Source organism: Falco biarmicus, chromosome Z (genome assembly GCF_023638135.1).
Source record: "Falco biarmicus isolate bFalBia1 chromosome Z, bFalBia1.pri, whole genome shotgun sequence".
Taxonomy (NCBI): Eukaryota; Metazoa; Chordata; class Aves; order Falconiformes; family Falconidae; genus Falco; species Falco biarmicus.
Window position 1 is genome coordinate 5,366,593 of NC_079311.1, and position 72,089 is coordinate 5,438,681.

The 72,089-nt window shown below is 40.8% G+C and overlaps 2 long non-coding RNA genes across 2 annotated transcripts; both read left to right on the plus strand.

Moving 5' to 3' along the window:
* Positions 1-17,960: 17,960 nt before the first annotated feature.
* On the plus strand, positions 17,961-23,589 carry LOC130142994 (uncharacterized). Its single transcript, XR_008819605.1, has 2 exons — positions 17,961-18,269; positions 21,006-23,589. It is a non-coding gene; the product is annotated as an uncharacterized LOC130142994 (long non-coding RNA).
* Positions 23,590-23,980: 391 nt separating this feature from the next.
* On the plus strand, positions 23,981-26,633 carry LOC130142995 (uncharacterized). Its single transcript, XR_008819606.1, has 2 exons — positions 23,981-24,704; positions 25,774-26,633. It is a non-coding gene; the product is annotated as an uncharacterized LOC130142995 (long non-coding RNA).
* Positions 26,634-72,089: the final 45,456 nt, after the last annotated feature.

Consider the following 72,089-nt stretch of genomic DNA (forward strand, 5'->3'; position numbering starts at 1 on the left):
AGATTTTTTTGCTTCAAGCAGGCTCCCTTCCATTAGAAAAGAAGACTGCCATGTTAAGCAAAATACTTTTTAGAAAACTAGGTCCGTTTTCCCATTTGAAGCAGAATGCATATGGGTAAACCACCATGAGCCAACATTTTTTGAAAAATGAGTACATCTAATTTAAGAAAGGTCTTTGGGATCTGCTTTGAAAACTACTACATAGTAACTTACATGACTTGTACATCCCTTGGGATCATAAACTCAGATTAAAGATACAGAAAACAGCAGTGATTTGATCAAGGGTTTTTTGAAAAAATAAAATATTTGCTAGAGATACAATCACTTATTGGTATTTTTATATAAACCGGCAGTCTTCACTATTTCTTAAAGCCCTTTTGGGTATTTTGTCCAGAGGAGTATTTCCCAGAGGCTTTTATCTTGTCTGGAAAGGGGGCTTATTCATGGAGCATTATTTATAATTTGTCTTCAAGGTATATTCTATTTTCTGGACAGCATATTCTGTGGAAAAACAAATAGTTCAAGACAGAATACTTTTACCTTCAAAACTGCCTAAATTTCCCCACGCCACACAACAAATAAGCCAACCTCATGTCTTTTGCTGTAAATATTTCAAAATACTCAGCAATGATCTGATCTATGAACTAGGTCCATGAACTCTGGCTACTAGCGACTCTGACAGTAGACACAATACTTTTGCACCTTTATTCCGTGAAAAACAGGAGATCCTTATATGTCAGGCACTTGCCTGAATTGGCTGGGCTGCAGAACCAAATCCTGAAGAAACCTGACATGACTTCAGCAAGTAAATGGAAAGTTGTTAGCCATGTTTTACAGCAGGCTCATGATTTCTCTTCCCCTGATACTGGGCCATTTATCAGTGTGGACCAGCAGATATATTCCTGAATGCTGAGGGTTTATCACTCAGTGTATTCCACTTTGTATCTAAAGCCCTGGCATCCCTCCTTTTATCACTTCAAAGACTAAACAACTCATTCAGAGGAAAATCACTTTCTGCACCTTAATTCCCCAATCAGCATCATCAGGAGCAGCTCAGTTATTCCTGAGATAGTCTTCTGGATATTTTTTGTTTCCCCCCAAGGACATTTAACTAAAAAGGTATGTAGCTACTGAGCTGTTTCTGAACTCGAGCAATAGCAATACTCTACAAAATGAAAGCTATATCGCAGCAGATGTGAAAGGATGGAAGAAAATGGAGACACTGGAGAGGCTCAGCTGTGGTTTTGACTTTCTTGTAGGTGTACAGTGATTATCTAGCGGATCAGTCACACCTGCATATTCTGAAGAGGAAAAAGGCACTCATTGAAGCATCTGTTGCAGGCCAAACTGTTCAATGTAATTCTGACTGCAAAAGGAGAATAAATTTGTCCACCATTTTGGCATGTCTGGTACTATTTCACTGAAAGCACAACTGGGAATAATGTGTCCATCCAAATGGCTTGTTTGGAGCTGATGGCAATCTAATCGCTGTCTTATTTAGGTTGATAGATTAAGGGGAATAACAGACAGTTTAATCAAGTCTAATGTTTTCCAGCCCAGAAGCTGTATTTCAGCTAGTGTGGTAGCTGGGCATATTTGTGCTGTGTTATAAAACTGTGCACGAGGCATTCGGTTACCAGCTTGGGAGCTGCATATACACCTGACTAAATACCTTCTAATACCTAATTTTATGTAAGGTTCTACATCACCAGATAAAAAAAAAAAAAAAAATCTCTATATCAGCAGGATTAAAGGTCTTTTCAATGTATATGTTTTTCAAAATTAAAAGATGGAATTATGTGTTTTCCGTTTTCATTACTAAAAGGCTAGCTCCTCAAGCTCATTAGCTCAGTTGTGATTAGCTCCTATCTTGCATAATACTTTTGTTCCTTGATGAATAAGCAGAGATTTCAGGAGTAAATGAACCTTTTTGATGAATTTAAAACATGTTTTTCTCTGTATAATGTCATATGCCTGTTTAATCCAAATAATAGTGCTAGTAGAAATCATCCAAAAGTGATCCTACTCAAAAACTTTCCTCTTTCAGTCTTATTCCATATGTTTCTATAAACCCCTTTTGCCTATGAATATGGTAAAAGAAGACATGGGCAAGAGGATTATTGAAATTGAAGGTTAAAAGGTATTTCAGGCTTGAGTGTTTTAACAGTTTGTCCAAGCAGGATTGTTCATTGCTGCAGCATTTAGTGCAGTTTAGTTCTTGACTGTCATGATGCGTGACCAAGTAGGCAGATAATTTTTGTTTTGATTTTATGATTCCAGTCCAACTTTCACTATGAAGGGTATAGTGTAAGGACCGTGAAATCAGCTTGCTAAGGTAAAATTGGTATTTAGAAGGAAAGACTCTAGCTCAAGAATGGATTAACTAGCTGCAACAAATGAAGCATTTATTGTGAGAAGTTGTAAGAATTATGTTGCCAATTGCCAGCTAAACATCCAGCGTTTTCATGTTAACTTGGAAATAGCAGTCTCCATTGAGAAACCCCAGCAGCTGAAATCCTGCTATTCACAAGAAAATAATAAGAAAAAAACCTCAAAAACCTTACTAGACAATATTACTTTGTATTATCTACCAAACCCTATGCATGAGCTCTTCTCTTGAATATCCCCACTTTGTTTCACACTGATTTATTTAATGGCCTCATTTGTGTATTGGTTCACATTTTCATTATATTTTGCCATTTAGCATTCTCCATGATTGTGTTTCATTGAACAGATGCACTACAGTTTCTCTGCAGAAAATTCTATGATCCATAATTAGATGTCAATATGTTTTCTTGTAATGCTATTGTGAATTAAACACATTTTTAGTTACACGGACATTAATTAAAATCATAAGCTGAATTGTTACATCTTTTCAAGCCAGTTAGAGAAAATATTTCTGGTTTACTTGAGTTCTGTAGAGCATTCCATTTTAATTCTTCATTAGTTACTGTACTGGAAGGATCTACCCCCATCCCAACCCAAATGACGCAACTTTAATATGCTTAACAAGATCAACCCTGCCCTGTGATGCGTGCATCTAAGCTCTAAAGAATGCCTTCAGTCATATGCACTCAAACTATGGATGAGGACACCCTCTCTGTCTAGGAACTGAGATCTAAGTTTATTGAGCGTGACCCAGAGCTTACCTTCATCCCAGGTATCGCTGCCTACACGAGAGTGTACTGGAGAATAAATGTATTACGGTAGGAAAAAGTGACCTTAAATGAAGGAAGAAGCGGGTTGACAGCCCCAAACTAAGAGCCTACAGGCAAAGTTTAGAAACCTGGCTGCTGTTAACAGATAGGAGGAACAGAGGGAACAAGAGTAGTACCAAGATCTTGCATAATCATTGACATGTTTTATATACTAAATGATGTAATTTTTTTTTGCCTGTAGGGGAATCAGTTTTGATGGGCAGGAGCTAAGAATTTTCTTTAGAAAAAAATCTATAGCAGTAAGTTTTGGAGGAGGTTTCAAGCAGGTCCCAACAGAATGAATGGCATAAGGCTGGCAGAAGATGTGTGAAATAACTGTAAACAGCTAGTGGGATGTGAGCTAGTGAGGAAAAGAGCAAAGAACAGCTTAAAATAATAAGGCGAGCCAGTGAGAACCAATATTCTTCCCTATTATTGTAGGTGGCACGTCCTTCCAAAAACACCCTTTTGGTTAGTATAACATTTATTTCTACTTCCTACTCACTGAGGGCAAGTTTTGCCTCCACTTTGCAGTTGCTAAAGTTTCCAAGACATAAAGGATGTGATTCAGAAGAGTAAAAGCAGGATGGAGAAGGGAAGTTGGGGTTCAGCTTCTCCTGTGCATGGTGGAGGTTGACTCTGTGGAATACATTGCTGCAGGCCGCACAGGGGCAGAAAGAAGCAGAAGAGGTACCCAATAAAGAAAGGAAAAACAAAAAAAACCAAAAAAAACCCCACTAGCTAGAACCTTTTTTAAAGGCCCCATGTAAGGCACAGTCAGTCTGAACTGTTCGAAGAGAGGGTTCTGTGCTGCCCCTTTTTTATTCTCCTGCTGTGACTCATCCCCTTTTGCCCAGTCCCTCTCTCCAGAGGGTTTAGTTACAGGTGTGAGTTTGATTCAAGAAGAAACAATGACCTAGATAAGAGCCCAATCCTGCTTTTCCATGCAGTTGCATCATGCAGCACCATACCAACTTGTACTGCAGCATCTAAAGCAGCTTTCAAAGGACGAGCTCAGGATTTGACTAGGATGCTATGGTAGAATATACAGGGGGGAAAGGAAGAGAGATTAATCCAAGCCACTAAATGACTTCCTGTCATCTGTGGGGATGGATGTAAAGCTGTCCCGTGGCACTTCCCAACCCCACAGGTGTTTTGCCGCAGCGGGAAGCCATTACTAACTTGGGTACAAAAGCAGTTTTTTCTGCAGCTTTCCTCGCTCTCCTCCCTCACCCCTCTCCATATGCAGCTGTATAAGGAAGAATTATAACTAGAGTTTGCGGGGATGTGCCTTCAGCATTTTCCAGAAGATGCTAATTGATTAAAATTTGAATGTTTATAAGATGGGTATTTGCAAAATGAGACATTCAGAAGGAGAAATGGAAAAATTTTACTTCATCCCATTTCATTGTAATTTTAGTGAAAAGTTCAAATTTTTAGCTTTCAGAAGACACAGAAAGACTTATGTGAAAACAAAATACTTATAAATGACTGCCTTTTTCCAAGTTTTCAGCTTGTGAAAGTTAAGGATTGCAATTTCTCCTCCTGACTTAGCTCTATTTTCAGTGAGAGCACACGCAGTTCTAATGAGTGCCATTAGGTCCGTGACAAATTTTCTGAGTATCAAACCTACTTATGGTAAAACACAGACTTCACAAAATTAAAAATAGTGTATTGAGTTCTTAGGAGATTGAAAGGCAAACATTCTGAACTGTGAATAAGTCAATGTTTTAAAACCTGTAAGAAATCTCAAATTTAGAGAGGAGCTCAATTTGCATGCAAGATTTACTGTAAATTTTGAACACAAATGTCATTGAAATATTCACAGAATTAGGTTATACAAAAGATAAATTCTGACTGAAGACTCCACTATTTGCAAGTATCACATAGCCAAATAGCTAGAGCAGTTACGAGTATGAGTTTAAAGTCTATAGATCAAGGCTTGGATTCTCTGAACACATCAAAAGTCTCATAGCAGCTCCCAAGGTTCTGCTGATTAACCCAGTAGGATATTAATTAAGGAAACATCTGCCATCCATACTCAGCATTCTCTTTCACCAATTAGGAAAGATCTGGGTAATTCAGACTTCTGAAGCACTTTTTTTTTTTCCCTTTTTTTTTCCTAGCGAATTAAGTCTATACAGCACTGACTGAAATAAGCCAGTTTACTACTAAAACAGGCTGTAATACCTACTGGAAGTAGCAGAACTGAAGGAAAAAGAAGATTATCATTTTAAAAATAGTTCAAGCTACCTGACCCAGTTTTGTGTAGCTGCTGGATTCTCAGGCAGACATCTTCCCGTGCCATGTACTGGAAGAACAAGGGGTTAGATAGTCCCTTCCCAGAGAAAAAGCTCTGAAGCAAAGCCAAACAACAACAAAAATCAGATGAACTCCACGAAAAAGACTAGTTAAGGAGAACAGGGTTATTGTTTTTTGAAGCTGCATACAAAAGGTCAAAGTTAGAAATTTGCTAATAGTTTTCCTTGCTCTATATCTGCCTTCTCATGGTCCTGGGGTACTATATAACACCAACGGTGGCATTTGTGTGACTACAGTCAAAGGTACAGTGCTGCTTCTGTGGGGCCTACTTTCCAGACGTTTTATGTATTTCACTTAAATATACACACCAGAGCACAGCAGATTACCAGCAGACCTTTTCTATCCTTCTTGCCAGTGAATAGCCTTGCCCAGTTCCCCCCACTTCCACCTTGACTTCTCTGACCAAAGCCAGGTGAACACTGAAGCCGGCCATGCCGACCCAAAGCCAACAGAGATCTATCACTCCCCCAAGGCTATCCCTAGTTCACTGCCTTGCTCACATTGTCTTTCTTGCAGTTTGCTTGGTTCCTTCTCCCTTCTTTCACCTGCTGTGATCTTCAGCTCGTGCTCTCACCCTGTCCCAGTTGTCTCTCCTCAAGTGTCAACAACTCCAACCAGCAGTGGCAGACACCTCCTTCGTGCTTTGCCTCTTGCTGCCCATGAGAACATGGGGCTGCCTGTAAACATGAAGAATCACTTCATTTTCCTATTTCAAAACTAACCTTAAAAATTCTCCTCTGCCATGATACTTTAAAAAAATTGTCCATGGTTAAGCAGCTGGTGTGCCGAGACCACTGCCTACTGTGCCAGTCAATTTCCTCTTATTTTTAACACTCCCCATGCAGGACCAGCCATCTGTTTCTTGTTTTACCCTTTGATTGCAATCTTTTGGGGATGGTTTTATTTCTGTACATTCAGCACCAGCCAGACTGGGGTCAATGAACCCAGGCAGCCCCATTCAGTAGTGTATAAATACATATTATAGCCCTTCATACTGCAATTTCAAGCATTGGGTTTATTTTTCTTTTACCATTGGAATGGGAAGTAGTCCAATATTTTTCATTTAGTCGTGGGGGTTTTTTATTAGAATTCTATAAATGCATAGACATAATAATAATAATAATGATAATGATGATAATTAATAATAATAATATTAATAATATATTGTTCTTGTTGTTGTTACAGGTATGTGATACAGTAACACCAAGAATACAACTAATTGCTGAACACCAAATATCTGTGGTGAATCTTTCCCACACACACAAGAACACTGAATCCCAAAGCAATGTGTGATGCACTAGGCTTTGTTGCTTGTTTCTTAATTACCACTGAGAAAGAATACATGTGGAACTGTGATTAGCTTTACAACAGAAGTGAAAGTGTACAAGAAGGGGGGGGGGGGGGGGAGAGAGAAAAAAAGATAAAATCTGGGAGTCTTGCAAGGTGACTTCCAATTTTCCTAAGGTACTGTCTAAAACGCCTTAATTTCAATAGTTGCTGTGCAGTAAGACCTGCTTTGAACCAGTGAAAGGTCTACAAACCAGAAATACAGAACTCATGTAGGTGGTGCCTGCCGTGTTGGTACCATCTAACTCATCGGTAAATTGCAGGCTGCACCAAACAGACACCAAGTTTATTCCAAACTTGCAGACTTCCCGGCCACCAACGGGGTGACTGTTTTGTCCCTGCAGATGTCTTTTCAAGCATGTTTTAAAGAGCCCTTGACATCTTGCTTTGCACGGTTAGGGGCATGGCAGGGTGGCAGATCATTTTGTGAATAGGCTTTCCTAACACAACAGCAAAAAGTGGGAAAGGCACTTTCACATTTCCTTTTTGCCTCAGGAAGCTTGAATGCATTTCACCATACAACCTCCTTAACTATTCACAAACAGGTATGTCTGTGGTGAAGCTACACCAATTGCTTCTCCTGAAGATATTGCATTACTACATGCAAAATTAAGTAGCTGTACCTCCAACTCTACTCCTTTTTGCAGCAGACTTATGTGTGCTGTGCACCAGCCCTTACACTTTCCTGCCAGTTGTCCAGAGTCTAGAGTATCTTCACAGTTAAGAAAGTGTGGGAATACTTGCTTTATAAATGTCAGAGGAGCATAAACATGAGTGAGTGTTTCTCAGAACTGAAGAGTCTTGTTCAGTATCAACCATGCCCAGAAAACAAAATTTCGTGTGAAATATCTCTTCTAAAAAAGCAGGCTGAAAGGATTTGGGTTTCAGAAGTTACATGCTGAAGAGGTGGGTTTAATCATCAGAATTTTGGCTGGAGGTGAAGAATGGTGATTAATCACCTAATCCCATAATTTTCTCTATCTAGTTATGCATACAATACACACCCATTTCTAAAGATGATCCTGTAGGAAAAATGGCAGTGCAGTATAACTGGTACATAGAAACAAGAAAAGATAATTAAATCATTAAAAAAAGGAAAAAAGAGGGGGGGGAAAGTCCACCAAGCTAATACAGAAGAGAACACAGAGATGGAAGAAAACAGAACAGTGGTTAGCCTGTCATTTTATCTTGCTGTTGTTCTTGATTTATGAAATCTAAGATAACAAAAAAAAAAAAAAATCTGTCCCTTGGATATTTGCTAGTATTTCAGGTCACACTACAAAAGCTGCCTTATTTTAAGAATTTTCAGAGGGTTACTTCTCCCATACCTCTGTTTTGAATTTGACATTCATGAAAAGGAGAGACTAATAAAACTAACCAGATCCACACTTGTACAAAACCATGTAACCAATCGCGCATCTACACAACAAACCTCAAAACACAAGGGCACAATCCTGCAGGGTTTTGCTCAAGGAAGTGTTATTTCTGTAAAGGCAACCCTAGAATACCAGTATGTATTCTTTCACAAACACAACATATACAATACTTCACATCTGGAGTACTCTGGAGCAGAAGTTTAAATGTGCCAAGTTATGTGATGCTTGCTGTTGTAGCAAATGTCTGCTAGGGATTTATAGGGGAAAATTTTTCTTTGGCAATGGTGATAAACATGCACTAATAATACTTTTCCATCTCAAGCATTCATGTTTCTATGTGTAGATAGGGACCGACAAACATCCATTGGTGATCTAAACCAAAACATGAGCCCAGAGGTGAAGCCCGCTGCGCCAATAAATGATTTTTCCTATCCTGAATCCACAGGTTGCAGAATAAAGGAATTAAAGCTATCATTCATTTTTACTTGTTCCTAGTGTTGCTGTACGAAAACAATGGCTGTTGAGCAGCTGCATCATCCTGGTGCAAACTCAATGAATTTGCCCCAAAGTAAAGACAAACCACTCCAGTTATTAAAAGGAAAGATAAGCAGTGACTAGGAGAGGAGCTGATTATTCTGCCATACTATACTATCCTCTCAAGTGTCTTGATTTTGTTTGATTTTTTCCCCATCAAGTGCCAGAAAGAGCTGGCTGTCAACAACTCACAGGTTCCTTTTACAAAGCTGTAGATTTTCCAAGACTGTACACCAAACCAGAATTTGTGATGATTTACACCCACTCATGCTGTACATGCAGATGGAAATCTGAACAATGAAACAAAGCCCGTATATCTTTCCTTTTGTGACCTGCAGTGAGGGGCTTTGTATGGAGCACCCGAAAGGAGGTGTTTTATATGGAGTACTCTCTAAAGGTTACAAAGATACTACAGCTCACCTCCTCACCCTAAAAAAAAAAACAAAAAACAACAAAAAAAAACCAACCCCTAAAAAACACCACACACACACACATCCAAAAAAAAAAAAAAAAGCAGCAAAATGAAACAAAGAAAAAAGACCTGTTTTCTGGCAGTAATAGCCACAAGAAAGTTTTTATCCATTTTCTGAAGACCAAGGTGCTTTCCCACGTGCTTCACTGGCACCAAGTTTTATTTCTAAGCCATTTGTGTGAGGTTTGGGCAATGGAGAAACCACACCCTATTCTTTTCTTGCCCAAATTATCTGTCAGCATAGCCCTTAGTACCTGCAGCTGGCTTACCTCTGGTCAACAGTGATTAGGAATAAGCAAGGAAGAAGTCTAACTTTGCTTACATGCACCAGACTGGAACGCCTGGAGAGGGGAGAAGCAGAGCTGAATGTTTCCCTTCAGAATGTTCTCGGCTCTGGTTTTCATCAATTTTCAGTCAATTTATAATGTATTGATACTCAGAATGACCCACGTTGTTAGGCTTTTCCTTCATGTGATGAATGAATGCTGCTAAAGAATAAAGTTAAACCGTAAGTTCACACAGATAAGCCTTCAAAACTGGCAATAAATCTAAATGGATGAGAGCTTCTTAGCCAGCCGAATGCAGTCATTCAGCACATAACTAACATAAAAGACTCAGACTTGCCCTAGGCACTTACCTGGGGCATTTCTGGGTTTCTTGGAAAGAGCTAACAGCTTATTGTGTTTATTTCAGTCTTCCCAGGTATCTTATACCACTCCGTTACTAGTACTCAGCAGTATCACTACTTTTTCCATTTAGAGTGGCATCCTAACCATCTCATCTTCCCATCATCTCATCTCATCTCATCTCATCTCATCTCATCTCATCTCATCTCATCTCATCTCATCTCATCACAGATAACACTTCTGTCTATATTATTTCAATACCCAGAAGGATCTACCTCATATATATACCTTATGATATATAAAATATATGAACTAGAACTCATTTATTGTTTGTGGATATAAATAATTTGCAATAGTATTAACAACCCTTTTATATTACTAAGAAATAGTAAAACATAAAAAGCAGGCTAAATATTTGGATCTCTGTCAATGATTTGACTCAAATTTTCCTTTGGCTTGGGAAGGGTGGGGAGGGACATATCTTAGTGAAAGGTCATAATGCAGTCTTATATTACCCAAATTATTATGATGAGTAAATTCTATTGAAGACTACCATTACAACTGGAGTGAGCAAAATATGTAATTCTGACTTTAAAGTGACGGGCAGCTCTGTGTGATTTGGGCTGTAAAGCTCCCACTGTCAGACTTTGTGGTATTCATCAAAAAAGGTAAAAAAATTTGTATTTCCCTTCTATCTTCAAAATATGAAATCTTTTAAACTATAAAGTCAGGCAAACCACAGTCATTAAGGCATGTATGATGTTAATCTAGTATTACATCTAGTAGACTACATCATATACATCCAGTATACACCCAGTATAAGGCTTGTCAGTTAGCAAAGGCTGTGCGTAGTCTGTTCCGGACAGCTGTCATTTGACTGACAGATCTCAGGGTCAGCACTGCCTGTGCTGACATGGAGAACACAAAGCTAAGTCAGAAAGAGCCCAGACCCTGAAAACCTCAATATTCAGGTGTTCAGACTTCTGACCATTATTATACCAGATAGCCTATAAGCTGATGTTCCTCACCTGCGCTGAGTGGAGAGTTGAAACCTAATGTTTAGGGGGAAATGACCGTGTCAAAGTACTCACAGTCTGCACATCTGAAATGTATTTCATGCTTTTGTAAGCTAGCTGGGTCATAAACGTATTTTGCTGGGCAGCAAAAAGGAATGGTAAATCCACAGTGTAGCTGGAACGGTTAGGAAGCGCACCAACACATTTGACAGTCCCAAAAGTCTCACTTTCTTCAAAAAACGATGGCCCAACCCTATAGACCATACACAAGTAAAATTTCTCAGATCTTTCTGGATAAAATTCCTCCCTCTCCATCTCCTTTCCTTCACTTGCAGTTCCACACGCCCACGCAATACTGGAGAAATTTGTCCGTGTGAGGAGCTGTGCCAGGAGGAATCAGTCTCTGCAGCTATGCTGCTGCAACAGGCACCCGCGCCCCACTGCACCTCCCGTGCTGGAGAGGGGGCGAGTATCTCAGGGAAACCACCTTCCCTTTCCAAGAGCCGGACTACAGTTCATTTTTTTAATTATTATTAATTTTGCAGCTCTTCCTCGCCCTGCCCCCCCTGCTTTCCAGTCCATCATGAACGCTGTAAAGGGCATTTAAGGGGCATTATTGCTTATTTATATGCTCAAAGTGCTTTTGACTCAGAGTTCTTCCTATAACAATCAGGATAGGGTGGTGGTTGGGTGTTTGGTTTTTTTCCATAGTTATTTCTTTCTGCCTGACAGACTGCTGTTAATCACATGCGTGACAGTATTCTGACCTATAATAAGTTTACGCAGTTTGGAAAACTGTTATGTACCCCTCTCTTATCCCTGTGCCTGTCACCGCAAGTTATTTTCACAGGTTGGTTTTCTGGAAGGTGGTTCAGTGGGTTGTTTGGTGTTGTTTTCTTTTGTGGGGTTTTTTTTCCTATCTAAACACATCTTTACAAAGCTGAGATTATAAAACAGAAAGGTGTTTTCACCATGTTTTCATTATTTGCTGACACAATCTACTTGCATTGAAAAGAATTCAAAGAACCAAAAGAAATTGGTAGAAGTCTACATAGCAATAACACACATGTAACAGGTAATTTTTCCCTGATTCCTGAGCAGCAAGGAAACTTAACCTGCATTGTGAATTCAGGCCTTCAGCATCTAATTTGACCAAAAGTCAATAGGACTTCGGTTTATGGATTTCTTAAAACTTTCAATACTCCTACACACCTCAACCTTAGCCCAAACTGAGCAAGTTCAGAAGGTTGCCATAGGCTTTCCTCTTGCTGAATGCAAATAATGAACTTAAATACATGGTGGAGAAGAAATGCACAGGCTGTTCCATCTCTCCTAACCACATGCAGCATGTAGGGATGATTGTTAAGTTTCACACTTGTGTTTTGTTGCCTTTTTTCATATGCAGGTTGTAATACTTGATGAGAAGATGAAGTGACCTAATTCCATTTCATGAGAGCCTTGTTTATCAGAAGCCAAAGTTTTGAGTACTATCTAGACATCTAGAAGATGCAGTTAGGGCAGCTCATTATCAGCAGTATCGAAACACACAGAAGTGCCTCCTCCACCCCTGTACTGCTCTCAGAGCAGGAGATGGGAACGGCAGACATCAGCCGGCACTGAGCAGAAATCAACAGCCTGCTTTAAAACAGGTCAGGAAGACAGGGTTATTGATCAAATGAATCAGGAAAGCTAATGGAGAAATCCTTCCACTACTCTTATCCTTCCACCTTTCCTTGCAGTGTTGACCAGGAGCAATATGGGGCTAAAATCTGCACAAGAGAGCAGCAAGTTCCACTTCGTGAAGATTTTGTACAGGTCATTTGCACCCAGCCACAAACCTATGCCTTGTGCAGCTCCCAGTAGACATTTCTATTCAGTGAGTTCATTAAATTGAAAATTAAAAAAGAAAAAACGTTTGCCTCAGCTTCCTTTTTTATCTAACAAGGTGCAAAGGTACTATTGATCAAATTTGCCTCTTTTTCTAAATATGTTAGGTTTCAGTAGAGGATTCTTGTGAATTAAAAGTTGGCAATTGTTCTGATCTTGGCTTCTGAAAACATGTAATGAAATACACATTGCACAACATGAAAAGCAACTACACTGGAGGCAAAGCAGGGGAGGGCAACACGTTCACCACCATGCATGAATATGCTGAACCAGATAAATATGGAATTTTCTTGAAACAGCTCGTAGTTTCCTTAGGCTGGCAACAACGAAAATTTTCATCTCACTTAACAAAAGTGCTGAGGGAAGCCAGAGAAACTCGTATATTGAGGCTGGAAGTAGTAAGAAGCTCTCTCACAGCCTTAATGACCTGCTCTCGCAAAACCAGTCCCTCTTTTAGGGATATGACTTCCAGTACAAATTGGGACCAAAGCAGCACACAGGTAAATGCGGTGGTTTGAAAACAGCTTTTCTGCTAGGAAGGGCCTGTTTCATTGCAGTTTATGGTGTATAGTAGAGCAATACTCAATAGTAATAGCACTACTACAGTTTGTGACTGCATTAATAGTAAGTATTTGAGGTTGGAGATCGTTTTCCCACAAGCCCTTGGCAGAGATCTTTCATTCATCAGTCATCATTTTACTGAGGAGGACTGATTCCTTTCCCCTGCCACTGTCACAGAGTGTGATGGTCATTAGGTATATTTGGCTCCCAAGCTTCTAAATTCCTACAAAGAAAAAAACTAGTTTAAATTGCTTTTCTAGTGCTCTGTTATCAAACACCACTGTGTTTTTGCAAACAGTAATGTCAATCTGAAAGGCCCCATGTTTTAAGCCAGAAAGCTCCAGTCTACACTTCTTCCTTTTAAAAATGACTTACAAAAACAATCTGCAGGTTAGGTTTTACCCGTTGAAAAGCCATACATCAATGAAAATCCTGGCCATTCCCAATCTTTAAAACTACTTAAAATGACAGTAGCAGGGGTATTATCCCATGTACTGTGCCAAATGTAAGTAGTTGTATTCCACCCACCTAAGTTCTTTCTTTAGTTTAATTGAACGGTTAAATTGAAGTGTTTTCATTTCCTGCACTAAAATGGTGTGCAACATCCCAGCTGAGTCTTATCCACCTTCTTTCAATCAGCAATATGTTTCCGTGGAAATGTAAACCATTCCGTTATGTATATAAACTCACTTGCAATCTCACATGCTATAAGACACTGATAACATGCATTATTTAGTCCCAATTTAAATACAGCAGGCAAGATCACCTGCTGGGCTGTACAGCTAACTGATGCTCCGTCAGACTCCAGCAAATGATAACTCAAAATAACAGTTATATGGAAATTTGTAAAGGAACCTTCAAGCCGTGTACCATCGCTTCACTCGTTTAACAGCCAAATGAATCAAGCAGATACAGAAACTATTGAAGAGGTTTGAGTGGAGAAGTGGGAGAGCCAGAATTGCTCTTGCCAGGCTTTGCCTGCCAAAAACATTAGGAAGCTTTCTCTATATCTAATATTAGACAGCAGAACTGGACCTCTAGTTACTGTCTCCAGAAATGCACCCAGCAGAAATGAATACATCTCCATGAGATGACATGAGAGCACATATGTCGTGCCAGGCTATCACTAAGCTTTGGGCAGGCTATCAGAGACGGTGCCAGAGGCTGGATGCTGCCGAGAGCTATGTGCTTTGCCCATAGAAGAAGGAATGTTGCTCCGACAGACCATACCCTACAACGATGCTGTGATTTTGAAAAGGCTCCTTCAGTGTCGTGGGGGACTTTGGACAGGGGGGGGGAGGGAAGGCTATGACAGTGGCACATTAGCTAAGTCTCTCCAGTGTATACCAGAAAAAATAGTTTCTAATTAAAAATTATGCCAACTACAGAGAGAATGATCTGAAAATAACTCTTACTTCTTTTACTAACTCCACCCCCCCCCCCCACCCCCCACCCCCCATTTCTTCAAGTTTCTTGGCTTTAAGACTTTCCACACTCCTCTCTCTGCTTCCCCCTCTCCCACCTCTCACCTCCTCCCCCTCCAATCTGGCTTCCCCGCCTCCCTTGGCAGCCTCTTTAGCTTTAATTCAATAGTTAAAAGGCTGAATCAAAAGTTGTATAATCCATTTGAACCAACTTTTATTCCCTATCAGAAAAGGAGCAGAGGCTAAGGACAGCCTAGCTGTGATTTCAGTTCCATGGGACCGAGCGCAGCGAGTGAGCGGTATTTCCTCGTACCATGCATGCTTTATTTGCCTGGTGAGAAGTGGTACCCGCACAGCCAGGTGCGGCAGTCGCAACGGGGCATCTCGGTGACAGGCACGAAACAGCATGGGGCTGTTCCTCCAGCCCCTCTCATCTGAGACATCTCATCACGGCTGCCATGCAAAAAGTAAAACCTAGAAGCTGCTTTAGCTTCAGGGGAAGGCAAATTTCAAGAAGATAAAGGCAGAACAAGGCAAGGAAAAGGAGGGGGAAGACAGGAAGGAATAATAAAAGTATGAAAAAGAGGAGAAAGGCTGACCAATTTTACCTTTTTTGTCCAAAGCAGGTCAGCGTCAGCTGAAATAGGGGCAGAGCATGCAGGTAGACACTATGAGAGCCTGCCTTGTAGGGGAGACCAGGAGATGCCTTGATTAACCTAATAAAAAGGATGACACCTGGTATGACTGCTGTGCCTAATTACAAAAAACAAGCATGAGAGAAGAAACTCAATGCTAGTAGACAGTATTAACACAAAACCAAGTCTAAGTTCACCATAAGTGGTTTTAGTCTGCAAATAAGGAATGATGGCATTAATGCTACGAACAGAATTGCAGGAAGAAGAGTTAGCGGCTTTCAAGGCGCAGGTCGGTAGGAGTCAAAGCAGGCATTCCATGTCTTCAGCATGGGGCACCTGGCAGAGTGGCTATGCAGAAAAGCAGTGAAGGAAAAGAAACGGCTTCAGAGGCAGGAACTGAATGGGTCTCAGCGCTGGCAGTGTCACAAGTGTTGTCAGCACACTGTCTTCTCCTGTCCAGCTTCAACACCCTGAAGTAATACACCACGATATGCTGAGACCAGTAACAGAGTCTCTACAGCCCTGGTAACATCAATGTCCTAGCCAGATGCAGCCTTGTCATGGGAGGGTCACAACCTGGTCTTGATCAGGAGTTAAGTAATTGGGTGTAACAAGGCTCAGATCCCATGCAAACAGGGATCAACAAGTGATGGGTGAGCAGTGCCCAAAGCTGCTGGAAGTGCATAGGGTGTTGCTGTGGGTTGATTTCAATAGTGTCCTGTCTGCAAACCAATATTAAGAATTTTGGTTAGAAAAATGGAGTAACAAATTTTATTTATTTGGAAGACTTGTGCTGTCTTTGGTTTTTAAAAAAATTAAAAAACAAAAAAGAAAGAAAATCATGCTTCCTTCTACAACTATTAAGAGGAAGAAAAACATTACACAAAGATTTTTCAGCACATCATGGAGAGCAGAGACAGGCTGATTTTTCTCAAAGGTCAGCGTTGCACCATTTCAGTTTGGTTTAACCTAATTAACCCTGCCTGTAAAACTCTTAAATTTACTCAACGATTTCCTCTCACAAAAAAAAATCATTTATTATATGTGTTTGAGCCCAGGTTATTGGTTGTCTTTAAACTATTTCTTTTAAGGTAAATGGTAAAATTAGAAATCTAGATTAGATGAATTTATTCTGGCTGTCCTTGGTTTTTTCCCCAGCTATTTGAGAGTTTAAAAATAAACCAGCCATACCGCATTGCTTGAGAAAAAAAAAAAAAAATCTTAGATCTCAGATATAACTTATAATGGGATTTTTTTTCCTTTAAATTAATCCTCGTATTTTAAAACCTGCAAGAGCATATGGGAACTGCACACACATCTTCGCATGCACTGAAGCCTGACACTTGCGCAGGGGCTGAATTTTGGCAGTAAGTGAGCCCATAAGGACCTTCCACCCTCTGAGAAATGGGGCACACACCACAGCAGCAGTACGACATGCCTCCCAGATCCTCACCACACACAACCACATGTGTTTTGCAACCAAAATATTCAAATTGCATATACTTTACAAGTCAGGCTAAAGACTTCACCAAGTTGCTGTTAGTATCACTACTGTTGCACATTCAGCCATTTCTTCTCTTTTTATCTGGATTCTTTTACCAGCCTATCCTTGCTGCATGTAGGAACAAAATACAAACCAAAATTATTATTTCTTTGTGATCTAGGAGGAAAAAAACAAGCTACAGTAGCTCTGAAAACACCTGTAAGTTCAATAGTCACCATCACTCAAAGAACAATGCTACCTGGTTTTGAAGCAGCTGCTGAGGACACTGTTCCTACTTTTTCAACCACTTTCCCCCTCATTTCTTCTTAAACATGCTAAAACCAAAATTTTATTTCCATTTCTAACTGTTTAGTGGTAACAAAAACACAAAACAAAACAAAAAAAAAAAAGAAAGAACGTGAGGATTTTGATTATATGCTGTTACTACAAGTTTTTTTTATTGTAAAAAAGCAGAGATGAAAGTTACATTCATTTCGTCTCCTACAGTTCCTTCTCACATGTTGTCAGCTCCCCTCGTGCATGCACGTCCACCCTGCGCACAGTGAGTGCATACAGGACATTGGAATCGCTGTGGGATAAGTGCAGTATTAGCTCAGTGTGGTAGCTTTGATATGTGACGCTCTGCAGGGCTGCCAGCAGAGTGACAGTCTCCTTACCCTAATGCAAAGACCATTCTTCATCTATTCAGTTCACTTCTAATAGTCTTATATTGTCATTAGTGGCACGAAGCAGATTGTGCATCGCGACAGAAAGCCTTGCATCCCTGAGGATTAGCTTTTGCTTTTTGAGTGCCAGTTCTGAAGCATTCGACAGGTTTTATCAGGTGAAAATAAGGGTCAGATGCAATCAAATGAAATGAAGGGAAAACAAACAGGCCAAAATGAAATAAGGAGATAAGCTAGAATTCTCATTTCTACTACATTTTATCCAAAGGGAAGAACTTGATTTTTGTAGTGAGGCATTTTTGTATCAGCAAAGTGAGGACTGTATGCACTGCACTTTGAATTCAAATATACAGATCGCAGCAGTTAAACATTAACTGCTTTCTTCTGAAAAATTCATTGCGATGTACTCCTCCATGAAATAGATTTGGTCCATTTAAACCCATAAATTGTGCTAAATCTGGTCATCGGGAGACCATGAGAAATAACTCAGGAGGCAAGGGCACTTCTGAGTGCCTGTGACCCAGTTTTGGTACCAGTGCCCACGGTAAATAGAACTATCCTTTGAGTGGGTTTAGAGATTAGCAGGGAAGGTGCCGCATACTTTGTCAAATGCCTCCTTGCAGAGGTTATGGGACCACTGTGCTAGGTGCTACAGAAAAAAACCATCTGGAAGGTTCACAGCACAGAGGGACCCAACACGACGGTAAGTGACTTTTCTCTAGTGATGCAGCGACTCGGTGGTAGAGCCAAGAGCAAAGCAAAGATCTCCAATCCCAGTCTAGCAGCTCCCTCCTCCCTACCCCGTCCTCCACCGTGATATTACTTACTTTTAAGGATTAATTTTTAGGGCTGCATTACCTGTAAGTGTGGGAACATTTTGTGTGGAGGAGTGCTGGTAAAAGGCTATTTAAAAGAACAAAAATACCATATGCTTCCTGTATTAGTTTGGAAGCCTCATTAAGGTCAACATAAAAGACTAAGATACACTTGTGATTTGGCATGTACTTTCACTTGATCGGAGGGATGGTATTTTTGTAAACAAAGTTGCTAATTTCACCCAGTACAGAATAAACTTGTGTGTAAATATCCTGAGCTGTAATAGTGCTGTACCTTGGGAGGAAACACCCTGAGTTGATGTCTCTCCCTGGTTTTGCTGATCCTAAATACTAATGGAACTTTGTTTCTGAACACAGCAGAGAATAAAAAAAAAAAAACATATTATCGAGCATCGTGTAAGCAGTTTGCTACTAAACCAGCAGCCACCTGTATGAGTTGATAATTTAAACTGAGACAGAGACTGCGCCTCTATGTGAGAAAGGGTCTGCAAAGGACTTGTGTCTGTTAACAGCAGGTTATATATTAAATAAGTCTAACACACTCAAATACTGTCATTTAATTCTTACTACTAGCTATAAGAAAAAAAAAAAAAGTGGGAAACAAAGGCTGAGATTCTGCCCTGAAATATTACAGTGACAAAAATCTTAGTCCCAACAGCAATGAACAGGAAAAAAAAAACAGACCAAAAAAAGTAGTAATGTATTAATTATATCCACGTAAATCCTAAAAGCATAATTCTACTCCAATATTGGTTCTGTAAACGGAATAGTATTGATCTCAGTGAACACATGCTAAATTTGTTCAGCCTGGAAAAAGAAAAAATATTTACTTTCAAACTGCTAATCAAAAACCTAATACTCCATTCTGAAAGCTCTGATCTGACATTTGTTTTCATTTCAACCAAGCATTTTTTTATTTCCATTGACCAATCGGGGGGAAAAATGTCAGAAAAATCAAAATTTCTAATCTCACAGGGTCCATTTCCTTGCATAACCTTATCCTAAAACTAACAGCTTTCATTATTTGAAGAACGGCATTTGCAGAAATTTAATTTAATTCTACAGGTCACAGAACCTGGTTTGATACTGAAGAAAGAGGTGAGGCAGGACACGCTTGATCAGACTGAAAGTGTTTTATTGTCTTTAACACTCTTCACTGAAAACATCTTAATATTTTAATCTTTAATAGGCAATTGAGACCCACTGATCTAAATTTTCTTCTTTAAAATGCAGACTTCCAAGGTAGGAATCACAATAGCAAAGGGCAAGGGCTGACAGGGGATGAAAATAAATTTCATATAAGGGAAAGGAAGCAGACTGGCAAAATCATAAATACAACTGTTCAGCATTTCCAATTTTCAAGTTTATGTATCTAGTTACAGTTAATTTTTTATGAACACCTTTCCTTTAAAAGAAAGAATATAAATGCAGATTTTTAGATCTAAAACAGACTTTTCTTTCAGTTTAAAGGATGCTGAGTGACAAAAATCTTTGACTTAAAAAAAAAGTAACAAAGGTGAAACTTCCCCAAGGAACATCTAGATTATGAATATTTTTTAGAAGATATATAGAAAACTTTTCCATATTTTCCCACCTAGTTACTTCCACTGATGTTAATCTAGGATAATTCCATTTACTGCCAGAATTTGTACCCACAGGTCAAAACCGTCCTCCTTCAGTAGCAGCAGAACGATTTATTCCACTGTAAGATACTTAGGTGAAATTCACTTACACTGCCAAAGGAGGTCTGAATGCCGACGGGCCCCCAGAGAAGTCCTTCAGCAGGCCAATCCCACTGATGGCACACTTAGGTCTATCGGGTCCTTCTAAAAGTCCTCTGAGGTGCAATTCAGAGTGCATTGGGACAGGTGCTGTGGTGGCACCTTCAATCAGCCAGTCACGAAAATATAGCTGTTTTTATATAAGCATATATTTAAATTCATAAGGCTGAATTTAAAACATCAGGATGCGCAGTGTGGAGTCAGTGAACTGCCAGCTATGTCGTTTCACTATTGGAAAGTTAATAGCAGTAGGAGCTGTGGTGGTTCAATCCCTCTCCACCAGTACAAGCCAAATTTTCCCCCACCACACACGGTACTTGCGCCAGATCTCCCACCTAAAGGTCTTTGATGACGGACACTGCCTAGAAACACCATGAAATCTTTTCCAGTAATTCTCTTTTCTGCCAGCCTAACCCTAGCAAGCAGTTTTTCTTGCTGTAGTTTAAATGTTGGGTTTGTTTTTTTGGTTTTTTCACCTACTCGTTGGCCACAGGGAAAACTTGTCACCTTTCTCACGGCAAAACTAGAGCTTTATTAAACCCTTTGCCACCAAGATCTCTTTCAAACCTGCTTAAGTCAAATTCATTCAGTCTTTCCTAGCAGATCATATTTTCTGGATGTCCAATCACTCTCTTTGCAAAAAGCCATAGAAAAAGCCAATAATCCAGGCTTCCTTGGGAGAAGGCGAAATAATTGGACTTCCCTTCAATTATGATGTCATCAGCCAGAAAAGGACGGTTTCCTCATCCCTTATAGACAAACTTTGTTTCAGTATAGATACAACTTCTCTTTTTTTTTTTCTTTTCTTTTTTTTCAAAACAGGATAATGCGGATAATTCATTCCAGCTGTGACTGGCCCCACAACCCTGCATCTCACTCTCTCCAGACAGAAGGCATGTATAGATTAGGCATGTCTTGCCTAACATAGGTATTTGCATTTATTCTACTTGAATTGCATCAACAAGAGTCTTGGCATTACAAATCTGCCAAGACTCTTTTTGCTTCTGGACCCCAGCATCCAGGACTCCTCCAACATCCCATGCCATGCACAAAGCTGATCAACACAACATGTGGTCATCCAGGATTTGAGTTTTCGTTAATACCAGATGAAGAGTGATTCTTACAGAAACTCATTTTGACAGAAATCCATTGGTAACCACTTTGAATGTCATTTTGCAAATAGATTTTTATTTTCTGCCTGGTGCTTTAGTTTAGATCAATTGTAAGGAACTGTCAAAAGCCTCACTATGTTCACGATGTACATCTGCAACAATTAATGTGTCTTTTAGTGCCTCTCCTCTAGCCAGAGAGTTGGCTACCTTACTATGGTTGGACTTGATTTTAAAGATCTTTTCCAATCTAAATGATTCTATGAATCTATAATTCTATGGAACAGGCAACCAGTGTGGAAAACAAAAAGAAAAAGAAAAAGAAAACCACTCCCAAACTATTTGCTAAATTAGCAACCTGAAATTGACAACCTTTTCTTTTCTTGTAAACCTGAAGAGAAAGGAGGTTTAGGCAGAAAAAAAAATTAATTTCCAATAGGTGCACACTCTTTTTGTACCTAGAATGACCAGGGTCTCTGCAAATTTGAGGATCCAGAAAGGTGCTGATAACGCCACCACAAGAAGGGACATGCAAAAGAAGCACTCAAAATGCACACGAAATTGCACAGAACAGAGGAAAAAGAGCAGGGGGGGTTTCTAATTGAGCATGTTCCAACAAATGTAGGACAAGCTCATGGTAATGGGAGGTTGGCAGGAGGGAAAAGAGAGGTGAGCAAACAATTTAAATGCCATACATCAAAGAAAGGCAAAACACACTACCACAGCATGAACAGGCAATGCCTCACAGGAATGCTTATTTCTCTATATGTACCTAAAACAATGAATAAATACATGGAGAACAATAATCATTTCAGCACTAAAAACAAGAAGAAAAAAGAACAAAAGCACAACACAACTTGCAGCAGTCTAGTGCCCTGATCAGTCAGTACAGTAGCAAAAGACAAAAACAAACAAGATTAATCAGCAAAAACCTCCTAAAAGTATAAACAAAGAAAAATTATTTTTAAAACACAATTAACACCTATTTGGGCATTGCTTTCAAATTTCTTTTTTGATGAAAGATAAGCGAACATGAGGCAAGACCTAATTACCTTTTCTTTGTAGGCAAATCCCAAAGCCATTACCAAGCCTTGTTGGATTTAGTCTGCATCAGTTTATAAAAGAGTAGCTCAGAATACCGTGTGTTCCCCATCTCTACACCTGCTCAGCAGCGTGGGAAATCACCAGGCACCTTAGTCCTTAAATACATTGGAGGATGTCCTACGTACACATGTGTAGGCAATATTCAGAGGCACTCTGCATGAAGAGCAGGCTCGGTCTTGACCGTAATTTGACTGCAACAGCCACATCCAGTGGACAGCAAGGCTACTGTGGACTTTCTTTCCAGGATTCCACAGTTTACCCCCCTCCACCCTTTGCTCTGTGTAATCCTTCCTGTGTTAATGTTGGTGGATTTTAATGTTCCTTGGGCCATTGACCTGTAATTTTTGCAAGAAAGTCTTTGCAATTCCCTGGAGCTACATAAATAATTGACAGTAATTAATTATTATTATACCTGCCCAAAAAGTGAAGACAGTGATCTATCACCAGAAGTGGAAAATTACTAAAAGCTATACTTTAGCCAAGCTCTCCAAAAAGATGTGTTCTGTATTTTCCTCTGTTATATGTATTAAACGGTACCTTCTGCATCAAAAATTTTCACCAATTTTCAGAAGCACAAGCAGCAATTAGTATGCCACTGTCAGTAGGCTGCTGTTCAGGACCTCTGCTGTTAATACCAAGCACCATTCAGAGCCTGGAATGATGCTTCTTATTTAACCTGTGAGGAGCATCAAGTCTAAAGACACCACACAATCTCACGGCCATTCTCACAACTCCCCGCTAGGCATGGGCATTTTTAAAATAGATGACCACGCACAATCTCTTTGCAACAAGAACTTTTTTTCTGTTTGTGTAGTCCAATGCAAGGAGAAGCTATCATAAAACTAGAGCCCCGAACACCTCTAGTAATACAAACAGCTGTGCTTTACCAATAGGAGAGAGAGACACGAGCACCCTGAGCCTGCATTGTCATTCTCCACGTTTGCTTGCCAGCACCATTGCAGTCATCCAGGTCTCAGCCAAGTGGGACTCACAGGAACATCTCAGACAGTGTTTTGTGCTTTGCAGTGCAGCACAGTTCTGGAGCGTTACACACCGTGGGTTTAATCTGCCATTTTTCTGCTGCAAGAACATGATGCAAGCCGTATTGTGTTGGAATGAGAGCTGAGTTGCTGTTAGATAAGCCCAACACTGTGTGCTGCAAGAATAAAGCAGAATTTATAGGTAGTCCAAAACTTCAACTTCTAGAGCCTCTTCCTTTTCTAGTCAACTGGCAAGCCAGCTCTTGCAAGTATGGGTATGGACGGCATGCCTTGCACAGGGCAACTGAAGTTTGTGGTAGACCAAGTCCAAGGTTCCTCAGTGTTTTAGACAAAAAAACAAGTGTATTCTCACCACTAATACAACACAAGAAAAATACTCGTATCTCCTGGAATATTTTCCATATGTTAATTTTGTGAAGTCCTTGCAATCCTTCGGCACTAAAGACTAACAAAAGATAGATACAATGTTATTTTAATTGCTATGAATGCAGCAAAAAGCCTTTGATTTCTTTAAGGGTTGGGGGGGGGGGGGGGGTTGGTGGTTTTATTTTTTTGTTGTTTGGCTTTTTTTTTTTTTTTTTTGTTAAGCAAAATTTCTGCGTTGGTGTAAGGCAGATTTTCCAGGCTTCAACAAACCAGATGGCCATCCAAAAATGCGATATGAAATTTTTATAGGAAGCTAAGAGCTGAACCCATCTAAGGGAGAGATTTTTCAGAGATTCCAAACTTTTAAAAATAAATATTACTGCAAGATCTTAGGTATCTACATTTGAACTGTAATGAGTAAATAAATAGCCACAGTGATAATTACCTAAATTCTATATTTAGAAGGAACAGAACACGTGCAATAAACAATAGCACATTGTGATATTAATGAAGCGCTTGCTTCCTCTAAATGTAGAAATTCAGCAATTATCACCAGAATTGGCATGTATAAAGGTGCCGGTGACAATTTTAAAAAGGCATATTGCTTATCTGATAGACCAGAATGCATGCTTTGGACCTGATGCATTCTGTTATGAAGCATTCAGTGACACAGTCCCACACTGAGCCAAGCTTATGCTCGGCACAGCAACGGCTCTGGTGGGGAGAAGAGGTGATTGCAAGCCTTCCTTCTGCTTGCCCCAACTTTGCGTTGGCCAGAGGCCAACTCAGCCATCAGCACAAATTAGAGCTGCTATAAAGATGTTCTACTTTACACCAGCAGGTTTGGACCCCTGAGGAGTGCACTACTCAGACATCAGAGCGTGTATTGAACTTCAGACCTTTCCCATCAAACCTCTGTCAAGCTCCTTCCCCGCTAAAAGGTGTCTCCTTTATGCTCTCAGGCATTTCGCTCCATGCATTTAGAGCCTGTCAGGAAAACTAACAGAGCTGGCCACACCGAGCCGAAACATCTCTGAGTCGCAGCGGTTGCCCTCTTTGGCTTTAGGGTCTTTTTTGGTAACACTGCTCTGTGGCCAAAGGTTTGGCCTGGGGACCTTGCTCAAGACGTACCTGCCGGCAGCTTGTTTTTTCAGACCGGCATCCCTGTCCCAGTGCACACACGGAGCTGCGCTGCTGCCAGCACACCATGCTGCGCCTCTCCAGCCTGCCTCTGCCTCCTCAACTTCTTCCAACTTTCTTTCCTAAGTGAGAAATACCCCGTTTCCAGCTTTTCATTAGGCTTCTCCATGCAGCCTAGTTTCCTGTGACTTTATTCTAATCCCCTCGCAGAAAGAAAACACGGTTAGCAGAATGTGGGAAGGCGATAATTTACCACCTGGCTGACTGCGGGGTCCGAGTTTTAGCTTTCCACCCCGTCGCTGGCCAAGCAAAGCTAGTCACAGGGCAGAGGGCTCAGGCAGTGGATGGAGTCTTCTCTAATTCTTTGAGCAATGAATGCTTCACACTCATCCATCTCCCTTCCAGCATACTGGCAGGAGGCACTGCTGACCTGCTAGGGCAAATTTCCTTAAAGGGGACTCACTGGCCAAGGAATTTGAGGCAGAGCGCATGAGAGTCTGGCCACACCTTGCAGCAGTCAGAAAGCTCTCCTTCTGTCTGGGAGCTTGGCACAGAGTATACGAAAAAAATTAATTACTGAAGGGGTATAGTAGCCGCATTTACAAATTACACAATTCAGCTGTTTGGTTCATTCATCGAGCCTTCAGAATATGTTTATTCTGCAATATAGATGTAATTGCTTATGGTGGCTTTGCTCCTGCAAATGCCTCCTGAAAGGTGAACACCTGTCCCAGCAGCAGTGCTAAAGCTCCGTGCATCCCCTGCACCCACCCAGCTGGGTGCAATGACTGCATATCAACCTGATGGAGAGATGTCAGAGGCTGATCATGCTCCTTCACGCTCCTAACGTTGACTCCACCTTTGCCTCAGGAAACGTCTCCACAAGTTGGCTCACCAGGCTGCAGGAACGTGTTCACACGCAGAGGCTCCCAGTCCACAGGAGGTCACAACCATCATGCACTGCCGGGGCGGGATGGAAAACTGCTGCATGCGTTGGAGCATCATGGCCGTGAACATACACAAGATCAGGGGAAAAAGATAACATACAGTGAAGAATTCATACACCCGCCATGCAAAAAAAAAAAAAAGAGGTGACTCAAATGACCGCAACTCATGCCTTTCCCGTCTGAGAGGTAATGTTGCCAGAGGACACGGGCTGCAGAAGGCTCTCCGTAGGTAGCTGCAGAGGCATCCTAACCAGCTTTCTAGGAATAACTGCGCTGTTTCTACAGAAACTTTCAGACACGATAGCATACGTGACTATATCCACATCACTGAGACTTTAGATACCAAATCTAAATATTAATTGGCACAAACTGCTCACAACAACTGATCCCATAGAATAACCTCTCAGAAGCTTACAGTCTCAGTAACCTGACTCACTCAGCAGCTGTGCTGCCTCTGACTTCCCTACCATCACCATACACTGTCCCTCTCTGCAACGGGCCAAAGACACGAGGGTGAAATCATTGCCATGAGGACAGAAGAGATACCACTTCTCAGGCTCCTAACTTTTGGGTAGCTGCCTGACTTGGCAAAAGTAGTTGAAGTATGCTAGCACAGGTCTGGGAGCGCTGGCCGTGGCAGCCAGAAAGGAACCACTCCTCTCACGCTGGGACAGATCCCTCCATCTGCCTCTAAACGAAACCTGGGGTCTCTTCTCCTACCAGTCTTGTGAACTCCTAAAAATCATGTACTGTAGCATCCCAGTCCAATAAACTAATAAACACGGGAATTACTGGGTCTCAGAAAACATATCCTTCCCCCGTGCCTTCCTGTATGTAATGACAAAATACCTGCCACAGGGGCAGGTATCCTGGCTCTTGGTGCTTCTGAGATATATATGCTTCTGAGATATGGACCTATGTGGACCTGAAGCCAGCATGCGATCCAACCACACAGCTCGGCTCTTCTGAAGATGCTCTTTGCTCGCACAGGCTCTTGTTGTGTTTTCCAGCCAGCAGCCCGATGACTGTCTACAAAAACATGTAGTTATAAATGAGCACACAACTGGTTCTCAACACGGAGCAGAACAATCAGGCAGTGGAATGCACTGGGAAATTCCCCGTTCTGCGCCTTTTGTTCCAAGGCTGCTAATGTGTTTTCCATGAGAATTTCTTTTGCAATGGAAAAAAAATAAACATCTCCCCGAATGTTAGGCAAACAATTTATTTATTATTAGAATGAAAGGCAGAAAGGGGAGTTTAGCAGAACTTTAAATAGAGATTCATTATGTAGACTAAATATTTTTAAGATGCAGAAATGTGTTTCAACAATAGTCGTATTTGATAAGAGCTGCCACTTCAAGGCCTTACAGTCAAGCTCTTCTGAAGTGCCATTCAGATTAGCTAAACTGCAATCTGGAGCAATGTTACATACATGCACAAAGTTGCAGAACCAAGTCTCTACCACTGGCTATGTGACTGCACCATTCCAGGGACTCTTTTCATGGCCACACTCACTGTCCCTGTGAAGTTGGAGACATAGATCTAGATGGAGCCAAAATAAATAGGACAGCACACCTCCAAGCACGGTAGGCTACATTTAGCATGCTCTCTGCCATGAACATATTGGTGTTGCCCCTGTGTGGTCATCCGTCAACTGAATGGCATCAAACTGGATCATCCAGTTGATGGATGACCTCCAAATCTGAGCTACCTAGCGCTGGAGTAAACTCCGGAGCAGGTCTCCAGGAGCTGTTGCAGCAACATTGTCCAGCATACTACCTCTGAAAATGATACAGAGAAGGTAAATAGGAAAAAAAGGGAGAGCTGAGGAAGAAAAAGGAGTAATGACATAGCTGAAATGGAGTAAGGGGAGAGGAAATGCGAGGCAAGAAAGAAGAAATGGGGAGAAACACAGGCAGAAAAGAAGGATGGGTAAGTGCAAAGGAAAGGAGTGGTCAGGATAAATTCTGCTGCTAAGTCCTACTGTTCCATGTGTTTTTCAAAACAGCCCTCTCGTAATAGATAATCCATGACATTTGTCTCTTAATCCTCTCAGCATGCCTAAGCAGCACTACGGTCTATTGACTGAAATGCTGCGGCATTGACCATAATTACAATACGAACTGCTACCTACAACAGCCATAGCCTATGTAAAATAAACCCCCCACATACAACAGCTTGCACAGGAGAATTAAATTTCAAACAGCAATAGATCTATAAACATGCTACGGGTTTACACGTACCTTTCAAACAAAAATCTTTTCTGCAGGGAGCGCATAGCTGAGGGCCGCCTAACATCTTTTAGCCTTTTCTTGGTATTTCTGAAGTCGTTTTCTCCTCTGGCTATTTTCCTAAGGCACAATCTGTTTTTAGGCTATGCAAACAACAACATTTTTGCCTTTTTGTTCGGGGGAAGCAGGGCTTGTGGCGGCTGAAAGGGCAGCTGAGGTGAGCATGATTGGGCCCGTCTCTTCTGTGGTGGCATTGTGGTTTTGCTACAGGGACCAGCCAAATGAAATAATTGTGTGTCTTAATAAATACAGCCCTGTGTAATGCTCACTGTGAACATGTGTACTGGCCTTATGAGTGAGAATAAAAGGGGTGTACACTGCCTATAATTGATTTTCTTGTGCAGTTGTCCACACTCCCCTGTACCCCAACCACACATCCTTCTGTAGCAACCTTGTGTCTTGTAACTGTTTATCATGCGGGTTCAGCAAACCTATACACAGCTGAATTCTTGTGTAAAACTTGATTTATGGTCACTGAATTCATTTTTAATGAAGCCTTTCCCAAAATATCAACAGTGTGTTTTGATTTCCAAGAGCAGTTAAACAGTGAAAAAAAAAAATGAAGGGAAAAAAAAAAAAAAAAAAAAGAAAGAAAAAGAAGCCCCTTCTTGCTCCTTGACTTAGGAATGCCACAAAGGCTACATTTTCCTCCAGCTTTGGATGTTACAGCTCACAGCATCAGCTTGCACTAGTATACAGAAAAGACTACCTGTATGTTTAGTGCAGCTACAGCCTCAGAAAGAAAAATCTCTCCATCTTTCCAGCTGCGAGGCAGACACAGAAGTTTTAAGGGTGAAAGGGTAAGAGGTACAATTAAGGACTCAATGACTAATAACTCAAACTTTTGCCTTGCAGGGTGAGTAGCCTGTCAAAGGCTGCAGAGGCTAGTTACTCTCGAATATATAAGGTCACAAAAATATCACACAGCATTTTAAATTGCACTTAAATAGTGTAGCGAATGCTGAACAGCAGCTCTCCTCTGCTGTGTTGCGATACTAATGGTCACACAGTCATGGGTAGTACCTTTAGGTCCAATAAGGATCTTGCGTGCTTGATAGTACGTGGGTTTGGTAGCCTGCTTTCTCCCCAGGGACCCAAAATATGGACGAAGTTAATCAGAGTCCTCTCCAAGAAAGCTAGCTTGTTCATAAGGAAAAAACAACTTTTTCTTCTGCTTATATTTCTCATGTAAAGCAAGCAGAGTATCACTATGCTTCAGGAAAAAAAAAAAAAAAAAACAAAAAACCAAAAAAATAGTTATTAGGAAAACCAGTAATCTCACTGGTTAAACCACCAGTGCATAATGCAAAATTCATCTTGGTTGCACCATCATGCACAGATGAAATAGCTCAGCCTGTTTAACTGCTCAGTCCTGAAAAGGAAGGACCTTCTCCCTCTGTCTCACCTCTGTCCTGTTAGCAGCGCCTTGCCCCTCTTGTGCCGACCTGGCCCTTTACCTGAGAAATCTCAGCTCTACTAAAGTCACAGAATGTTAGTCTTCTGTGTTTTGCCACTCTGGTGAATCCAGTAGGTCCCTGGGATGATACAACACTGCAGAGGGTGGGAGCACGCAGCTCCAGGCAGGGCACTGGGGAGTTTCTGTCCGCAGCAGTAAAGCTTTCCAGCTAAGCACCAGAGTTCTCTCTCCCACCTGGCCATTTTCATGTAATTGTCACCCCCACTCCCAAACACACCGAAAACTAGAGGTGTTTTTTAATGTTTTCAGAAGCATTTCCACAGGTGAACAATCTCTTTACACAAGCTGTCCTCACGCACCGAAGGGCTCCCCGCCGCAGGCAGCAGTGACCGCTGGTGGCTTTGAAGCGAGGGAGGGAACTGAACCCCTGTGAGCCACCTAGGTCCTTTCACTAAGTAAACTCTTCCCAAATTCTGAAGCATCCTGGCTGACTGCTGAGTCCATACACTAGTAAAAACATGGTGGAGAGGGTCCAGGAGCGGCAGATGTCCCTAGTCCTTACCATGTAACAGTTGAGTATGTCATGGCAACACACTGTCCACCAACACCACGGACCAGCAAACAGAAGCCCCTCCATCTGTTAGGATAGACCTAAATGTTGAGCTAAGCAACTGCATGGTAAACTCAGCTCATGTGCAAAGGGAGGTCTGGCTTCTCTTACAGCTCCACTGCAACCACATGCAGGTTTGCCCATTGACCTTCATTCAGCAAGGACCAAATTACCATTCCCTAATTAGACAAATCAGTAATCATTATGTGTAGACCTTGGCAAAGAAGTGGGCAAAGAAAATAAACCCAGAAGTTAGAAAAGGGCCTGGAAGAGGTCCTTGAAGATACTACTGCTAGGCACTTTCTCCTATGCATAGTAGAGTTACACCTGCAATAGAGCAAACATTCAGCAAAAGACTTGGCAATAACTATTATATACTGGATGTGACTATGTCTCGTTGAGGAAATATGAATCACCTTTGGGCTGCAAAGCACAGAAACAAGTTTGTACTGAATTAAAATTATCTGCAATCTCAATAATAAAGCAGTCCAAGAAGGAAAACCCTATCTTTCCCTCTGTGTTTGGACCGTAAATCATTATTTCAAAATTCTGTAAAAGAAGAGTTACCTTGATTTTAGAAAATACACAGAGCCTTGATACAGATGTTTTGCTGGTGGATCAAATAGCCAAGAATTACAGACCATCATTGTACCAAAGGAGATTATCAAAGGATCCATTCACAGAAAGTGGATGGTTCTCATGCATGGGAAAAATAACACGGCATCTTTTAGCCTCCTCTCTAAGGCATGACATGCAGTCTGCAGGTCTTTCTGCAAAGGCAAGAATCACACACAAAAAGCAGAGAAGCACAGGAAAAAATGAGTCCATTGGGATATTTTTTCCAGAACTAGCAGGATGAAGACGTCTGAAGGAAACCCGGATTAAATACAAGAGCAATCTACAGCTTCCTTATATCTCAGCCCCAGTGGTTTTTACTCTCCATGCTTATTCTTACCCGTTGACTTCGAATTTTTAAATTTTTTTCTCTTTTTCTTTTGTTGTTTTTGCTTGCTTGTTTTGATAAATGCCATAACAATTCACGTGCTGAGATTACGGCATTTAAAACAGAAATAGCGGCACTATTTTAATACCTGGGCTCTTTTCTGATGCACAGGAGTTTTGCATTTGTTTGATATGTTGGAACCTGGATTGTTTGTTATAAAAAAAATGGCAAGTGTTTAATAAATAATACAGTTTAAAATAATTTTAGCACATAAAAATATTTGTATATAGGTTTTAGTAAGCATAGTTTAGGTAAAAACAAACTCTTGAGGGCTTGGGTGCTTTTCATTATGTAAAGCCAGTATTGCAATTGTGGACAGGTTTTGCCATTGATCTCCTCTCCTCTTCTGTTGTATAAAACAGAAAAGCAATATTTATTGTATAATTCCCTTACACCTGGTGACCCAGGCAAAGGCAGCAGGGATTTGTGACTTAGCCTGGCAGGGACTAAAGCACTGCACCCTTCTCTTTGCAGTCCCCTAATAAATGCTTGTACCACTAGCAGGCTAGGTCTGCTCTTCATCGTGCCACAGCCTGGAACATAACCCCGGTTTCTTGTCCCCTGAAGCTACTTCTGTCTTCAGCTCCATTAGTTCAGGAAATTTTGTGGATTTTCATCCAAACACAGCAGATGAATTGAAGGTTCAGGCCTATGTTTTTGAGATCAGCTGATGCTGTTTCATTTTCAGACTAAACTGAAATTAGCTCAAATGTTGGGCTGATGAATAGGCTGTGAATTAAAAAGAAAAAAAATCCTTTTGGAAAGTATTACCATCTGAACCAGTAAAAAGTTTCAATATTTCAGCTTCTTGTCCCAATACAGAAACAAGTGTCAAAATACAAGGGTTTCCTGAAAGGCAGATATCCTACTTTTTATCAGCACTGTGGAGGAATAAAGCAGGAAGCTTTTACTTTGTTTCCCTTCATTTAATTTAAATAAAAAATCTTTAACAGAGGAAAAAAAAAAAAAAAAAAAAAGCACAGTTTCAAATCCACGGACTCAGTATTTTATCCAGTCTATTGTCTCTATGGGTAAGGATTAATTATAACATTCAGATTAAACTCCAGAGGTACCATGAAATGTGTTTTTAAGCAGAAGCTTTCATTAAAATAAGGAAGTTACACCAACAATACTGCTTCTTCGGTGCTTTTGAGTCAGCTTTATTTTGCCAAAGGCCCTATTCTAGTTTCATTCAGGAAAGCCAGAAAGTTACATGTGGAATGAGAAGTGATTGCAACACCCAGAAACCCACATGCTGTTTACTTGCAAAGAGACTTTAAAATGCAAAGTGCCAGGGCTGCTTTTGAAAGTGGGAGTAGGTCATTAGGATTGAGACTGTCAGATATCTTTAAGAATGTATATACGTTTAAATAGCTCAGCTGTCAGTGCCTCTGAGTCTCTCTTCGATACTATGGTGCAGGTCCAGATCACGATGCTCAAACTGGCAGGATAACAGGACTGGGAAACTGACAGCTGGGAACTGAGATGTTAGCCTTCCCCTGTGATTTGCCTCAGTTTTTTACAAGCAAACATGTCTTACTCTGGATATGATTTCTATACTTCCGTAACCCAGAAGAGAAAACCTATTCCACGTTAAGAGAAAACCATTAAACAAAAAACCTTGACACATTTGAATTGCAGACATGGTGAGATCAAATCATCCATTCTGGTGCTACTGAGTAATTCCCAGCTTTGTCCTTCATACAGTCCTTCCCTCCTTCCTCCTCTCTGCTTTTTTATTATAAAATAGTAATAATAGCAGTCCATCACCTGTACTGACAAGGAGAATGAGATGGTTTACTTTTCTTCACCTAGAAAGCTCCTTTCCCACAGACTGTCCTTCTGCTGGGTGACAGCAGAAATGAAGCACCCAAAGGGTTTATCCCTCTGCCCCAGTCAGACCCCCACAGCTCCCTGGGACGGTGTAATTAACTCTGTCCCATTAAAATACTGAGCACTCTGCATCAGCACCTCAACCCTGGTAACTTGATGGATCTGTCCCAGTTGTGAGCAGCCCTTCTGTTTTGAGGCACAATTACAGTCAAGCCTGGAAAAAATATTGTCAAAATCAACCGTTGCAGAAGGGTAAAGTCTATTTTTTGTGCTGCTCGCTATAAAGTACATAGTCAAAATACCAGTGTTACCAATCTTAGAGGTAGAAGTCATGACAGTCAGAGATCAGTTATGCACCATTTTGCTGCTTTCCAGCAAGATGATATCTGTATTTCTCCAACTTTCTTCCTGCAATATCATTCAGGAAAGAAGGGGGAGGGGGGGATACTGGGGAAAGAGATTTCTCTTAAAAGTCATTTGACCACAAAGCTCTGACTTATCTTAATATGTGATATAAAATATTAAAAGCCTGACTGTGCTATAGCATTTTCCAACTACCAGACATCATTAAAAAAGCCCTGACATTGTATTAAACTGGGTTTAAAACGAAAACAACAACAATCCTCCATACCCTCTACTTTTACCAGTTACCTTTTTGTATTTTGCTGTTTGGAAAGGAAGCAGAGCAAAACTAAGAACTGGGAAATATACGCAGTTTCGAACACAAAATGTAACCTGTTTATTAACAACAGGCAATCTTTCATCTTTGGGATTCAAGATCTGCACAGATTGCGGTGTCACCTCCCAGCATTCCCCACTGCGAACCTCAAGTTCGTGGGAATGACCAATACTAATGATCCCTGAACTGTTTCCCACAGCCAAATGACAGCTGTGATTCTTTAGCCCCAGCTCTCCTCCTTAGAGCTGATTCAGCGGTAAATTTATGGCACTTCCTCTGAAGTGTCCCATGCTGGCTTTGGACATTTATCACCCAACCTTAGCATCAGAAGATGAGTCTTCCCCATAACTCATAGTCAAGTGCCTACTTCACAAGACCGTGGGCAGCAGGGAAAGGCAGGTCTGGGTGTATTCTGGGAGCTATCCAAGGCATTTATCTTATCATCGTCTTTTTTCACTAGAGGAGGAATATTGGTGGAACTTTGTGCAAAGTGTGGAGGAAATGCATCTAAAAACATAGGCTTAGAGAAGCACTGAGCATTTGTGAGCAAGGATACTGATTAAGAAAAGAACCTCATTCAGGTTTGAGAGTTTTACACTGCCCACCTCAGAACTCATGGGAATTATTTATATCCAGGAGCGTCTAGCTGGCATGGGACCAGTAACATGCTGTAGAAGTTAAACAGGAATTATTTAGGTGTCACTACCCAATTCAGTTGCAGTTAATAGACACATCTACAAGCCAGTCCTTAGCAGTTTTAACATTTACTGTTATTTTCCTTATCACTGCATTTTAAAGCAGATATCATTATCAGCTTCTCTGTGTTGGTCTTCCTAGCTGTGAAATTGATCCTTCAAGCCAGAATACGCTCCTGAATATACCGGTCAATTAATGATAGACAGTGTGAAACAAGATCTGCACCTGACAAGTTCTAATCCCTCCAGCAAGAGGACTTCAACTCCCAGCGCGTGCAATGGAGCTCCTCCGTTTAGCCATAGCTGAAAGCAGTATCAGTATGAAATTCTGACCAGAAAGGGACTCCACAAAATGCGAGTTTTGTCCTGACTGTGGATCATTCTTGCCAAAATACATGGTGGTGTTTGGCTGATGCAGGTTTTTAAACTGGGTAGAGAGGAACGCACTAACAAGAGAAATTGCTTCTAGGCTCAGATACAGATTTTCAAAGCCTTTCTCTTTCCTCCACAATCTCAGCTCTTCCAGGCAGTATTTTATTTTTAAATGAGGGCAAAACCCAGTGTCTTTAACTTCATAACTTCTTGTTCAGAAATTCTAGCAGTGTGTGATAGTCTGGTTAAGAACTGTTTATCCTGCAGCCATGCCAGCAAAGCAATGCACCCTTGATCTTTCCATATGAGCTGTTACACAGAGAGCAGGTTTCACAGCAGGTTCCATGGCACAAAAGACATCACGATGCAGAAATAATGCTCCAAACAGCCAGACGCATTCTCACTTCTACAAATGTCTGAGCAAACATCCGCATCTGGTATTCTGATTTTTGTTGTTGTTGTTGTTGTTTTAAAGTAAGTAAAATTCTGAGGATTAGCTTTTGTACTTTGCCATCTAGGAGTGCCTCCACTGGCTCGAACAAAGAGTTCTTGCTTTGGATCTGGATGGAATTTGGTCACTGGATCAAGAGCACATCTTCAGCACGTTCTGTATGGAATAGACTTGAAGTGCAAGAACTGCTTTTTCCTCACGGTAGATATAGCTAAGGTGGAGCTTTCCAAAACAAGGCTATCAAAAAATCAGCATGTTTTTCACAGTTCTGTGGGCTACATATTCAAACACCATTTTAAATTGTTCCGAGGAAAATATTTTTTGTCCATTTTGAAATATCACAAAAATTCTCATGCAAAGTGTTGCTATTCCATCTGGGTAGTCAAAATTAGAGAAGTAAATCCTGAGCAAACAAATCAGACTTTTGCACCTCACTCTGTAAAGACAAATATTAAAATTGCAAACAGTAGATAAATAGAAACATTCTAAAATGCAAATTAATTGTTACCAGCAATATAAGGCCAAGCCAGTAAAGAGCTCTCCTTAAGAAGCTTTATGGAGGCCATAGATTTAATTATCGGGGGCAGTTGTACAACTCGTTCTGACCTACTAGCAGCATTTTTGGTTTGCACAGATGGGCCATAGTGCTGTCTCTTTCCTCTGTCTATCTTTTCTGTTCCCCAGAACAGGCAAATTACTGAAATCTATAAGTATTCTACTCAGCAAAACTCTCACCCTTTACTTGTCAGTCTTGAATGCAGCATGCTTTCTGCAGGCAGTAGAGGTGGGGACAATTTTCAAGACTGTGAAAATCTTGTAAGATTCGTTCCTTAATAATTATTATTCCGCAGCTGGTGAAGATAAATGCAGCCTGTTCTCCCTGCTCATTTTCTGCTAACAGCAGTAAGTGTCCTACATACTTAAACCATGCATCGTGGACATGCAGGGTGGAGGACAAAGACAAAGCTAACAGAGCTGGCTTAATAAATAAGGGGCTTCAAAAGTTTCACTAAGGATATGTAGGGTGTATAACCCTTTCCCGTTCACTCACCATGAAATAATGAAACTGGGGGTCTGCTGAAGGACATATACTACACTTCACCACGTTAGTTTTACAAAAGAGCAAACACTTGCGAGAGGCTTGGTCTTTTCTTTTTTCTCTTAGAGGAAAAACGAAACTGTCACCAGCACGTTGCTGAAAAGTCCACGACATAAGGCCCTGGAAATTTCTTCTATATACTTGTACAATATCTTGATAGAAAAAAAATAATCCTGTTTATTGGAACATGATAACTGCTGGATGGACTTCAATAATAAAGTGTGTCATCTGTGCTTCCACCCGGGAGTCCCTGCTCCTATCATCTTGGCTATTCCTTTGAGTAATCAGTTTTCTGTAACCCACATTTCTGTTCTGTCACCAAGCAAATGCATTAAAAGTTTACTTTGCCATTCAATCTTGGTAATACTTGCCTTACACGTTTTGGACCACCATCAGAAACAGTTGTCCATTCTGTGTCTCTGAAAAACAAAAACACAAAAAAAACCCCAAAAGCAAATAAAAAAATAATAAAACAAACAAAAAACCCAAAACAAAACAAACACAAAAAAAACCCAAAACCAAAAAAACCAAAACCCGAACAAACCTAGGTCTTTTCTCAGAGCAAAAATCTTGGATCGCCAACCCATACCTGAAGAGTGAAAATGTCTGCCTTAAGTTCCTTCTCTTATTGATGATAGACAATGACAGTGGAAAGCACAGCTTTCCTCTGCAACACTGTGTAACTGGATAAACTAATGCCTGACCTGATCATTTCACATGTGTTAAAAAAAACCACAAAATATCACCTCTAAATTGGTGCCTGAAAATACATTACCACCTAATGAATATATAGTTTTTTAGGGGGGTTTTTTTGTGTTGTTTAAGAGGACCTGTCTCACATTTGTCTTGACACCTTCCTTCAGCATGTCTGATCCATGGCTGAGCAAACGTTACAAGAAAGAACTGCCTGGACTCACAGCTTCTGACCTGTGCCACATGAAAAGTCAGGGCATCCTTTAAGGTAATAGTTTTCCCACAGAACCCAGTTGTGAACACTAGGCTTGCTTTTAACATACTTAACTTTTAAAAACAATTTTCTTGACATTGATGTATCCATGTACTTAAGCTACAGTTAGGATCACAGGGAGAATACTTCCTTATTTCCCAGCACTAATGTTCAATTTCTCTTTGAGGCCTCATAACTGCATTTTACTTTCACTGATCCTTGGTGCCAGCCAGCCCTAGCTTGCCTAAGTTTCACACAGTGTGGCTGCATTCACTGTGCTAATCTTATGTTACATACATTTTTTTGTCACTCCATGTGTTTCTAATTGGTTTCCCAAGCACCCGCAGCATTACAGCTGCTCTATTTGGCAGCTGCAAGTGCCCACAAACCCCTGTGTCTTCCTCTTCTACACTGTTTTAGGTATTCTCTTTTGGCACTAAAGTGAAAACAGTTGTAATCAGATGTAAAGTATAAAAAAAAAAAAATAAAATAAAGCATCTGGAAATCTTGTGGCTTTAATGCTACAAGAGGAGAAAAGTCTCTTCCTGCGTTATGCCCGCTGCCCCACCCCTGTCCATGGAAAATAGCATTTCTCTGTGTAATCTGGGGCTATTATAAGAAATTACCAGCGAAATAACCACAACCAGAGGATGAACGACCAAGAGCACACAAGCTGCATTTGGACTGGGCAGAGGCGAAGGCAGGGCTGATTACAGCATCCCTGGCTGGAGCCTCTCTGCACCACATGCAAGGCTGCCTGGCAGGGCTTAGCAGGCTAAGCTGTCCTCCCAAACCCTTCTCTGCTTCCCCTCCCTGGACAATGAAACACTGGAGGTTATTTCTTTACAGTGGAAAAATTAAATATTCTGTAAAACACTCAGGTTCTTGCACAAAAGACCAAAGAGATTCCTTATAAAGCACTACCTTTTATGAGTAGCATGGGGATAAGCACAGCAAGGTACTTCATAAGCTGCCTACAAACAAGCACCAGTGAAAAATGCAGTGTGGAAACCCATCAGGGAAAGGACTATGTCATCCTTACTGTGCGTATAGAGCAGATGGGTCATCACCTTGACGTCTCTGATCCCACTTGGGAAAGACGTGCAGCCAGTGAAAATTGTCATACAGGAATGAAGAGTGGAGACAAGCCCAGCACCACCTGAACCTAGGGTTTGAGGAGGTGTAGGTGTTTTAAAATCACTGCCCAAACCCCTGAGCTGTCCTGAGCGCAGCTGTCCTGAGGCCAGGGGTGGGTTTGGCTGTAAGCATCAGCCCAGATCCAGAAGGAAACTACTCGTCCTGCACAAGGGCAGTTAAGGTTCTGTGCTGCTTCTGTGCCTGTCACCACGGTCTTCACGTACTGGACTAATTACTCTAGTAGGCCTGTAGCATGAGTTTCTGATAGCAAGTGAATCACTATGTGTAGAAAGGGACGGAGAAAAGTAATGAGGGAGTCTCGATCCCATGTTCATTTTTCGTGGAAGATCCCGGTGGAATGGACTAAAAATAGTCGTGCAGGACAGCAACATTTTTGCTTAATAAGACAAGGGTGCCCATTCCATACATGTAATCTTTGTAATGTTTCTGCTGAATTGAGCTTTATATGGGGGTAGAAAAGAACTCCTACAAAATATGCTGTTGCATTAATTATAAGTTTTCCATTTGACAGCTTAATTAGGAAAAGAAGAGTTAGTGTAGGGCTTGCAGAATTCATGATAAATCACACATATTCGTGCAGACTTCATTTTCATGTTTCAATTATACACATTCCTAACTGATGAACAGCAACATAGCATTTTCTGTTTAATAAATGTGATATCTGTTGGAATTGATAACGTTAGTTCAGTAATTACTGAGCCATTATTGTCAGGCATCAGGAAAAAAGTGGAAGGATGCTCTGGTTATTAAAGTTTAGTATCAGCACTAAGAAAAGAAGTGTGAGAGCTTTACCTACAGGCACAATACTTAGCCAAAGTCAATGATAGAAGATGCCCATGGATCCAATATAGGAGACAAGAGAGAGAAGGACAGTAGTTTTGTGACTGGAGAACCAGGCTGAGGGTTAGGGGATCTGCATTTAATCCTTGTGTCTATCAGAGATTTCCTCTGTGGCTTTGGTCAAGTTATTTTATCTCTTTATGCAGCAGCTCCCTATCTGTAATAACATCATATGCAATAACACAATATCCCCTTCTACCACACTTTTGTCTATCCTTTTCTATTGGAGCAACTTAACTGTTGGTACTATTTCCTCTGATAAAATAGCCCTCCAATTTTATGGACTAGCATCAAATATGCTACCGTCATACCAATAACTGTTAATCTGATTGTCTTTTAACATGCGGGGGCAGGGAAACAAGCAAGCCCATTCTATGGAGACACTTAGAGCACTCACCTGGAGAGAAAAGGAAGCAAATATCAGATCAAGCATCTTTTGTATAAGAGTGTTTTCAATACACCATTTTGTATCCAGGCTTTCCAAGTAGAATTTCCTTGTTCTTTTTCCCGATATGGTAAGAAGGAACCAGAGATGAAGTGTAGAGACTACCTGCCCTGGCAGAGCTGACAGCAGAGAGCTTATGGATGACAATTCAGACACATTCAGCCAAATACTCTGGCTTTGTCCCCAAAGAAAGGCTACTTTCTCTGCTACAGGAAATACAAATTTGCAAGAGGTGGGCACGCATAGAGGTGCCAGCGGTCTCTGTCTGATGGCTTTTTTCCCTTTGGCAATAAAGGCAGCCTGAAATCAAGTTCAGATGTTTATTTCTTTGGTGACCTATCTGAAGTCTCTTAGACTACCATAAAGGCTACTGCTTACACATAAAATAGGTTTCCACTATAATTACCTTTGAATGCATTCATAATTATCTCTAACAACATTACTGATCAAGAGCCTTGTCTGAAAGAACAGCTGGAAATGGCTCGGCTCCTCGTTCAACCTTCTGAAGAGCAGTGTATGCTTTATTTTACCTCCTTTTCACCAGAGACTGACAATGCACAAAGCACCTAGCTCCTATTTCCCGACTTGATGAGATGTTCTGTTTCATCAGGTGAAGCATAAGGACGTGGAGTACATAAAGGAGCTGTACGAGGGCATTTTGTATATCCCATCAAGAACAATAAAAATTAGGTGGTTTGACATTTCAAGGCAAACAAAAGTACTGAGAAGGGGATGGAGAAGATGGCCTCCCTCTGTAACCTACAAGTTTATGCCATTTTGTGAAATCTACATAGCAAACACGGAAAGAGATGCCATCAAAACACAAAGGATAATTTTCTCACCATTTCATGCAAGTATTTTGGCAGAGACAACAGAGAAGCATCGACACAAGAGCTGAGTGAACTCTACCTCATGTGGTAGGCTATGGTGTTCAGCACAGCACTGAGGCTTGTCCACTGCTAGAGCTGTCCTTCAATTTATCATCTCGCATTTGATTGTTACTAGAAATGACTGCAACCGTTCCAGCTGAATGTTTTTGTTTTTCTTTTTCCCACTGGAAAATGCTGATTTGTCAAAATGTAGCTGATCCATGGGAACAGAATGATTTTAATGAAGTTCTGGTTGAAGCCAAGGAAACTGGCAGCGGTGCCAGTTTTGAAAATCTCTTGGTCAGGCAGGTTTCTAAAATTATCCCATGTGACTTGCTGCCTGTTCACCTGATATACTGCTAAAGAGACCCAGCTCCCCCAGGTCCCAGGATCTCAGCCACAGGCTGGCCAGACCCGGAAACACAGATGCTCAGGTGCCACCTCTGGAGTTTGCCAAGACTTGGGAAAGTTTGGGAAGAAGTGTTTTGAAACCATTGAACAAAATAGCACTTCAAATTTTGTTAAGCAGAGCTGTGGGCTTATTGAGGGAGACATTTTGAAAGCCTGTTTTTCTCTTGAGGTTGTTTCTTTTTTTTTTATTATTTTGAAATTTTCCACAGAATGGCTGAAACCCAGCAGAGTGTATTTCTTCTTCTTGTAGTTACCACTGCAAAGCCATTTTGGCCAATTAAAAAGAAGTACAATAGTTCTGGTGGGTTTTGTCTCAGCCAAGGTGGCTCCGGGGAAGGATTGACCCCCGGAGATGCCTTTGTCTTTCCCTGCCTGTTGAAAGACCTCCATGCCGAGATTAGACATACATACAACTTCAAGAGAGCTAAAATTCAGCAGGATAAATCCTATTCCTAAACATTAAGATCCCTCTGAAATTAGAAGAGGTTAGGTACACAGCCTACTGTAGCTGGATGAAGCAGAGCCTATTGCTTCTTTCTTTGGTTGGCCAGTTTGGTGCCTTGTACTAAGAATACTAAAAGCATATAATTTTGATGAGGATTATAGAGTTTGTGTTCTGAATTTAGTTTTATTCATAGTATCTGAATCTATTACTCCAGTTTCTTGGCTATTTAGAGATGCCAAAATGGCAGCTTTCATCTGCTTTCCCAAGGCCACCTAGGCATGGTTGCTTCCTATGTTAGATGTCACATTAGCATTACCGTTTTACCTTCCTCTTGTTTTTATTGTCCTGTTGTCCTGAGGCTTTTCATGACTTTTCCCCTCCTCCCATTGTAGCCAGTTACCCTGCAATTTTCCCTTTTCTGCCCCCGCCTGGGACAAGTGACGTAGCTGGGGCAAAGGCAGGGTTTACAGGCTTCTGCTTTGAGCTGTGCAGGTTTTCCTCACTTTTCCCTTCCTGAAGTGGATGACTGCACAAGCTGGAAAACCCAGCTTCTTGTGGGATGCCTCACCTCTCCCAAGGTTGGATATTCCCAGTTTTGGCTCTTGCAACACCAGCAGTCTGACAGCACCTGCTGGTTTTGGTGCTGGACAGTGGTTGCTAGAGGTTTGAAATTCCTCATCTTTGTCACATCCCCTTTCGCTGAGGCACAGAGCACAACAACCCCAGACTGCCCATGTGGTCTCTCTCCCTTCTCCCAAACGATGTGCCAGAGAAAAAAAACCCCAGCTTTCTGCCTTCATTCTGCCAGTTCTGTTTTATGAGAAATATTTGTAATGAGATAATATGTTTCTAGACTTGGGTGGTCTGCAGGCCATTGAGATGTCTCAAACGACTGCGAACCCCAAACCTTTTCCATTTTACGCAACTCATGTTCCAGCCTCCTTGGCCTGACCAGGCAGACCTGTTTCTTTCGGGGGCAGGAAAATCCTCCTCACAAGGATTAGCTGTCAAGATAAAACCACTGCACTAATCAGTTTACAGAGGTGTAAATTGTTTGTCAGAACACAATGCCAGCAAAGCAATTTTGTTTAACAACAATCTTAACAGCAAGGGTCCCTGGGGCGGAAATAAGTAATCAAGCAACCAGCCAGGGCTGAAACTTTGAGAAAACAAGGAGCCATCTCTTTCCAAGGCATCTGCAGTATAATGAGACCTTGCACAAAGCACCGGGATTCTCTTTCCATGATCCTGAAACCAGCGCTTATGGGACTAATCTTTATGCAGGGGAGCAAATTTATCCTTTGACATGAGAAAGGAAGGATGGGCAGGAGGACCAGGTCTTTGTCCAAGATTTTCAAACGTGCCCAGCACTAACTTGGTTGTCCTTGAATTCAACAGTTTTATTGGCAATCACAATGGGATTCAAAGAAAGTAATCAGAATCTAAGCCAAACCAAACAGTCCTGGAAATCGCATCCTCAAAGTACCGAAGATTCACAGCGTTTCATCCAGTCACTCTTAATTAAACCATCGCAGACATTGTAGAGACAGCAGAATCAAGCCATTCCAGTTTCAATGCCTTGGTACAGAAATTAGTTTTGTGCCTATGCCCATATGGGGATATGTCCATAAATCCCAGGCCTGAGGAATGCTGAGAGCATCTCATTTCCCCTTGCCAGCTCCTGCACAGATAAATCAAAATTTATTGAATAAAAGCTGCTCTCTTTCCCTACAAATTTTGCCTCACTTCTGTTCTTAGATCATCACAGGTCCCATCATACCATTACAATCAGTCAGCACACCGAAATGAAATGATTGAAAGGCAACTCTCAGCAGAACAGGAACAGCCCCTTCATTTTTTATTTCTTGCTTTCATGTGTGTGAAACAGGGAGAGAGAGCGAGAGAGAGGCTATTGAACTTTAAACTTCCTGATAAGCTGTATTGTGGGAAAGTGCCATTTTTAGGTTTACATGAAGGAGCTACCTCTGAGAATGGCCTTTTAGCCTGTGAAAAAACTAGAAACATCCCAGGAAGTCTCCGAAACATTGTAGCACTGTGAGAATTTGTATAAAAATAAACATTGGATTATTTCGGCCCTACTCCCTTGAGAAAAAGAGACCAAATTACTCAGAGCTACTGGCGTAATCTTGACAGAGGAAGGGGAATTAGCAAACTGATGCCAGGGTTTTTTGTTTTGTTTGGGGATTTTTGCCGCCCTCCACCCCCCACCCCACCCCCACCCCTTTTTTTTTTTTTTTTTTTTCCTGTGTGTGTGTGTGTGTGTGTAAAGTAACACTTGGAAGAGGCAGCAAAGGCAGGTTAAGCATGTGATCAAAATGGGCTCAGAGCTGAGACCAAGCCCTGGAGAACAGCAAGCCAAGCCAGAAGGAACACTTTTAAAAGGTGTAAACTGGAATTCACAGAAACATGAGAGCTTGGAAAGCATCCACTGACAGACACAATCCAAAAGCAGACAAATCCTGGTCTCCAGAGTTCAGGGGATTTTTTAAAGCTTTTTGTCAAGCATTTTTCTCAGGAGAAATTAAGAAGTGAAAGGCACAAGGAGTCAAGCAGGGTCCCATATCACTGCAAAAGCTGTTTCTAAACCTGGTCAGGAAAGTCCTCCATTTCATGGAAAAGTTATTCTGATTAATCTGTCTTCCCATCAGGAAGGGCTGAGAATCCCACATGGAAATAAGCCACGTTTTATTCAGCATTGCTTCTAGGACCGGTAAAGGATGGTAAGAAGAAACATGAGCTGATGTGATTTCAGTAGCTACTAGTGATTGCTATAAACCAAGAGAAAGCTGTGTAAAGCAAGGAGTAGGAAATCTAGTGCAGGGTTATCTGAAGCCATAATACTGAAAATGCATGTGTAGGAAAGAAGCAGAATGAAGGCATGTCCTCCACAGGGATGTCACCACAGCTAAGAGCTGCTCAATGGTATTGACCAAGGCTGAGCAACTGTTTGATGGAGAACACACTGTGCCCTGAGGGGGTTTGTATGCACTCAGAGCAGAGCAAAACTTGCATTGTCCCCAGTTCAGAGCAACGGTTAAAAGCAGGGGCTTCGTTAATGGTCTGACACATGGGATCTTCAGATCTCCCCACCTTCCATGGCATGAAGAAGATGAGGAAGAGGGCATAATATGCTAGAAAAGAAAAAGAAGGGAGGTGTCCTGCCTGCTGTCTTGTCTGACTTTGAATTCAAGAGTAAAAGAGAGTTAAAAAAACATAAATTTCTTTAATCTGAGCTAGAGAGCTATGTTGGTTGGTTGGTTTGGGTTTGGGTTTTGTTTTGTTTTTATTTACCTGGACATGTAACAAACTCATATTTCCCCAGGGTGAAACACAGATAGGAACCCCCAGCAAGCCCTGAAAAAGTACTGCAGAAGCAGCCACTTCTACCCACATCCCTTTCTGCAAAATTCATTCCAGGCAACTCAGGAGCGGCAGCAGACACGATCCGGTCCTTTTGCTGTCAGACTGGCCAGCAAAGGAAAATGAAGGCAAGGATCTCCAATAAAAACAAAATGAAGGCAAAGGCTTCACAACAGGGAAAAAATCAATACCTCCGGAAGCAGGAAAAAAATATATGATACATTTTTAACTTCACTGCCCAATCAAGTTAATAAAAATACTCCGAAAAATCACTACACAACTGTATGATATCTACAGTGAAAATTCCATATCTACTGCCATTAACAACATCATTAATAACAAATGTCTGTTTAATTACTCTTGCTAAGATTATAAAAGCCATTATTCTTGTAACTTGAGAAATTCATTAGCCGGAAAGTCTGTTTAACGCCAAATGCAGCCCCCTTAAAGGCACAGGGTTTAATACTTGAAGGTATTTCTGACATTCAGGCTTGAAGAAGCACTACCCAGCTGGGCTGAAGTTCATGCTGTGACAGCAAGCAAGTGCCGCTACATTTCAGAAACTCAGATGAAGCTACAGGATGTGCAACAGCACTGCCTTTCCTCCAGAACAGTTACCAATGCAGAGGGACAGAGACGGGTTCTCAGAAGTGCCTACATCACTTAGGACCCTTCATCTGTATGAAGAAATAAATAAATGCTTCTGAAAGATGGGCTTCGCTAGCTATATCTCCCAGTGAGTTTTGAAAATGTTGCTGTACTATGTAGTCTGTATAAATCAGCTTTCTCTCCTCATGTGCTGAAAGGGTCTTGTATCACCTCCGCAAGCCCTGACTCTGTGGATTAGGCAGTGTGCACCTTCCATGACTGAATCCTCGTGATATCCAACACTCATGTTTGCCTTGCTGTTGAAGAGAGGAAAATGTAGCAAATGTGGTAATGCCTGTTAATGCAGCAGTTTGGCTGATATCCATTTTTTAATGGTACTAAACTCTTAATGCACATTCCATCTCCAGAAGCAAATGTGGTCGTATGAGCAGGTACAAACAGAGCAAATACCTCCTTCTAAAGCATGAAATGCTGTACTCCCCCTTGACTGGCATCCAGGGCAGGCAGAGGATCTGGTCTGTGGCACAGACTGACATGGAAAGGTAAACATGTTCCTCACCTCTGAGCTCTATGGATGGTGCAGAAAGGCTACAGAGAAAAATTATTGCAGTTCACAGTAACAGCAAATAGAGCTGCATTTAGCAGGGTGATTCACCCTGAGAGATAAGAGGCTGCACACAGGAGTAGTGCTGCAGTTCGTGTGCCACTCCAGCTGCCCGACCTCCACATCATGCATGCCTTGCAATCACAGCAGAAGTGAGGGAGACTTGCTGAAACAGTGGTCAGAAACACAGCTTTCAAGAAAGGTACCCAAAATAATCGGTATCTCAAAAACTATGCTGAAAGCAGACTCGCTGCTTAGCTGGTTTGTGCACGGTTTCGATAGCCACAGGCTGTGCACCATTATCTGTGCGATACCTGTGCATTTTACAACAGCTGAACTAATTGTACAGTGTAACACCTTTCTAGTAGTGGCTTGAGGCGCATTACAAAATAGTAAGGGGCATTAGAAAAGTCTAAAAGTGTAATATTTGCCTTTGAGGCAAGGGCAGCGACTTGTCCCCTTTCCTCCATTTTCTCAGAAGATGGTAACAGTCCTGGCCACCGTGGTCATTGACATGATGGTGACAGCAAACCTCGAAGATTTGTGTGGCTGCTTGATGCAATACCAGGACAGCAAACTGAGACTGAGTTCTGCACATGTTATTGATATCCTAGGTCTTAAGAAGATCTCAGAGCCAGTAGCCCCACTTCTTGGGTACATTTATTCTGGTTTTCTGCTTCTGGCAGAGGTGTCTCCCAAAACTAGAAGTCCAGCCTTTTTGTGTTGTTGTTGCTGTGGTTTTAACCTTTCAGCCTTTCTCTCCTGTTGATATCACCCCCGATCCACATCTGTTTGGAGGTGACTCCATTTTCCCCACCGTGCTGCCTAGGGAACTCAGCTACAGTGGAATACAGGCAGTTCTCCCTAAAAATACAAGCTCGCACTAATAATACACTGTTGATTAGCACTTACAGCTCAGGAATAGTCCTACCATGTGACACACTGGATGCTTTTACATAGTGAAAGCAGAATGACTCGAAATTTTGAGGAAGTAGATGTCAGGGGACCTGAGCAATAATTCTGAAAGCCCTTAAGTTTGGCTCCTAAATATGAACCTATTTCCCTCGTCCTACTTACAGACATTCAAAAGCCTTGTCTTTTACAGTCACTCTCCAGCAACATATAAAAGTGTCTCCTTCATTGGGCACCAGTATATGAATGTCTACCACAAAGTCACAAACAACTGTTAAAAGAGCTTTTTATAAGCACTTCTGCCCTGTTTCTAGGTCATGCAGGAAGGTACACTAATTCAGTGTCAAGGCTCGTGGTATTGTGGGCCAATAATTATGTTAATACAGATAATGATATGTACTTGTATTACAGAAGCTTTTTCAGAGTTAATTTTACAGTCAAGCAATTGCTTTGCTCTGTTTAGCTTTGCGTTTGGACGGCAAATGAAATAAAACAACAACAGCAATTTTGGTCAGCTGGGTGTGCTGCATGACAGAAGTGAGGGGCTGTCTGTGAACAGAGGGCATTAACCACTTTCCTTCTGGCTCAGCTTTCTACCCCCTTGCCCCACTTCATGAGCCTTTAAAGGCTGGCTTTGAAATTACATACCCAGGCAGCTATACCTTGCTTGTCTGGGAAATGTTACATCAGAAGCAAGGATTGGGCTTGCCAAAGAGGATTGCAGATAACAAAATCACTACAGATCAGCTACAGTGGTGAACTGCCTTCTGAAATAGAACAAGCTTTTAAGAACATATCTCAGACGAAAGCTGTAAGGAATGCTGGTGTGTTGCTTAGGCCCAGGTGAATGGGTAAGAGCATCCATGTGGCCCAATTTGTTTAAAAATGTGTGTACTGTGTGCAGTGTGTGTTTTAATAAGTGAGCAGGTAGATCCAGCAGTGGTCCTGAGCAATCAGTCAGCCCTTGAGTCCAAAATGGCAAAGTCAGGCTGCCTGGGCTTCCGTTTTAATTTTTAGAGCTTAAACCCTAATAAGATTAGTAGACACAGAATCTAACTACATTTTTGTTAACATCCTCGGGCAACTAACCGCCTGAAATGTGTGTAAGGGTAATATACACGAGATAAAGCTGGAAGTGAAAAAGTTTTATATGTGTATAGGATCACTACACCCTTTTTCTCCGGAGCAGTATGATTACTGTACCATCCTGCTATCATACACTCTGGGCTAAATTAAACCATGGTACAAACACAACCAGTTTAATTGATATTACCCCAGGGGTCAGTTTGGCCCATCACATCCTAATTGCATCCCTGAAAACTAATACCTTTTTTTTTTTGGTTTTTTGGGGGTTTTTTTTAAGGTAAATAGTCTTTTCTAAAATTATTTTTATGGAAAACAGGTTTTGTTTGTTTTTTCAAGTAAATTACATATTTGCCGAGTTCCTAGACTTTTTAGGCTGCTACAAGTTACATCTGGTTTTCTCCACTGGTGTTGTCCAAGCCAACTTTAAAGGTAAAGCTAATCCAGAGCAAGCCAAAGATCTGACTAAATTCTATAAGCCAAGAAGGAGCCAAGCCACAGAGAATATTTGGCCATGAGGCTCCTGCCCACAGCCCAGCGCTGCAATCCTCAGGAATGCACGGCGATTGCTCTGCAACCTTGAAAAGCCCAGAGGCAGTTGCCAGTGCCTGGCTGTAGCCTCTGCTGCTGAAGCATTTTTTTCCAGTTTGGTTTCTTCTCGTCCCTGTCCAGGCCAGCCCCAAGCCGCAAGCCCTGGGGTAGGATTTCGGTGGCTCCCCGGTTCCCCTTCGCCCTGCTGTGGCTGTTCTTCACCACCCAACAGGGTTAGGCGGGAGGATGGACAAACTTCCTGAGGCTTGGGGCTCTGCAAACACTCGCTCTTCCTCCTTTGCAAAAATAGCTCAGGTCCACAAGCGACTCTTCTTGCAAAGCCAAATACCTGACCCGGCAGTGTGGTTTGGGGTTTTTGGGGGTTTTTTTGTCTGCTTGCTTATTTGTTATTAAATGGAAAGTTGAGCTGTGTATTTCCACTTCTTATAAGCTAGGCTGGCGGGAGGGTGTCATCTGGATATGGAGTGTCTAGCCATACCTCTGGTTCACTTCTTTATTGTATGTTTTCTTCTATCCTAGGTCTTTGAACTATAATTTCATTGTCATCAATACAACTCGGGTCTTACTGTGGAGCCTGAGCTTGCTAAGCAAAATTCTGGCTCCAAAAATGGATTTTGCAGGTGACTTCAGTGACAGCAAAAGAAGTATAGCTATTTATCCCTTGCAGGAAGACATAATATTAACTATACAAATCTTAATATAACCTCTATGTTTATTTGCACTGATATGGCATGAAAACCACTAGTATCATCATAGCTGCAGGGCGGTATTCATATGTAAAAATCTTACTTTACCTTGCGATAAGAATCCCTGGCTCAGAGCAATCGAATATTTAGAATGAAAAATGGGCATGTAATTGAAAGAAAGACTTCTCCTTCTGTCTTTCGTTCCTGCAGCTGTAGTGTTCAAACACACGTTTCTCCCGTCTTCCCTTCAAAAAGTAGATCGCATGCAGGCAAAGCTGAAACAACCAACAAAATATTTTACTGGGAAAAAGTCCACGCTGAAGTAGCAACAAGAATCAATTTATCAAACAAATGGCCTGGTGGCTCCTGGTCCCAGTCGCCCTCTCTAGTTACTTGTGTACATGTGTATGTGTGCATATATTACTACATCTCCAGGTAATGTGAGCATCCATAGGTATAATGTGGTATTGCATTCTGTCACCCTGTGGAAGATTTAAGCTTCCCACTGAAATGCTACCCCTTTCACCATTCCCTCCCCATTTTGCTCTCTAATGCTTTCCCCAGACTCCAGAAAACACAGCTTCCCAGCCTTCCCAAAGCTGTTGCAAAACCAAGAAGCCCACACGATCAGCTCGGATGGATGGAGCTGGTCATCACCCATCATATCCTGACCCATCCGGACACCACATGCTGCTCAGGAGCCTTTTCATCCTTCCTGTGTGTCTGCTCTCACTTCACTCTTCCTGGGAGGCTGTTCCTCTCCCTGTTGCTTTCTCAGTATCTCAGCAGATGTTTCAGAGTCCTTCCTCAAGTGTTTCCACTGAAAGAGGGGAGGCAGCATTTCTGTCATCCATGGGGCTTGCCAGGATGAGGTGCTGCCTGGACCCGCGACAGCAAGGAGAAACCCCCCGCTCCACAAAGCCCATGATTCTGCATGCCAGAGCCGGGGCTCGGTGCAGTGTTCCTGGCAGCTCAGGGGTGGGTGGGTGGGCAATGGCCCTCAGCCTGGAAAAGCAGCGGAAGCAATAAGTGGGAAAGACACTATCTTTTTTTGAAAACTGATGTGTCAGAGAGCTACACCTCCCAGAGCTGCAACTACCAGATTTCCCTAAAGTAACCCTATCCCTTATGGACCCTCAGTTTTGGTGAGGCTACTCCCCGGGTACCTACATCTTCCCTTCAGGAGCCACTGTGTTTCACTCACCCCAGGTCCCTAGGAGATCCCAGTTTAAAATCCTTTCTCCTCTCTTTCACTTGCAGCTTTTCTCTCTGCTCACCTTTCCAACACTCCTAACAGGGTTCTTGTGCAACAGCCTGCTTCCAGATACTGTCACAAACTACAATTATTTGCATTAACATTTTAATAGATTTTCTGCCTCTGACATCTTCTACCTCCTAAAAGAAAGATTGCAGGGCTAGGACTGGTAATATTTTTTTTAAGTTTTTTTGGTTTGTTTGTTTTATGTTTGTTTTTTGGTTTTTGGTTTTTTTTAATGAATTGCTGATCAGGATTACAGAGCAAAAGTAACAACTGCAAAATCCTACTGCTTACATATGGTTCTTATCACTTTTTTCACTCACTCTTCTGGTGCTTGCGGAGTTCTACTTTGTGCTACTAGCCTTCTTGGTGGTTATCAATTTTGTTTAATTTGCAGAGAAAAGCCATGTTCTGTGATTCTCCTTTGTAATTTAAACAAATTGCAAACTAGTTATTCATAAACAGGACCATCTTTCATTTGAGAAAGCAAGAACCAAAAGATTTTGCCTTAAAGTGGCAGCTCCCTGTTTTGTTAAGACAGATGTGTCCTATTCCCCAGGGAAAAACAATAGCAAATCTGAAGGCCATGCAGTCTAAGCATCATTTTTCACACCATTTGGAGAAATAACTAGTACAACAGAGATGAAGAAAACAACTCAAATTTCAGGTGCATATTGGAAATATATGTCCCATTTTTAATATCTTAGTTTTTCCATGTTTCAAATAGATAGCTTACATTTCAGTAATCTTCTTCAAACTAGTTTTTCTTCAACTTTTAAAACTTATTTAAAATAGCATCAATAATTTAAAGTTAAGCCTAAATTTATATGAAACTCCTTCTGTGCCTATTGCATTCCAGTAGGGGTGGAGGGGTTTTGGTGGTGGGGGTTTTTTTGTTGTTTTTTTTTTTTTTTTTTAATTAAGGAGATTCTAGCAGTCATTTCTGACTGCTGTGGCATCTCTGCAAATCCTTTCTTCAGCTCTGCTACACTGAGGTTCATTTGTGTCATTCAAATCTTTGCTCTTTAAATATCCCCTTATAAATTTATTATGGCAATACATTCATATCTTTAAGTTTAATCTGAAACTTCAATAACAAGCAGGAGATGGAATAAATGAGTAGAAAGGAGACCAGATAAAAATTAAAATACTGTTCTGTCACTGCCCATATAAACTATTAGGGACACTGACAGGATGGTATTTTAATTTTGTCCCCTTGTCCCTCCACCCAACTTCACTCATCCGTCTTCAGCTTGTTACCAAAGCTTCGGGTTAAGCCTGGGAACAGGGTACCACACACAACATGCTGGGGAGGCCTTTGCAAAGCAGCATTATGAATGGCACTGGGTAGGCATCGGTGCGCTACCACCCAGCAGAAAGGGTCCCTTCTTCAAATGATGAGGTATCCAAGTGGTACTTGCAGAAAAAAACACCCTTATTGTCTAAATAATGATAAAACCCCAGCATCAATTAACCCTGTCACTCCACACACCAGCGATTTACAGTGATATTATGCAATCAATTGCTTTTTCCACAATCTGTGTGGCGATGCTAATGCAAAATCTATCCCCAGGCCCCTTCCCAACCCTCTCTAAAGCAAACAGTTCGGAAGTGCTTCCACTGTGTAACTAAGCATCTGAACGTTGTTAGATTTTTTAACACTCAGGTATGCCTGTTTTCTCTTTCCTTCAGTTAAGGGAGAAGAAAACAAGTCTTTTTTCAGTTTTCTTATTTGTTGAGTATCCAGGTAACAAACTACTTAAAATCAAGCAAACAAAACTTGATAATTGGCCCCCATCCCCATCTGAGCCACAAAAGGATGTAACCATGGCAACGTGTGGTTTAAAGCAGACCATTTCCTGTACCTTTCAGGATTTAAGCTTGTGAGAACCTATCCGTTCCTAAGTAGAATTATCACTCCAGGAGCAGTTTGTTCTTTATTTTAAAAGATGGTTGAAGCTGGGGCCAGAAATAGTCCTGGACAATGTGTGCAGGGGCGAGGGTGTGGCGGGGGAGGGGGGAGGTGAAGATGATACAGATGCACACACAAAAAAGAAAACAAAACCAACAAAAAAATCCCCAAAGTTCCTCCGTGCCAAGGAACAAGGGAATGGACACTGCAAAAGATAATAATTAAGAATGGGTCAAGCACAACAGGTTGTCAGAAAATTCTCCTGCAAACTGGTTGTGGTGTTTTTTTTCATGAGCCACTAAGCTTGGAACAAAGTTAGTCATATCTCATCTCTAAGGTCCAGTGCCTCTTTTCTTTCTGTAGGTAACTCACCTTGTAAACGTATGTGTATATATCATTAGAGAAGTATGTTTGTGGAAAGAAGTTACAAAAAAAACCAAATCAACACACCCAGGTTTGTGATATGGCAACCCCCTCGTAATCATGTGTATTCAGGATTTGAGGAAGCTAAATCAATCTAATATTTTCATGCCTTTTTTCCCCATTACATAAGGTTTCCAAGGGTTCTTGTCCCTATGTAATCCAATCATCCTCGTGCTTTTGCAGTTAATACCTCTGTAACATTACTGTGTTCACAGAGCTGTGCGTATGATTTTGCTTTCTTCCTGCATCTCACTAATTAAATTTTATTTTTTAATGTAATTAAGAGTTGGTCTTGAAATCCATCCTGCTAGTGTTAGTTTTTTGTTTTCCTTTTGAAACGGAAACTACAAACACAACAGATTGTAGCTGTCTCTTTTTACATGAGACAAGTCGCATTGTTTAACCAGAGCCTGATTAGGCAAATCAACTGACAGGAGAATGAGTGGTTGCACTGAAGAGGTAATGTGCTGCACAAGGCGATGCTCAGAAATATCTTGACATGGAAATCTAAAGGAGAAATCTGTACTCAGATTTGAAAGGAATTAGATTTGGATCAGAGTAAAAAATATTCTGAGTCAGAATGAAATATATTCCTGTATTCTCACTTATTATCCTATTACCCTCTTCAGAAGCACATGGAAGGGAAAACATCATGATATGTAAGATCTTTTGCAAGACCGGATATTCTTTAAGTGGGTAAATTCTATATTGTCTCTGGGGCCCTAAGGCTGGAGGACAGCTGGGTTACCGGCTGGAGTGTGTGATGTGGAAAATACACTGCAGGCCATGTAATACCATAAAACATAAGATGCACACAAACACTCTTATCTGACAGTACAATAATCAGAGCTAGTGCTGCTCACTGGGAGGACACACTACTTACCTTAATTAGCGCATTGCATGTCTCCTTATTTATTTTTTTCTTATTTTTTTGCAGTTGTTGGTACCCTAGGTATCTTATGCATCTTTCTAAAGTTCAGTAGTTTTCAACAAAAAAGATATTTGGGGGGGAGCCATTTACAATATTTAGAGGTGGCTACAGTCAGGTCAGAGTTTCACATGTCTAAGATCATGTTTTGGACTTGCAGAAGCAGGTATTCTTGATGTAATTTCTCTAGCTTGAAAGTGAGACCTAAGATAGACCATCTGGTTAGATTATTATTGTTGTGCTCCTACCAGTCTTACTGCCATTACTACTGCTGCTGCTGCTGCTACTACTACTACTATTACTTTTTTTTTTTTTTTTTTTAAGGAATAAGCAGGATTTTATTCATCAGCAAATAAATATTTCTCGCTGTTTAATTTTATCCTCAGAGAATTTTGCATCTTGCACACTTTGATAGAAATATAAGCTCATTAACAGAATATTTTTTAACCAGACCATTATGACTTCATTTTGAATCAAAGCTCATTAAAACAATTATAATCAAATGTTTCATTTTCTTTTTCCCTTGTGAGGAACAGCTGAAAAGGTTATGTTTGTTTTTCTTTATCTGAATCTCTAGGGCTATATAAACAGACTACATGGTCTTGGTTTTGCTCCTTTTTCTTTACATTTAAGAGTTTGCTTTGCAGAGTATGCATGAGTGCTGTTCTTGGGGTCATCCACAAAGACTTGGACCACAATGAGTCACCACCCAGACCACACAAAAATCAGTGGTAATTTTCAGTTTTGTGCCCAAGGATGCTGCCTCACCACCAAAAGTCCAAAGGAGAGTCATCTCTTCGTGCTACATCACTGGCAACCGTTTGAGAGTGTGCACATCAGGGATGGGTTTGCAAACTGTTCTCCTTCCCTTGCTCCACTTGCAGGGACCAACACAGTGAGCAGGAGGAAGGGTAGGGTGATGGGGAGTGGGTGAGATGGAGAAGTTCACTGCCTTGGTCTGCTCTTTCCCACCCTTGTGCAAAACTCCAGCTCAGGTGGCAAAAGGTCCGCTGGGTGCTTCGGCTGCTGCACAGCAAAATTGCTTTCATCCAAACAGAAAGAACTGTGGATCATCGAACGTACCGCTCGTGTTTTGTGGGTCACAGGAATCACATTTAGTTGCATGTTGCAGTCACTTAGCACAAACCCCACCGAACATTTAAAAAATGTTGTGTATAATTCTTTGGTGCAAAAAAAACGTGTCTTTTTCTTTCAACACAATCATTTAATAACATCACTGTTGTTAAGCTTGAAACTGTGCTTTCAGTAAAGCACATCTTTATTTAAGCAGTCCGTAATTCAAAACAAAAATTACTGATTCCAACTAAAAGAAAATAAATCTATACTCAAAACCCAGTAAATGTATGTAACAATAAATTTAGAAATAAGGGTTTTTACTCTGAAAGAGCATTACCTTAATATGGAAAATGATGATTTTTTTTTTTTCTCTGAAATAGCTAACTAGTACACAGCATTTGAAAGCCACAAGAACAGCCCTCAGCTACAGTCCAACACCACTTATTGTAACAACAGTAACTGTCTTCCAGCCGTAAGACTACAAACTGAAAGCTGAACATAGGCTAATGGCTGAAAGCTCCATGTACACAATTTTGCTCAGGGAGGACAGCCTTTCCTGCTTCTCCTGAAAACATGAATCTTGCTACCCTGATACAGCAGAATTGCTGTATTAGCTCAGTGTATTCACTATTGCCCATACAAACTCTCAGCCAGACTGATGTACGGAAGCAGAATATGCACAAAGTTGTATAAAAACAAGGCATCAATAATGCAAATAAGAAAAAAAAAGGGGGGGGGTGGCAACTTAAATTAATGCATAGTTTTGCTCCTAATAATTGATCTAGAAGTTGATGTCTAATTTTGAGGGAATATATAATACAACACAAATGGCTATATTTTAAAGTAAATAATATTTGAGCACTTTCTAGAAGCAAAGTTCTTTGTGACAGATATATTTCTGGGAGCCATATTTACCAATGGTAAGAGTAATCTCTTGGATTTATGGGTTGGCGTCAATGCTTTCTGGGCTGTAAGGAGAGCCTAAGACCCACCTCTTCCATCTGAGCATAAGACAGAAGACAGAAATGGGGACACCACCAGTGTTTGTTCAGCACCATGAAGGACTGAGTTGTTCACCTTGCTTTCTCTCACGCATTAGGTGTCCTTTTCTTATTTCCAATTTGTGGATCATTTCCTAGGGTGTTAGGCACTCACAACCTTGGGTTTGCACGGCCTCTCGGCAACAGTTAAAAATGGCTTTCACAAAATCTTCCAGATGACCATATTAGAGAATCACTTTGTCTAAGCGTGGATGTGCAATTCCACAATTCTACGTTTTAACTTAACTTTGAAAAGCTCTATAACCACATCACTAGCTCAAGCAAGAAGGTGACTGGGATCACTGTCTTTGGGGTTTTTTTCTTCGGTTTTTTTTCCTTCTTCTTTTCTTCCCCACCTGCCCAACTCTCGAGCAAGACCAAAGAATTCCAGAAACACAAGCCAGGAATTTGTCTGGGTCTGCTTGCATATTGATGGAAATGGGAGCTCTGCTCTTTCTGGGTTGCAACATACCTGTCTTGTTTTCTACAGACCAATCTTCCACTGATGTCAGGTAGAAGTTAGGTGGGCAAACAATGCTATTATAAGTGATAGCAGATAAGGATTAAATAATGCTCCGTCTCTAAAAGCCCAGCTAATTCTTTACAATAAACCAGAGTAATAGTAAAAACAAACAGGTGTAAGGAAGGCTGCCCCTAAAATTAACAGAAAGGCTAGTTAGCAATTGCAGGTCATTTCTTCAGAGTGTTTCCAAGTGTAGACTTCTAAACCAACGGACATTAGATTTATTTCAGATTTAAATCAGTTTAGCTTTCAGGGTATAGCTGTCAACTATGTTGCCAGCCATCCTTAGCAGGCTGCCAGGGACGGAAAGGAAAACAGAAGGGTGGGGGTTGGAAGGAAGCAAAGAAAGAGGCATTTTGGGGCATCAGTTCTCCTGTCCACACCAGTCCTTTCCTGGGTCCTTCCCTGTTAAAAAGTTGCTTCCCAGAGACAAGAAGAGTACGAGATATGCAAGACACTGTATTGCATGATGTAGTATGTGAACTATTTTTTTTTTTTTAAGTCTGTGTGTTAGGAGGGACAAGTGTGACCCTTGTGTCAAGTCTGGTCTGCATCTGGAGCATTTTGCAAGGGTCAAAGAGAAGGACTGTTTCTCTCAGGACAGTGCTGCTCTGTCCACACTTCTCCAGCTCCCGTGTCATGGCTGCAGTCCTCTGCACCCTACTCAACGGCTGCCAAAAGCATTCAAGATCCTCTTGCCCGTAGAAAGACAGGGTTTTCCCCACCACAATGAGAATTGCCTGGAGGATCTGATTTTTCTATGAACAAGCCAAATTATTCTAAAATTTATTTTGTTCTGTTAGTTACTTGTTTTAAGGAAGGCAACAGACTGGAAGGCGGTGACCTACTCGTGGATGCTGAGATCATTTAAACTTGTACAACACAGGCAGTATGGCCAAACCCAGACATTCCAAACTCATGAATCAGGCCTCAGAAACCATGAGATAATCTTAAAATAATGATCTTTAAAGAAAGAAAAATGATGCTGAGTTCTCTCCACTGCCTTCTGGCTTTGTCATCTTTTAAGGTACCCATGAGATCAAATTTTCAAATTTTCCTCATCAAGCATAATGACCATAACCTTTTTTATTTTTATTTTATTTTATTTTTTTCAAAGGAAACCTGAGGTTGTTACTACACGATACGCTTTGGTTTTCAAGAAAAAATATCAAATATTACCACATTTCTGATAATGTCAAAAAAGCTGGCAACAATGAAAGAACATCAATACATTGCGATAGTCTTTCCCAGGCACATTAATAAAACTTACACATTTTATATTCTAGCTGTGCTTTAATTAAAACCAGTTACTTTCTTTTGTTTGAAATAGCTCAAACAATTCAGCACTAAAAAAAAAAAAAAAAAAAAAAAAAGAAAGGAAAGAAAATAGAAGAAAGAAGCTATCTGGATGGGTTTCTAATAGTGGGTGTAAATCCAGTCATAATCAAGATTTATTTGTACAAATCATTTCAGTGGGAAAGCAGAGCTTCTAAAGTATGCATTCAATTAAGTATCATACCAAACCTTTGTTATCCTTCTGTTAGACCTGGCTGGTGTCTATGTACATTGTTAGTCAAACATAACAATATCATAATCATAAATAATTCCTATTTCTCATGAAAAGCTGACTCCAGCCTAAACCATTGGGGCTCTGCATTTCTATTGGTACTTGTAACCGCCTGAAAACAAAAGCAACTTAATTATTACAGATTAAATTGCAGTCAAATATTAACTTATGAACCCTCTTCTGACTTCACAAGATTGTGCAGCATTTTTTGCCTGTTATCTGAGATCCTTAATAATGCATTAGAAGACCGAAATTTCAGAAGAATTTGTTTGAGATTTTTTTCTTTGGCTTCATCTGCAGTTCTCAATGAGCAATGCATCATCCAAACACATTATAGAAATTAGAGTCTGCATTCCATTATGCATTCAGACATTTATAGCAGAATGATAAACCTGTCTGTACCTCAGGGAGTTGGCTTTATAAATCAAGGCTTCCTGTAAAAAGATTACATTCCTATTAGAAATTATTGGGGTTCTATATCTTCTTTCCATATCATGTTATAATATACATCAGAAAAAGAAAAGAGAATGGAATTAAAGTGGGGAAAAGTGATGTTTTATTACAGCCAAAATGTGTTACTATTTTATTTTGATTTTCTAAAAGAAAGCTGAGATTCTGGAGTTTTTAGCTTTGAAGGCTTCAGTGTTCTGGAGCTTATACAAAAAAACCCTGATCTCTCAATCTATTTTTGAAATATATCTGCTTCTGTAGTACCAGAAAACCTCAGAAGTCTTTCATGTATTTATCATCACTGAATTCCTCTTAGGGAGGAAAATACTGTTATCACTATTTTAGAGATCAGATGTTAAAGCACAACTTCTCAGGTCTTGCAGGCAAGCTCTGACAGTGCAGGGGACTGAGCCAGTGTCTCCCAACCCCAAGGTCACACAGCAGGAGGAGGAATGGAAAGTGAAGTCACAGGAGCATCCCTTCTCAGCAGGTGGGACGTGATGGGTCAGAACACACTCCCTGCACCCATTAGCAATAGGAAGAGACTTGAATAGGATATTTTCTGGTGTGGGGGTCCTAGAAGCACCGTGCTATGGTGCCTCCAGAAGCCATGCAATCTGTCCTGCAGTGAGGTGCTCCTGTCAACCTCAGCATGTGAGCTGTCTTAGTAAACACAATGAGAAATTAGTCTGCTAACTTGTACAGAAAACAGAATTTTTAGGTTCACACAGGTTACTTATGACCATCCCTATGTGCTCTTCCACCACACATCAAACACCCCCCTCAAGCCTCATCTTGACATTCCTGAGATGTCTGTCTGGAAAATTATGGTCAATACAATGGCAATGGTCACACAATACTAGGTCATTAAAAGTGTAGCAAGGCATATTTTGATGGAAAACAAAATAGGTTTTCTCTACGAGGTCAAACAACCATAACGTCCTGTAAAAAACACTCAGTACACTCTAAGTTAAGAAGCAGGTACACATGGCATGGTTTCTTGGGATGAGGCACCTTCTGGCAATGACGTGCAATAGGAAATCTTAAGAAATGTAAGAAATTAGGGAATATAAGAAATAGGTTGGAGAATGTGAATTTATCTATTTTATTTTTCCTTATACATGTTATTACTTCATTTATTTTATAAGGCAGTAAATTTGGTAATTCTATTCCTCAGCAGACCTGAATTTCCACAGAGAAACTATCACAAAATACATTGTTAGTTGTATCCTGGGCATGTTCAATAACCAAAAGGAAAGGGATGTATTTCAGGATGGAGGTGAAAGAAAACCGCAGTTTGGAGGTAGGAGAACACCAAAATGCACATGTCAACTGGCAAACAATCTCAGTTTCGTCATTTAAAATTTGGTGTCTGAATTACCGAGCTTGGACAAACGCCACCATGAAACACTCAGCTAAACTGAAAAAGTCCTGTTCTCCTAGGTCAAATCACTTACTCCAATGAATCCTTTTAAGACAGTAGACTTAGGTCTTCTGGGTCTTTAATTTATACCACAAGAGATACCCACAGTGACTTCAGCAACTACACATTAACTTCATTTAAGCCACAGTGACTTATCATCTATGCATTAACTTTATTTTATTCACTGATTTGAACGGAGCTCTTTAAGGTTAAAATGCCTCTTGAGAACTGCAGGTTACATCCACCCAAAACTAATTGAAAGGATCCATGGATCTGAAAACCACCAAAGGACACTGGTGCGTTCATATGGCACAAAACCCTTGCCCTGAAAAAATAAAAGCTTCTCATATGCATGTAAAGGCCACCATCCTTCCTCTTTGCCCACCCCCGACCCCCACCACCCAACACCCCACAGAAATAAGATGTGGTTCCATGGTTTCACTGTGAAGCAACATTTTTCATTTATATTTTTCTACCTCGAAGCAAAGGTTTCCATGCCCCATGCTTAATCTTCACAAAACTTGAACCACTTGTTTATTGTACAGCACTTAGCTATTCCAACTTAAATGTAAAACATTTGCTACACTACCATCAAAAACCTACCCAAAAGCTAAATCTGATAAGTTATCTGATCAGAAAAATTTATCCAGCATTGTTCACTTAATCTTGGAATTAGACTCAGGAAGTCGTGGAAGTAGAATCTGCAAGATGAATCGTATTTTACAATCAATAGTCCTTACTCTTCACTAGTTTGTTACAATTAGAGATGTAGCACAATATATATAAGGACTCAGGAAGTTTAACATATACAGTATCGATTCCTTTTTATGCTTGTTTTTTATTTTATTTTTACGTTATAAAATACTCCCAAGAGATACAAAGCCTAAGGAGGCCAGACATAGATGCTGTACCAGCACTACAGAACAAAATAATTCAGTGTATGCAATCTTAAAACCATAACCATTAATCTTTTGATGCAGTGCATCTCTGATTGTGGATTCATAAAGTATATAATAAAACACAGATATGCCACAACAATTGAAGTCAAGCCCTGCCTTTTCTCAGCCATGTGACTAACAACAGGAATGAGCACAGGGTAAACTAGGGAAGCAAACAACCAAATCACTTTATGCTCTTAGCTCTTAAATTCCTCTAACATTCTGAGTTTTGCAGTTGGAATATAAAACTGCCCGTTCTGTGGTGATGCTGCATTTTGGTTGAGTGACGTTGTCCACTGTCCAGCTGTCAGTTTCACTGTCTAAGAATGACAAAGAACTTAATTGTCTGAGTGAAACTCTCCCAAACTATATATATATATGTATATATATTTATACATACATATATATATATATATACACATATATATATTATTTCTGAATGGGTTTACTGAATGGGTTTACCACATCTGAGGTGCAGCTAATGAAGAAATAAGCTTTTTTTTTTTGTTTTATTTTTCATCAAAGAAATCACCACAGTGTTTTCTCAGAAAAGCTGGCATTAGTCAGTTGCTAAGGAATGCAATTGAAATTTGCCAAAGGTTAGCATCTGAATCATGTGTATGGCTTTGGTTGTTTCTGGGAAAGTGTACCCAAATTTATAAAAAATCACAAGCCTATTTCATGGCTCACAGCTGCAAAGGAATTCTGTGGAAGCTGTTTTAACTGCTGGGCAAAATTAAGGCAACAAAAACAACAGAAAACTTCATACCTGACCAGGCATCTCTTTGCCCCATGTTTGTGTGGGATTCTTAGCTGTAGCTTTTTATCCCCCTTTTTCATGAAGCAGTGATGAGACCCACACAAGAGAATGTTAAAAATGTAATTCATACTGCTTTTAGAGCAAGGCTTTAAACAAAGCAAAGGGTGACATATTGAAGAAAGGAAACAAAATATCAGATATCTCACCATTAAACACCAACTATCCTAAGCACTAAATGAGATAGTAATCTTTGAAAAAACTAGGGTGTGACATTATAATTTAAGACTGAATAACCAAGTGTGGGCATCTTCTTTCTGCTATTTCGTTACTTCCAAGTGCCTTGCTTTGTGATCTTTTTAATGTGGTCTCAGTGACAATTGTGCTGTAGTCCTCGTGAGCAAAGGTGATAAGAAAAGATGGATCTCTGGGAAGACCATGCATTTCATCAACCAAGGTTTGGGGAGGCATGCCTATGAACTGTTTCTCTGATGCTCTTCAACAGAGTATGTGTATGATTCGTGTGTGTGTATCTAATATATAAATAATATAAGAAAGGCACGGTTCATGTGTGAGAGAAAAATCCCATTGAACTATAACATTCCCAGATGTTATTTTGCTAGTACAGTGTATACCAGAGAGTATCTTCCCCTTAAATAGCTTGCAAACCTCCCAGTGCTGCTCACTGTACTCATTTCAGAGCCACCAGAAAACAGCCAGAGCAGCAATATGTACTTGCTAGGCCTTGCATGTTTGTATATTTTTAGTAAACATAGTTATTTGGTACCCAGCTGTGCCCCTGTGGTTTTTTCATATTGTTTTTGTTGTTTAAAGATCAAAAAGCACAGGCATCCACTGTACGTTGTAAAGAAAGGAAATGAGGAGCCAAAACTTAGATAATTTAAAAATCTCCCTGGCACATCTCCAAAATGTAAAATACAGCTCTAGAGATATCCTTGAATATTACATTATGTACCTTGTGTGGAGTCAGGGTCTCTGCACTGTTTGGTTTACATTACTTAAATTTCCAAATAGTGAAATTCTCTCGGCATTGGCTTCCACAAGTTCATTATCTTCTGTACTATCAGCTACAAGGGCCTCAAAGAAGTGATTTTTAACTTTCAAATGTGACTAATGCAACCATTTAACTCTAAAAGGCCTTTTGTTTCATGTCAGAATGTGAAGATGTTTTTCTTCTAATCTTTCGTTGACAATAATGTGAACTGTTTCTCAGACTGCTGAGGACCTTGTCTCGCAGTGAGGGGTTGTTGCTGATTTCTCCATTTACTCTGTGGGATCTTAAATCACATGAAAGTATCTCACAAAGGGTGGAAAAAAAAAACAATTGCTGTGTAAAGCCAGAAAGTGACTGAGATGCATAAAGGTAATACCAGTGTGAACTTCTCTTCATCTGAGCAAAATGGCAGAAGGGAGAAAGTTGCACTGTATGGCCACTGCCCAGAACTGGGGCGGTCCTGACCAAGGTGGTCCACTGGTGGTGTGGTGGCATTGGTGAAACCTCATTGGAGCCAAACTGCACAGACCCAAGAGTTTGGTGGGGACCGATAGCAAACACAATGAACTGGAGAACAGCTGGCTGCAGGAGGAAAGCAAGCCGTAGGAAACAGTGACGAGTTTGGCCTAGGGGAGAGGCCATCTTTGCACACAGTGTCCTGAAAAGGTAAAGTCCAATTTGTGAGCAAGGCACTTCTCTACTGTTTGTTTCTATTATGTGCCAAAACAGATTTTCTTTCTATTTATTAATTTTTGGGGGGGAGGGGCGTTGGGGGCTTTTGGTTTTGGTCTGGGGTTTTTTTTTTGTAGAGTTTTTTGGGGGTTTTGGATGGGGTTTTTTTTTTGGTTGGTTGGTTGGTTGGTTTGGATTTTTTTTGTTGATGGAAACATTTCATGGCTTGAAATCTTAGTTATCACTTGAGCAAAAAAAAACCCCAATCTTACTATGTTTGAGTTTTGTAATTATTGTAAGAGATTTACATTCAACACAGATATGTGGTGTTCATATCCAGCCCTTTGTATTCTCTGAGACTTCTGTTTTAAGCCAACAGAACCAGCCCAAGCAAGTGAATTCTTATGCAGCAAAACATCCAATTACTCCTGTGTGTGCTCCACCTGAAGAAAGGCTTCTGGATGTGGGCATGCAAAGTGCTTTTACTGTCATATTCACCTCCGTTAGACCATAAATAAAACACATGGGCACGCTCTGATGTACTTCCCTAGAAAACACAAATGCCACAAGTATTATAGATTATCGTACATGGATCCTGGGAAAAGTGTTTGTAGATCAAGACTTTTTCCCAAATCTCTGAGCAAAAGTCTTCCCTCTAGATGAAGGTGAAGTTCCCGTTGACAGCAAAGGGACCTGAAGGCACACACCATCCAAAGGCAAGGTCTGGGCCACAGTAAGGCCACAGGAGAAACTAGGTTTATCTAAATCCATAAAAACACTAAGCAAGATATCAAAGTATATAGTATGAGCACACAGGGAGAGAAGGAGATATGTGAAACAGCTGTGGAGCAAGTGCTCTGGAAGAAAGATGCAAAGTGACATGCTAGAAAAGCAAACATCTGGCATACATGGAAACAAACGTTTTCTGGTTGAAGTGAAAAAGCAGTTGCTCAAAAAGTGACTGGAGGATTATGCATAAACTGGCATTTGAAATTCAAATGAGAGGGCAGTAATTAAAATCCTCAAAAGTAAAGGAAGCTTTTAAGAAGCTAAATTCTAGGTGGGTCAAAATAAGCACTGATGGAGTGGAGTTGTCTGGGTTTTGATTTAGAAATCTACATAGAGAAGAAAAATGAATGAAATGCATGTTCACTTAAATCACATCGCTTCTAGATATCTCCATGTACCACATAGACACATCTCAAGGGGACTTGTATTTCTTTGGATATCTATCACCTTCTAATATAGATATTAAACTAAAGAAAGACAAAAAAAATCCCCGTATTTACTTTGAATTCCACAGAAGTGAAATTGCCTTACTTGAAATGTGGAAAATTATTTAGAAGACGTGTGTGTATATAAGTGTGTAATAAAGACTGATGGACATATATATATATGCATGTCAGCAGATATCTATGAGTTTCTATCTACAGCGGTTGTAAAACAGAATTTTAAATTCTGTCTTACGGTAGCATTTGAATAATATATGTAACAATACATGGCTTTTCTGAAATACCAATATCAGTAGTATACTGAGTCTTTTACCTCCGGTAGATGAATTCTGTGCAGGACAACTGTGAGGCTCTCAGGCTTGTTACTGTAAGAGTTCATGCATAAACTCATTTTTAATCATTTTCTTCCCAATACCCTTTCCAGGGAATGAATGTCCACATTCAAAAACCATCTTCACTGCTGCCATCAGTGCTCTACCAGGGAAAGCAGCCTTCATCTGTGGACCAAGGACATTCAGAGGAACTGCTACACAACCTGCTGCCCACCTTAGAGGCCTGGCCCAGCCATCCCAAGAAGGACACAGCATGAAATCAGCCAGCAACACATATTTATGGTTTTAAGGATAAGCAGAAGGAAAGCCAAGGGCTTTGGAAAGAAAATTTCACCTTCACCCACAGCTCTTTGCCTGTTTCCCTCCTTCACATCCACACCGCCACTCCCATGCCAATGCTTGTGAGCGCAGACTGCCTCCAGCACCCTCGGAGCAAATGCATTGCAACTCCTACCCAAGTGTTCCCACAACGAAGCACAGCATGGATGGCTGTCCATTTAATGAAACACACAAATGCCTTCTTCCCCATATCATTCCGACTTCCTGGTTCAGTTCCCATTGAATTGCAGGCGGCAGGAGCGGACCCAGGGTCAGTGTGAGTGAAGGAGCCAGGTCCCTGCCTGTGCCATACTCACGGGGGGGACTCTGATGTGGTGGCACAGCTCCACATCACACACCTCATGCAGGGAAAGGACCCGATGTGTGCACATGTTTGGGAGATTGGACCAGCTGTGGTGCACAGTGCCCTAGCTGGGGGGCATGTGGCCCCATCTGCACCACCCATCCTCCAGCCCCCAAATCTTCCCCCTGCCCTGAAGAAACAACTGAAGAGCAAAAGCACTTTAATGCCAAAAGTGAAAGAAAAGTCTCAAACTAAAAGGGATCGATTTTTTTTTCCACAAGACATTTGTTTTCAGACAGAAATGCCTTTTCAGCTAAACAGACAAAAACATAGCCCTCTTTTCAAATAAATTCTATCCCTCAGACAAAGCTTGAAGATACAAAAATGTTTCTACAAACATTTTCATAGAAAAAATGTCCTCATGAGCTCTACTGCTGATGGTTTCAGTGGGTTTATCCCCTAATTTTTCAGACAGTAGTACCCTTGATCTTACTTCTCAGTAAAGTTTCAAGATCCAGCCTTAGAAGTTTCATTTTGGCCCTGCCACAAGGAGCATGCATAGATTGTTTTATTCAACACACACAAAAATGCTTTGAAAGATGAATTTTTCAAATTACTCTCTCTCCACTCCCCAGCATCTACAAGTATTTATAAGCTGAAAAACAATAATCTGTTTTAATATAATCTCATGTACTGAAGGAAAGAAATATAGTTTCCTTCCGTCAATTAAAATGTTCACTTGAGGTGAACAGTTACCTTGTAGGTAATTCTCCTTAATCTCATTGCTCAAATAAAGGCAAATATATATGCTTGACTACAGTGAAAAAAATCCACAACCTACTCCGTACAGCAACCTACATAAAATAAGAATGGTTATTTACAGGAGGTTTCAGTTAACACCACCCTTATCATCTATTTGTTTTAAAGATCCCTATGTACTCTTTGTAAAGAACAACAGATTTATTGTTTTTAAACTTTTATCTTTTTATGATTTATTTGCTAATGCAGTATTTAACTTAAATGTGCCACATTTTCTCGAGCCTCCTTACAATAAAAAGTCTTCCTTTAATCATTTCAGACATTTTAGCAGGCAATCATTTATGTATGTATATATGTATGTTAGCAATTAAGGATACCTTTAATATTAACCTAATCAAGCTCCAGTTTGTGGTTAAGTAATCATCACTTTTGCTTCAGTGAGATCCTGCCTTTTATATATTTTATTTAACATATATACATACATACATAAAATAAAGTATAATAAAGGGCAGGAAAAGGTTTCTCTGGTTGTATTTTCTCCTTGTTTTCCTAAATGTATTTTCAAACTGTGAAACGAGGAACAACCACGCTCATAGCTTGCCTGTACTTGGGACTAAATAAGCACGTATGTTGTTTATTGTCTCAAACCTTATTTTTCGCTAACATTTTGTTCCAAATGCTAAATGAAATAGTGTGTTTCAGGAAGCTGCTGATGACTGCGCAGGAGAAAAACTCCCTGAAGTCTAGTCACACCACCAAAATAAAAACATGCTACCTCCACAACAGTGAGAACCTGAACCAGGACATCAGCAAGAATATTGAAATTGCCCCTCTCTGGTGACGAGTTCCACTCAGTATCTGCAAAGCCCTGCTGGTGCATGTGCTGGTGGAGGGAGGATGCTCTGTTGACCTCCGGTGGGACCACTGCTGAGTACTGGTGGAAGGGAAGTAAGAAGATCTGCAGCATGAGGGATGCTCTTACTGGTATGGGGAAAATAATCTACAAAAGTTACTGAGTTCTGAGGCGTCAAGGCCAGCATTCTGATTTGCCTGGCAGGCAGGGTGTACCATCAAGATGATTCCTCAGGGTGCTGGACCTGATTAGTGTATTTTACCTGGAAGATGTTGAGATGGTGGGTGTCCTACTGCAAAGACTTGCAGGAAATTCTCAGTTTGTTCACCTTCCACTGTGCTGCTTTCTTGAGATGATAGCAACACCCTTCAGTCACCAGATTTAGAGTTCAGAATAGCTTCTGATGCCCTCCGCAGATACAAGATCAGCTGTCTGAAGGAAGGTTTATTGGCAAACAACACCTCTGCAATCAAAAACCTTCCTACAGAAGGAAATGGGTCATTCCATACATGAAAAAAAAGTAATCTATTTCTTCCTTAAAATAATTAGAGGGCAGAGCAGGGAGCAGAGAGACACTTTAAAAGGACAGCATTATTTCATCATATAGACAATCACCTTGCTTTAATGCAATTTAGGAATTTCTGATATTGGACAGATAAATTAAGAAGATAAATTGCTGGTGACAGAGACAGGATCAGAGAGAGTCTAAGACCGTGGCATGTATGTTTTATCTCCGTGAACACAGATTTTAATACGCTGTGTTTTATTTCTGTACGAAATCAGGCTAGGTTACCTTTGCCTGGTAGACATAATTGTCTTTTATAAAAGAGAAAAATGTATAAATTCTGAGGGAAATGTAATATCTTTTGACATAGTTTTAGACCACCCACAAGGCAAGCTAGGGAAGCCAATAATCTTAAGCCAAAATACGTTTAAATCACTGAACAAAGCTTTTGCCTTTTTACACGTCCTGTATTGTCTAATAAAAACAACATGAGCTGGTTGTGAACTATTTAGAATTTTTGAGCCAGCTCTTTTGTCCGGTCTATGATGCAGTTATTATTTTTCCAAATATAAAATCCATTTTCAATAAAAATATACAATCTAATGTATTCTGAAAACAGGCCCCCAGTTTAGAAGGGAAAAGAATGTCATCTATTTTTAGTACTGCATATCTTTTAGTACCTGATATGAGGTCAAAATCTGCTCTGATGCAAAGGATTGATAAAAGAAAAGGATGCAAGGGTATATATACTTTTTATTGGAACCTGGTTTTTTTCTTTACCTAAATATCAAAATTACTGCTGACCTGATCCTCACCATATTTTGTGTTGATTTTAGAGATTACAGCTGCAAGAGAAGTCTCACAGCACTTAGTTTATGCTTAAGGGTTGAAAAGGGCATGCCCTGTGCAAGGTAATTACCATCCGCCCTCATTCGGGGCTGGCCCCTAGCAAGGGGATATGTTAGTAACTTGGGAGGCCAATTCAACACCAGTTTCCCTCAGAAAAGTATGATACTCAGCCAAACCCCCCTGAAAAACACTGGAAACACTGGAAAAGGTTACCCTGCATTCAAATGAGCCTTTGATTGGCTTCCTGTATGGCATGGGGGCAGCATCAACAAAAGAGCCTTTATTTGTGAATTTCAAGAATTTTGCAAAAATAGACACAAAACCTGGTTGGCAGACATTCACATTTATCCAAAAAGTTCTCAATGCAATTACCTAGAGCCAGAATCAGACGTAGTACCTTTCTGTGCAAGGAGTCCCACTGGCTTCAACAGAACCATTAATGGCAGAAGAAGCCAGTAGCTCCACACAGATACAGATTGAAAACCCTAGTGTTTTACTTCTCTGCGTTAAATGTTTTCTCTGTATTGCCCACGGACTATTTACACCCTTTAGAGCAGGCAGTTACCAGGGTTGAGGAAGGCAGCCATTTTCTTTTTCCCCTCATTTGTCCCTACTACAAGTAATATCGATAGTAACAAAAATATTTCCGAGATAAAGTTCCAACCCTGTACCTGAGGTTATTCTGGAAAATGTTTTTGCTTGCCAGAGCTGTGGCTTTGCATGTGGTAAAGGAGCCCTGTGCTCTCTGCACTTTCTCCACTAACAATGCTTTGATTCAGCCAGCCACCAGCTTGAGTTGAAAACAGTGATTAAGCTTGGCTTAAGTTGTGAGAATCCTATCAAATCTCCTTAAGTTCAGTCCAAACAGTGGAATGAAAACATATCTTTTCCTTTAATAAAAAAATTATGAGCTTTTTAAATGGAGCTTAAAACAAGTGGTCTGAATTAAGTTTTAGTTGTGACCTCAGGTATTGCTCTTTTTCCTTGTAAAGCCTGTGATTTGCAAGTTATTTGGCTAAAATTTCAGTGCAAGCTTGAATAAACCAGATTCTCTAACTCATATTTTTGCACAAGATGAAAAAAAAAAAATTACTTAAGTGTGAAGCCAGCAAAACAGGCAGGAAAGAAGAAAGGTCTGAGAAGCAGCAGCTGACTTCAAGTGCTTCGTCCTTCTCTTCAGGTTTATTATTTTAGCACAAACGAGACAGCTACTCACATATAAAGAAACTGCATGCTGTAACAGCATGCCTATCTGAGATGGATATAATTCCGTTTCCTGTGACTCTTCTAGCAATAAAAAATGAAGGCATCAGAACAAGTCCCCGACACGATCAGCATCATGCAGGAGAGGGATATCTAAACCTAACCTGGGTTCAAACGCTTGGCCATGTGCCAGGAGCTCATCATCTGTCCCTCGCTTGCACAGAAGCAAGCAGACTGTCTCTCCCCAGGTATCCGTGCCTGAAATGCCCCCCGGTGAGCCCAGCAGTTTCTGTGAGCACCAGCTTGCTGCTGAAGAGGAGCAGGACCATGGGATGTGTTTCACTGCCTGGGGAGCAGCGTCCAGCCACAAACAGGACATTGCTTCTGTTAGAGGGGAGGGAGGAGGTGCAAGGTGGTGCAAGGGTGGAGGTGGCCTTGCCATGCTGCCGGTGTGTTGAAGCCAGGGAGAACAGACATGGGCTCTTCAGGGCAGCCCCCCTCACGAGATAGCCTGCTTCATCTCTAGTGGAAAGAACTGCCAATGAAGCAAAATGTCTCGCTCAAGGCAGATTTTTTTAAAGCTGATCTTCTGCTTCCTCTGCTTCTCTGTTCTGTCCTCTCCTGATGTAAGGAGGAGGTTGCTTCACTTTGTTTTTCCCCTTATCTGTGGTGTGGTCTTCATTTGTGGTATTCACAGCAAAATTACTAAATTACAAAAATGGGATGGTTACCATTTTGATGGTTCCTATCTTCTAATATTTTTTAATTATATTAGCATTGTTTTGACCCTAACAGTAGAGGCAGAAACCCTGCCCATGCACTGCCAAAATCTAGATCAGCTTAGTTCACCTCTGTGTGGCAGAGGAGACACCCTTTGCTGCATATAATGTTTGCAGAAAAGCAGGTAAGCCTGCAAAAACTCTTCAGCTTTAGCTCTGAACAGTTAAGCATTTTACTGGGGCTGTTTGCATTACCCTGATAATGTGCTTAAATGCTTTGCTGGTCTGAGACTTTCAGGTGTATACATATACATATATGTGTGTACTCTTCCTCTGAAAGAGTAATCCTATGTCACTGCTAAGGCTGGTGTATACCTTTAAAACACTGGCAGCAGAAGGACCCAAAAAATGTTCTTTGCTGTAGGCTGCACCCATTGCATAGCCACAGAGGAGTTTTGTGGCATGGCAGTCTTCAGTGCCATTTGCACACATGCTGCCTGACAGTGCATGCCTTTGCTCCCGGTAGGCAGGGGCACCAGCGTGGAGGAGCTGTCCATGCACAGTTGGCCATGCACAGAGAGCCCAGCATAGCTGTAGGACTGAAGAAGCCATAGGGTGAAGTGGTGGCAGTGGCACCATGGACCATACACTGGGCAGGTTTGCTGGGAGGATCAGGAGGAAAATCTTCCCCAGCTATACCCTAACTGAGTTTGCACTTTTTATCACCAAAATGCATGGCTGCACCAAAACGCAGAAATCTGCAGCAGAACTAATGCTGATCTACAGAGGGACTAAAGGCTGCTCCGAAGTCTGATCAGGTCACAGGAAAAAGGTCTCTTTAATTTCAATCTACATGAAATTTTTTTCATAGGAGTTTTGTTAGGATGGAACAAGCTTAATTCTCTGAGGTCCGAAGAAATGTACCTGTCTGCAAGTAATACCTAACGGTAGAGATTTTAACATTAAAAACATCCCACCTGATTTCAGCATTTAAAGGTCTGCATCCCAGAGGATCCAAGTCCCCAGGTACAAGAAGTGGATCTAATGCAACAGCAGCTCCTCAAAGTTTAACAATGAGCAATCCACATCATCGCAGCCCAGCATCCCCCTCCCCCTGGCGCACAGTGTGAGAATCTGGAGACTTCATAAATACAGATTCTCCTTTTCCAACTTTTATTCGCTGGTTTTTAAGTAACAACAGTAAAAATGTTGCATTTGTGTGCATTCCCATGGGCTCACAGGATTTAAAGCATTTATTTCACCAGCACATTGTAGTTTTTACCTGTTATTTTACATTTTGTGAAGTGGGACAATGCAGTGCTGGAAATGGTGAGAGTTTAGGGTAGAGATCTGTTGAAAAAAGATTTTAATATGGTAAAATCAATCTAAAATCTGTACTAGGCATGGAAGTGGCAGGGGATAACATGAGCAAAGGGAATAAAAAGAGCTCTGAAGAGCCCATACCAGTTGCTAATACTTAATCTCTTTAAATAATGAATTAGCTGCTCATATCTACTGTCGCTGCTAAGAGAAAGCACTTTCTTTGTGAAGTGAAGTAAAGCTTGAATACCCATGAATTATTCAATATAAAGTGTGCCAGTTAAAATGCCTTGATATTGGAAGTCAAGTGTAAGATTATCTTTTTTTCTGTCAGAAAGCATCTCTCCCATGTTACTGAGACTTGAGGGGGTGGAAAAAGGGGCCAGCCAGCGTGCAAACACATCAAGAAAAATAAGGGAGGTATTGTAGTAACACAGAGAACCATTTCCACTTATGGATGAGCTTCAGTCA